This window comes from Psittacula echo (genome assembly GCF_963264785.1).
Source record: "Psittacula echo genome assembly, chromosome: 5".
Classification (NCBI taxonomy): Eukaryota; Metazoa; Chordata; class Aves; order Psittaciformes; family Psittacidae; genus Psittacula; species Psittacula echo.
The window spans coordinates 41687242-41759003 of NC_137739.1; positions in this window are offsets into that span (position 1 = coordinate 41687242).

Consider the following 71762-nt stretch of genomic DNA (forward strand, 5'->3'; position numbering starts at 1 on the left):
CGGTCAGATCTGTCGTTATCTCAACCCTTCGTGCCCCACGTTGGGCGCCAAAATAGAACTGTCGTGGTTTAAGCCCAGGCCGTAAATCAGAACCACGCAGTCCACTTCCCCCCCCACCTTTCTTCCCTCCGCTTCTGGAGCGACGGGGAGGAGAATCAAAAGAATGCAACTCCCACGGGTTGAGATAAGAACAGTTTAATAACTAAGGTATAACACAAATCACTGCTGCTACCACTAATAGTAATAATGATAAAGGAAATAACAAGATAGAGAATACAACCGCTCACCAACCGGTACCTCACCCCCACCCTGCCATGATCCAGCCCTTCCGGGAACTCTCAGTTCTACATCCTCGGCATGACGTGCTGTGGACGTCAACTGTCACACAACTGTCACACAACTGTCGTAGTTTTCTTTCCTAGCCTCCCGTGTAAGTCGTTTAAAACTGAATAGGTAGCCCCTGTATCTACCAGAAATTTCACTTCTTTTCCTCCCAATTGTATTTTCACAAGGGGTTCCTCATTTTCATTACACGAGCTACTTTATCAGGGTTTTCTCTATACGTTCACTGCTGATAGTTTCCAGATAACTAAATCCCCAGGCGAGAAGGGTACTTTAACGTATACCGGTCCTTCTGTTCCGACTCCCTGTCTTAAAGGCGCAAGCACTGCACCAGGCGTCTGAGCCTGCACTTTTCTCCCTCGTCCTTCCCTTTGACGAGTTCGATGTGAGACCGGAGTAACGGGGAGATCTACCTTCTGATCCCCCTTGCATTCATTCTCACTCTCACTCTCAAGATCACTTTCACTATCATCCTCCTCCCCCCTTTCCTCTATTACCGGCGGGGCTGATGGGGCCACAACCAAATCAAGATTTTCATCATCCTTCTGGTGCTGCAAACTGTCTTCTAAAGCAAGACACCCAATACACTTTTTCTCAGCAACACATACCTGACATTGTTCATTTGCATTTGTTTTAACAACCATAATTCCACAGGATTTTTGCCATTCCTTATTATCTCTTAAAGTACAGAAAAGATCTACATACGGCACTTCATCCCATTTTCCTTCCCTTTTACAAAACAACATCAATTGCAATATAGTATTATACTGTAAAGTTCCATTTTCAGGCCGTTTTTCCTTACCTTCCAATTCATAATGTGTCCACCAAACGTTACAATAATCAATCAGCTTATTTTTCCGCATATTTTTCTTTTCTTTCTTTTTCTTTTTTTTTTTTTCTTTTTTTTGCCCAAAAGCCCTCTGCCCAAACCCCCCTTCCTTCCAGTGGCTTAGAAGACAGCCCAGCGGGGATGATTTGGGAATCGACGGCATTTCGTGAGTACAAAGAAAGTCCTTAAGAAAACAAGTTTCCTTTACACCACTAAATTACAACCATTACCAAACCAAATTTGCCGAGCCTGCAGGGCTTTCGCCACTGTCTGACGGACGGTGCCTAGGCTTTTACCCCGGAGAGCTCCCTAGCCCAACCAAGCGCAGCTTTCGCCGCGTCTAACAGGCAGGCTTTACCATACCATACCACAATCGGTACCGTAACCAAATTAGAAAAGCACCTTTCTTACCGTATCAGAGGTCCGACGTGAGCAGCGGAGGTCGGGCGCGGTCGATGGCTCCCCGAGAATCTCTCGGTGCCGGCTGGAGCAGGATCGAGACGCGATCCGTCTCAGCAATGCCCGCGAGGTCCCATCTGGGTCGCCAAAATGTTAGCGTCAGGACAAACACATAACCATCGGAATGGTTATATGAGGTGCTGTATTAAGGCGCCGAGAAACAGGGGTACGCACCCAAATCTGGTTCTAACCCCGCCAGATCGCGTTCGCAATTTATACGTTAGAAGTTTCGCAATAGGTAGCAGTGATTGCTTCATCAGTCCTTGGCGACATCAGCGTCTTCTGCGCTTGCGCAGCCCCCTCTGGTGGTCGTCTGGTGGTCGTCCTGATGAAGTAAGGAGTCTTCCTCGCTCTGTCCTTTTTTCACCTTTCTGTTCTTTGGACAAATCCCAACCATTATGTGGACACAGCATTCTCTTCTCTTCACTTAGTTGCCCTTGGTATGTGGTTCTGGCTTACTTAAATTTGGTTCTGCTAAGTTGGAGTTTCACAGTACATTCTTTTCTACATTCCCTTTACTATACAAGGGTATATTTGTTTCTATTCCTAAAGTCACCATTGTAGCGTTTAGTTATGAAGTAGCTAAGATACAAACCAACACAATTGCAGCATTCAGTGTATGAAGCTTCTCTATTGATTTATGATTTCTGTTATAAATTGAGACCACAATGGATCGTAATTCCAATTACAATTTTATTAATTGTAGCAAGTAGAATATGAGCAAAGACAGCGCTGGACGGCAGGGGAGTCTGCGCTCCGCCAACTACCGTACCTAGTAAATCAGACTGTCCCTTTTTATACATCCTGACTTCCGCGTTCATATAGTGGTAGAGATACTCTGCTCCTGTTCCAGCAGTTGCTAGGGATTCAGAAATCTTCCTCCTTGGTCCTATGGTTAACCCCGTCAGTTTTACTTGCTTAAGAGATAAGTGGAGCCAGCTGTGCTCGCTTAGGGAGATAAGCAGTGTCGGTTTTGTTTGCTTAAGAGATAAGCAGGCGTCGGTTTTGCTGGCTCAAGTGATTTCACATTCATTGTTATCTGTCCTTTACATTGACTTATAAGTCTTAATAGACAATATCCTATTCTATAGTTTCCCACATAAGTCTTAATAAACAATATCCTATTCTATAGTTCTCACAATCCCCCCTTTTTCTTTTTATTCTATTATTGTTTATTAAAGGCTACTTTCATTCTTGGTACTGTAAGCAATCCTTCTTCCACACTCCCAACATTTATCATAACATTCACAGGGTAATATCTCACAATTACAATCATAGTTCTTCCGCGGCATAACGCATTCACAACAATCTTTTTCATCTTCATCTTCATTAATAGATACACTTTTATATTTTACCTCAGACTTCAGAATAAGTAATTTAGCTATGTCAAGCCGTTCTCTAATAAAGTTTAAAATATAGCGTATTATACAAGGTCCAAATGTAAGTCCCAGAATCTACAGAATAAGCGGTCCTGCTAAAGCAGATAATAAAGTGGTTAGCCAAGGTGAGACATTAAACCAGTTTTCATACCATGATCTGCCTACCTCACGATCTTTTTACGTTGATCTAACCTTTTTCGGAGTTCAGACATGTTGTCCTGGACTATTCCCGTATGGTCAGCAAAAGAACAACATTCTTCATTGAGAGCTACACATAATCCTCCTTCCTTTAAGAACAATAGATCTAATCCTCTTCTATTTTGCAGCACTACTTTTGATAAAGACTTTACTGAATTGGCTAAATTTAGGATAGATTGTTCTATTCTTGCTAAATCCTCATCTACAGCCATCTGTAAACTTTGTAATTCCTGACCTTTTACTAGGGAGGCTATGCCTGTACCTGCTCCAACTCCGCCCGTTATCAACAGTGTAGCTAGGGTTACCACTGTAATTGGCTCTCGTTTTTGTCTATTCAGGTCTCCTTCAAAGTGGCGTAACACCTCCTCAGAGGTGTGATAGATCAGGCGAGGAACAATAATCACCTGTATGCAAAACTGAGATTGATTAAATACGTTTAAGGATAGGCAAGGCGTTATTCCGATGTCTGAACAAACCCATTTAGCTCCTGGTGTTGGGATAGCCCATTTGTCATTTTGATTCTTGTGTCTTTTTATATTGGTTAATGATTTCAATTCTGTTACAAGACACGCTGCCACAAGGTCTTGTAGGGTGTCCATCAAAATCATGTTTTGGGGGAGTGCAGCCCGGTGGTCCCCAAGTTACATCTATATATTTATCTCCCACGTTTTCTAATCTGAAGCAATAGTTTCACAACCCCAATAGCCACAGTAAAAATGACCTGGATAATTACAATAACTTCTGCCAGGGTTACTTGATGGACATATATAAAATGCCTTGCATTGGGCCTGAAGCTTTGCTAGATCTGGAGTAAAAACAGGGGAGTCTTGTTCTATAGGTATCAGGGAATATAGATTCACAGAGAAATTCCACTTCCCTGGACCGATCTGAGTTTGAATTAATTTTGACTCTGGTAAATGATATAATTTCCAGGCCATAGGTTCATGAGGGTTTCCATTTGCTTGGGTTATTATCAATAACAAAACTAACGGTATACCAGGAAAAAGGGTTTCTGTCAATTTTGCCAATTTAAGTATATTTTTACCAGTCCTGGGGAAGTTCGGCCATTGCTGCTTTTGTGTCCCATTGTTCTGGTTCTTTTCTCCACAGTTTGTTCCTCCTCTGCCTCGCCCGTCGACTCGGTTGCTTCGAGCCACGGGGTGTACCATCTTCTCGGCAGCAAGGGAATTCTTCAGGAGAACAGCTGCTTCGGGCTTTCTGCCTGTTTATATAGGCTTCCCACTTTGCAGCTTTAACTAATGGGGCAAAGCAAGACACAGTTAGTACTTCCCTTCTGCACTTTATAGCCAAAATTTCAGCTATAAAGGGGACTGGTTCGTTGGGGTGGTAACAATAATATTGAGGATTTATTCCTTTAGCAGAAATTTCCCACCACTTATAGGATTCCCGAATAATTTCTTGTCTAGACTCTAATTGTTTTTAATTTCCACTCAGTGAGAGTTCTTTGGATTTTCCAACACTGTGTGCAAATTCCTATTGGAGGATATCCACATTCACAGTGTGTCCACCATTTATCCTGACATACCTTACACCTGAAACAAGCAAATGGATAACAGTTGCAGTTTGAATTATTACATCTAATTCGTATGTCTAAAATACATATATATTATTTATATCAGCATATCTTCTATATTCAATATTGTGTGGTTGCATAGGTTTAACAATTTCCTTTAGCACATTTTGTACACTTCCACATATAATATACAGAGAGAGAGATAATTATTGCAACTATAAACAACAATACACACTTTATACCAAAGGGTAATGTGGCAAAATAATCAAATAAAGTTTCTATCATTGCATTATCTTTTCAGGGTTACTGCTTATCGTTTTAACACAAGCTTGGTGTCTCCAGATGAGCTGACAATCTTCCACTGTGGAGGATTTACTGGTCCCTTAACGCGACTGGCATGTATCCATCCACGCTCAGCAGTCCGGACAGCTGTTTCATCTTGTTCCTTAGCTCCCATTTGTTTTCCTTTTTCTGCAGACTCAAAACTCAAATTTTTATTAACAGGTACTTGTTGCATAGTCAAAATCATACTATAATTGCCTGCCACTTGTTTTGCTTCTGTATCAGCTGCGTTATTTCCCCTAACTTGATAACTTGTACCTCGTTGGTGTCCCTTTATATGTACAACTGCTATTTTATTCGGCATTTTCAATGCCCCCAGAACTCGCCGAATTAATTCCGGGTGTATCAGTTCTTTTCCCTGTGAGTTAACAAATCCTCTTTCCTCCCATATTTTCATATAGTTCCATCCTTTCCCTTCAGTGATACTAATGCTTTCCACAATGCATACAGTTCACAGGCTTGAGCCGACCAGCTAGCACTCAGGGGGCCTGATTCTATTGTCTTAAATTCTCCTTTTTTCCAACTTAACTACGGCATATCCAGACAATCGTCTACCTTCTACTATTCGTGATGATCCGTCTATAAATAATATTTCCCCACATTGTAGTTGTTCTTCTTCTAGATCTGGCCTAATGCGTGTCTGCTGTTCAATTGTTTGGAAACAATTGTGCAATAGTTCATCACCTTCTCCTGGGTACAAAAATTCAGCGGGATTAACTGCTCCAATAGTTTTTAAAGTTAATTTAGGGGATTCTATAAGTATTCCTTCATATTTCAATAATCGACTATCTGTAAGCCATTTTTCTGCTTTTTGTTGTAACACTCCTCTTATGTTATGAGGCGCATATAGGACAATTTCCCCATTAAAGGTAATACGGTTTGTTTCTTCAAGTAATAAGGCAGCGGCAACAATGATCTGTAAACAACTCGGCCAACCCCTGCTCACAGGGTCCAACAGCTTTGATAGGTATGCCACCGGTTTCTTTTGTCCGGCCCATTCCTGAGTTAATACTCCAAATGCCGTTCCTTCATGTATGTTAACAAATAAATGGAATGGCCGCTTTAAATCTGGCAAACTTAGAACCGGTGCTTGACTTAGCTCCCTTTTGAGACTGGCAAACTGCTCTTGATCCTGAGGGGTCCACTTGGGTATTTTGTCTTTAGACAGTTGTTCATATAGGAATTTAACCTTAAAGCTGTAGTTCTCTATCCATTGTCTACAATAGCCAAATAGCCCTAATGCCTGCCTAATTTGCCTCTTAGTGACAGGCATAGGTAATTCCAGAATTCCTTTAATGCGCTCTGGATCCAATATCTTTTTGCCGTTAAACAAATAATACCCCAAATATTTCACTTTTTCCTCCACAAATTGTAACTTTTCTTGTGATACCCGTAGTCCCTTTTGTGCAAGGAAGTTTAGGAGTCGAATGCTTTCTTTTCTTACATCCTCCTGATTATTCCCTGCTATGAGCAGATCATCTACATATTGTAAAAGCACGTTTCCCGTTTGTACCTGGTATTCCTTCAAGAGCTTTTCCAGGGCCTGGCCAAACAAATTAAGGGACTCAGTGAACCCTTGGGGGAGCACGGTCCATCTCAATTGTTGTTTACGGCCTGTCTCTATATCTTCCCATTCAAAGGCAAAATAATCACGGCATTCTTCTGCCAGTGGACAGGCCCAAAAGGCATCCTTTAAATCAATCACACTATACCAGGAATTATGGGGTCCTAGCTTGCTTAGCAGTGTGTATGGATTTGCCACTACAGGGAACTGGGTGATAGTTCTTTTGTTTATTTCCCTTAAGTCATGCACGAGCTGATATTTCCCATTTGGTTTCGTTACAGGCAAAATGGGGGTGTTAAAGGGTGACATACAAGGCTCTAAGATTCCTTGTGCTAATAATCGATCAATTTCTGGTTTTAATCCTCTCTGTCCTTCTAGGGATATGGTATATTGCTTTACCCTCACTGGTATGTGGGGTTCAGAAATTTGGATTTTAATCGGTGGGATTTCCAGTCTACTAATTGTGTCCGGAGAATACCAGACATCGGGGTTAATTTGGTTTTGATCATCCACGGTCAAAGGATAAGCAGACACTGTTAGCTCTTGATTTTTTACTTTAATTTCTAATTGCAATTCAACAATTAAATCTCGCCCCAGCAGATTAAATTCTGCTTCAGGGACGAGCAAGAGTTCACCCATTCCAAATTTATTTTCAGTTTCAAATATTACATTTTTTATTTTGCTTACTTTAAAGGGTTCTCCTTTTGCCCCAATTACTTGTACTTTTTCAGGGGAAATTTTATATCCCTCGGGTATTTTTCTAATAGTCGATTTTTCAGCCCCAGTGTCTACTAAAAAGGTGAACTCTTGTTTATGGGGACCTATTTTTAATTTTATCAAGGGCTCATGATGACTCCGGTCCCCTAAGATATAAAGCCCCTGACTTTCCTATTCCGTTTTTGATATTTCCTCATCCCTGATCCTTTCTCTGCAATTCTTCTTTATATGTCCCTTCTTTCCACAATAAAAACAAAATCTCTGTTCCTTCCTTACTACTATGTTCCCCTGTTTCGTTTCAGCAGATCTGTGTTTATTTGTCTGCCCTTTACGATCCTCTCTGACCGCTGCTACCATCATTTTTATCTGTCGCTTGCTGCTCTCTTCCTCTCTCCTTACATATACTTTCTGAGCTTCCCTCAATAATTCATCTAACCCTCTATTCTGCCAGTCTTCTAACTTTTCAATCTTCTTTCTGATATCCTCCCACGATTTTGCCACAAACTGAGTTTTGAGGAGCGCTTGCCCTAAAGGGTCGTCTGGATTTACCCCGGAGTACAGCTGAAGGGCTTTCCTCAGTCGTTCCAGCCACTCAGTAGGGCTTTCATCTTTCTTCTGCATTTCATTAAATGCTTTATTGATATTCTGGCCACGGGGTACTGCTTCTCTAATCCCCTGAATTACTATAGTTCTTAGGTCCTGCATATGAGTTCTATGCACCGGATCCTGATTATCCCAATTAGGTCTTTGGAGTGGCCATTTAATATCTGCTTGAGGTCCCTGAGCATGTTGAGCATCCCACAATCTCATTCCTGCTCCTCTAATCATGCCTCTTTCCTCGGTAGTAAATAATTGACCAAGGATAGATTGCATTTCATCCCAAGTATAAAGGTTTGGTCCTAAAAATTGATCTAATCTTTCTGCCACTCCGAGTGGGTCCTCAATTAGGTTTCCCATCTCGGTTCTTTTAAAATCTCGTAGGTCTGCCGAGCTTAGGGGTACAGAAATATATCCAATCACAGGTTGAGGTCCCCCCATGGGCATTTCCCTTAAAGGATACACCTGAGCTGCCCCTTTTTGACTTCTAGTCACACGTCTAGGGGGAGGGGGAGACCCTTGTTCTGATTCTGGTGGGGAAGTGGGCGCTCTGGGGACCTCTAGAGGGGCTGTGGGAGCAGGAGGAGGAATATAAGGAGGGGGGGGTTAGAAGGATTTCATCTAACTCTTCCTTCTTTTTCTTTTGTTTAGTTTTTACTTCATTCAGTGGATAAAGTCTAGCTCCTGGTCTTTTTAGCCACACTTCTGCATACTGACTTTCCTCCGGGTTAAGGGGTTTTTTATTATTAACCCAGAGGTTTAATTGTTGTCTTACCCAATCCTCTTCTGACCCATAGGGCGCGTGAGCAGGAGGCAGGCTGCCGGCTGCCCGCTGTCTCTCCTACCGCCAGCAGGTCAGACTCGGGTTGTCGGCCGTAGCGGCAGCCATGGCTCTGCTCAGCTTGACCCAGCTGCTGGACGCCGCCATCGGGACGCCCGAGGCCGAGGCCGTGAACTTCCGAGCGCTGCGCGACCTGCTGCAGGCCATGCTGGGGCACCTGGGCCTGCAGGACCGCTCCAGCCGGGGCTTGGAGCAGCCTGCCGAGCCGGACAGGGCAAGGACCCCGGCCGCGGGGCAGCAGGCGCAGCAGCCGGGTGAGCAGCTGCCTGCGAAGGACCCGCTGCAGGACACCGCCAGCGGCTGCGAAGCTGATGCGGCTGCCGACGTGCGGCAGCCGGTGGAGAGCGTGGGAACCGACGAGAGCAGCGGCTCTGAGGTAGAGGCTCTCCCCAGTGCCCTGCGTGCTCCCCCGTTGAGGCGCCTCCTCCTCCAGGGGTGGCTCTTTGCCCTTGGCATCAGCTTCAGGGCTCCTGCGCAGAGCTCAGCACGGGCAGGCAGGGCTGGATGCAGCCTTGCTGGCATGGGTTTGTGTGCTGGCTTCCATTGGGGCAGGGTGGGTGGGGACCAAGTTCCTGGTCTGCAGGGACCCTGCCGTGGGGCTCATGCCTGCCCCCCGCCTCTCCTAGGAGCCGTCTGCCTACCAGGATCTCCTTGAGGAGATTAGCCAGCTGAAGGAGGCGCAGTCCCGCATGCAAGGAGAAATCCGCATGATGCAGGAGGCGCTTGGCTTGGTGAGCTGCTGCTGGTGTCCCCAGGAGGGAGCTGGCCTCTTGCTCCCCTCCCTGCATCACCCCGCATCTCCCTGCGGACCCTGTCCTCCGGGCTTGGATGTCACCCAGTGTGAAGGGCGCTGGGAGGGAAGAGTGGGAAGGGTGCCCCAAGAGGGAAGCGTGGGAGCTCAGCCCACCCTACCTGGAGCCGCGGGGAGGGCAGAAATGGGCAGCGCTGCCTGCCGCTCAAGCTGCTGGCAGAGGTAACTGTGTGTGTCCACGCAAGTGGCGCTAAGGCACTTCTTAACTAAACACCCATCAAAGTACCATGGGTGCTGGGAAGGAGGGTCAAGATCTACTGGTACAATCCAGCAGCAGCCCCCCGGCCCAAGGCTGCTCGGCGTCCATCTGTCTAGTGCCCAAGCTAATTTGCAGATGCTTCCGTTCTGCTCCTGTGTCCTGACTGCCGTCCCTCTCCTCGCCCCACTCTAGGGGAACCTCCGGGACGCTGCCGGCCGGCTGCCGGACCTCTGCAACCCAAGGACTCTGGCCAGTGATGTGGTATGGTTACGAGCACGCCGGATCCTGCTAGAGGACAGGAGATGGCTGCATCCCTGGGGGCCCAGCGCAGGCGGTCCCTCTGCACTAGGGCATGGTCCCCAGCGGTGCTGGGTGTGTGTGGGAGTGCTCCTGTGGGCCCCACCGTGCCCCTGGCTACATGGCTTTGGTAAGCCCTTGATCCCTTGCTTCCCCAGCAAATGCTGAAGGAAAGGCTGGGCCTGTACCCGCACCCGGAGGAGGTCAGCAACATGGTGCACTGGGATGTGCTGGAGGATTGTCTGGTGGGCAGCAAAGGAGAACGAGGTAGAGACGGAGGAAGACCCAGAGGAGGACAAGAAGGAGAGCAGTCTGCCACCACCAAGCCTGCCACTTCGGATGTGGACACCCCAGATGGGGCAAGCTCGCTGCTGGGATCTCGAGACAGCTCGGTGGCGCCGAAGGATCCAGGGACGGCTGTAACGGCCCCTAAGCAGCAGGCAGGCGTTCCCTCAGATCAGAGGAGGGATGCTAGCAGCAGGGCGGTGACGCAGACAGTGTCTAAGGACGTGCAGACCACCAGCCTGGGGACACAGCCAACAGAGCCAGAGTCCACGGGCACCCAGACCACCACCCTGGGGACACAGCCGGAGCCCACCGTCGCTCAGACCACCATCTCAGGGGAGCGGCTCGGCACACAGCTTCACCAGGCTGGCCCCCTGGCAGCAGGGACTCTCCTGCCGACAGCCCAGGGATTCGAGATCCCACTCGACACTGATGCCAGGGCCGCGTCCCACGTGCAAGAGCTGGCCTTGGCCTCGGGCTCCACCAGCAGTGCCTACCAGAATGCCTACAAGTACTACGTGGAGACGGTGGAGGCTGTCAAGCAGATTGGGCAGCTGAGACACCTCTGTGCTGCCCTGAAGGAGCAGGTGGCCCAGCTCGAAGGCACCAGGCTGGAGCGGACTGAACTGGAGAAGCTGCGCCTGCTCCTCCAGGAGGGAGGTGGGAGCTCTGGGAGGCTTGTGGGGGGTGTTTGAAATGCTGGGTCTGGAGCTCGCTGTGCTCCGAGCCTGGCCCGTAGGGTGAGACCCCTTCACTGACAGTGTGTCCCCTTGTACCATGTTCTTCTAGGCCAGGAGAGCGTTGCCAAGATGCTGGGTGACCTCCAGGCCCAGATGTCATCCCTGCAGGGCCTGGCCAGTGACCTGCAGGGTGTGGCCAGGGACCTGCACGGAGAGAAGGAGAAGGTAAGGAGTCCCCAAGGGAGATGCAGGGATGCTGGGAGAGTTGGGCACGGAGGAGGCAGCTGAAGAGCCCCTGTGCTGGATGACACAGGGGCCATGCCCTGACTCTGCCCGCACTGCCGTTCCCAGATCAGGAAGCTGGAGAGTGCCCTTGGCAAACTGGAGGCGGCCAGAGCCAGCTGGCAAATGGACCTCAGCAACCAACTCAGCCGGCCATTGGGGTAAAAGGACAGGAGAGGGTTTTGTTCCCTGTGGGGCTGCAGGGGAGCCCAGGAGGGCTGGGAGCATCCCATGCTGGGGGTTGAGGGATGCCCCCCGAGCAACTAAGCTTGTGAAGACTAAGCCTGCCTGTGCCCCTGTCTCGCTGGCCAGGTCCACACCGCAGGAGGTAAAGCGGGACACGAAGGATCTGGCAGAGCAGCAGCAAATAAGCAAGGCTGCACTGGATCAGTTGGTGACCCAGACGGCCGAGGAGGAGCAGGAGCAGGTGAGGTGTGGGGGGAGCTCCCACCACCCGCTGGCTCTTTGAGGTGGTCCTGGTGGGGTTGCCAGCCACATCCCGTGGCTGGCTGGGGCCGTGGAGCCTCCGTGGCACCTGGGATTGTTGGCTGCATCTGTCCCGTCTCAGAGGTGATTCCTCTTCCCCTTCTGCAGCTGGAAGAGGTGAGAGTGATGGAGAGCACGGGGCCGGAGGAGGCAGTATGCCCCACGTGCAGCAGCGACACCAGCACGCGTCTGGGGAAGCTTCTGCGGCGCTATGAGAAGCTGCAGGGGCTGGTGGACTCCCTCATGTCGAGGAAGAAGAGGGGCACGGTGGTGAGGCAGCTGCCAGGGAAGAGCCAGGTAGGGAGATGGCAGCATGGGGGACTTGGGAGGGGGCCGCCCGAGCCATGCCCGGCTGTTTGTGCTTTGGTGTTATGTGGGGGAGTTCCTTGCTGCCCCCCGTATTGTCTTGTAAAGTCTGCAGCATAGAGGGAGATTCAAGCCATGCTGCAGGTGTGCTGCTGGCCCTGAGAGCCTATGGCCACTGGCCCAGTAAGCCAGGTCTCTGTCCCCGTGGGGCAGCCTCCCCACCTTGCGTGGCACTAGCTTGTTATTTTCCTCCCTGGAGCAGGACCAGGAGGTGCTGAAGCGCGTGCAGGATGCCATCCTGCAGGTGCAAGGGGAGCATGAAAAGCTCAGCTCTGTCACGGGGAGCCTCCTGGATGACAGTCGCCAGCAGCAGAAAGATATCGAGGTAGGTGGCTGAAAGCCCCGTGGGCTTAGAGCACCCTCCAGGCAGAGCCCAGGCTGGGGACCATAAGCGATTTGCCCTGTGGAGATCCAAAGTACCTTTCCCAGAGGATTCTGTGTGGGGGGAGAAGCAGGGGTGCTCCTGCCGCAATGTCATAGGATGCTTTCTGTGTTGGAAGGGTCTGTTCCGGTGGATGGAGAGGCTGGAGAAGGAGAAGGCAGACAAGGAGGACGTGGAGCTGGGAATGGATGAGGTACAACCTCAAGGGGCCTAAGCACCAGCCAAGGGGGTCCTGGGCAGGGTGACAAATGGCCCTTGTCCCGTGGGAGCTTGGTGGCAGAGCTGGCCTGGGGGAGGGAGGATTTGTAGCCCAGCTGCAGGTCCCTCTGTCTGCCCCCACGTCCCTTGGGCTGGTGGGACCGACGCCATGGGGGTGATGGGGCGAGTGGGACCACACGGCCGTGGGAGGGGCACAGGGGTCCTGCAGGAGTGCTTTTGCCTCTGCCCCTGCGCTGAGCTGACCCTGGCTGTTGCACCCCCATCCTTTCCCCACCGTCCTCCTGCCTTTCCCTGTTGCTAGAAAGCAGACAAAGGCGCCTTGGAAAGCAAAGTCAGTCGCACCCAATTTGAGGCGAGCCTGGAGCTGCTAAACGAGAGAAACCAGGAGGTGCTGAGGCGGGTGAGAGGCCAGGAGCAGGGGCTGCACGAGGTCCAGCGGCAGCTGCGGGAGGAGATGGCCTCCAAGGTGAGGGGCGGCTCATCACCGCTGCGCAAAAATGGCACCTTCGGGGCTTGGTGTCCCGAGGCAGCATCCTCCGGAGGATGCCTGCGCCTGGCTTTTCCCTGGGGATGCAGTGTCCCATCCCGGAGCCGCTGGCTGAGGGAGTGTGTCTGTCTGCAGCTGGATCGCCTGGAGCTGGGGCCATTCCAGCAGCAGCTGGATGAACACTGGAAGAGCAGCCTCGAGCAGCTCAAGGAAATGGCACCACCAGTGGAAGCTGACGATGCAGCTGGGATTAGGAAGTGAGTGCAATAGGGACAGCACTCACCTTGTTCCCGCTTTGTCCTTGCCTGCATCCCCTGTTCCCACGGTGCTCTGGATGCCTGTGGCAGTGGTTCCCACGGCATTGGAGGATTCTGGGCGCTCCTCTCTGTGGATTCTCCTGTGCCTAAGATGAGGTGGAGCTTTTTCCCAGGGGGGAGCCCACAACCAACCACTCTCCCTCATCCTGTCCCCTTTCTTCTGTAACCAGCCAGCAGGCTGGGACATTGTTGGTGTTGGGGGGGATAAACCGGGCTCAAGAGCAGGTTCCCCAACTCACCCAGCCCTTTCTCCCCTCCCCAGGCAGCTGCTGGTGGATTTGCAGTGCCTGTCTTGTGACAGGCAACTCAGCATGCGGGTGCCTGGCTCGTGAGTACCACCCGGCACAGGCGCATCAGGAGTCTGCGTGGGTGGGATGGGGGGAGATGGGTGCTGGTGGTGCTCCAGAGCAGGCATGGGGTTCGGGGTGTCTGCCTGCGAGGGTCCGATCCTGCCCAGCACCCTCCACAGGCCTGCCCGTCAGCGGGAGGATTAGGACCCCTCCCTGAGGGCAGCGGGCAGGGGATGCCGTGAGGTACAAGCCTGTGGGGTTTGGGGTGCTGCCACGAGCCAGGGTGGGTCATTTGTCCCCTGTCACCCACTGATGGCTCTTGCCTTCCCCAGGCCCATCCCGCCCATCCCGCCCCTTCCACCGCTGGTCCCTCACGTCACTGGACAGTCCCACCCTGTTCTGAAGACGGAGCAGACCCACAGGTAGGGGACACGGGACCCATCCCCATCCCTGGGGTGCATGATGGCTCTGCCCCAGCAAGGGAGAGTCCTTCCCTGAGTCAGGGTAAAGGGCTCTGCTCCCTGGGCAGGGCAGGGGAGCAGAGATGTGCCACAGGGGCTCAGCTGTGCTTGGCTGCCCCAGGCCTGGGGGGTTTTACAGCCTCCCCCCTGTGCTGCCCCGTCTCTCTCTCAGTGGCGCTGAAGCCACGTGTGCTGAGTTGTGTGCTGGGTGCTGACTGTTCCCATACCCTATCCTGCAGGGAGCGGATGGCTGCATACAGGTACCCCACCGTGCCACGGCAGTGTGGGGGCCAGCGTACCCTCACACCCCCGCTGCAGCGCAGCCTGCGCCTCCAGCTTGTCCAGCACAGCACCCCGCAGGCCCTCCAGCCATCCACCCTGCTCCCCAGCAAGGTAGGGATGAAGAAAGAAGGGATCTGGTGGGGGTGACTGAGGTTGGGAGGGTGATGCTGAGCATCTTGGGGGGGATCCATGCCTCAGTTTCCCCAGGAGTGATGGGTATAGAGGGTTGCTTGGGGATGCTGAATTCAGCCCCATGCTTTAGCCAACCGGTTCTCTCTCCTCCCCAGCACGACAAGATAGAGCTGTTGGGGCAGGGCAGCCGCAGGGCTGGCCCCTGCCCCTCAGCCCCAGGCACCACTGGCCCCCTGGAACTCAGGTCAGCCTCATCCCAGAGCCACCTTCTGCAGGTACACCTGCCTCACCCGCCCCTCCAGGCCCGCAGGACGGATGCAGCAACGCGGCAGCCGGGCAGGACCGGGGCTCGCCGGCTGAATCCCTATGCCCCGGCACCCCAACTGGCGAGGAAGTAGCTCCCAGCAGCAGCAATAAAGGGTGATGCTCAGCAAAGCACCTGTGTGGCCTGAGTGGGGGGACCCTGGCTTGGCATCTGCCCTTGGCCTGTGGCCACGTGTCGCTGAAGGAGCTGAAAACAGCCGCTGGCCACCCCCCTGCTCCTCATCCCCAGGGTCTGAGCAGCCTGAGCTGCTGCGCTCCGCCTGGCACCTCCATGAGCCCTGTGTGGCCCCGATGGCCCCTGCTAGGGGAGCCTGTGGGCCCCAAAGTGGGGCTGGGGGAGCTGGGCCGTGCAGCAGGAGGAGGAGGATGCTCCGTTGCTGCTGAAGGTGGCAGCAAATTGGCACCCGGGTGGGAAGGGTGGTGGCAGCAGCAGAGGGTGAGCGAGGGACAGCTCTCAGCTCCCTGCTCAAAGCAGGGAACTTGCCCGTATTGTTGCCCTTGTTTTCCGATTGTGAGTATTGCAGCGGTATTGGTAAAGAGCGCAGCGCAGGAAGGGGCTTCGGGGCTTCATGCTAGACTTGGCTTCCTTGGTGTTTCTGTCAAGGAAGACAACGTGTGTGGCTGTACCGCTTCTGGCGTCCAACTTAGATCGTACCTAGCCCCTTAACTCTTCAATAAGCCATGACATCAGCTAGCTGCGGCCAGCCAAGACTGTGGAGATTTGGTGCCTCAAACTGCACAGGAGAGCTAACTCCCACCAGAAACAGGGTGTGTGGACTTCTGAGGCTAGGGTTCAACTCCCCTGGCTTCAGAAGTCTACAGAATAAAAGCTTAACACTGTGTCCCATTGAAGCCAAAGGACTGTAGTCATCCGACCGTATGTGGCTGTTAAGAGACTGTGCTGTTGAGTGCACTGTCTGTGCGGACCGTGCAACCAACAGTCTTCGGTCCATGACTGTGGACCCTCGAACTGTCCTGGAAGCCCTGGTATCAAGCTTAGATGTAGAAACATACACAGCAGTTACCTCTAGTTAGGTGAGAGGAATGCCAGTACAGGTGTCTATGGGACTGTAAGATGCCTGCGATGAAGTGAGCTACTGCAGAGGATCAAGAGATGAGACAGGGGTTTGTGCGCAATGCACCAGGCTGTATTAACCAAATGCCAGAGCCAGAGACATGCATAAGGAGCAGCACTGGGTCCGGAAAGCAGTTTTTCTTGAGGCTGTTATGAAGGCTCTGTGTCTCTTGCTTGCTGAATACACTCCGTGAGAGAAGAGTCTTCCCAAATGCGGGTAAAGGAAAAGTGACAGCCACTTCATGAAGGAAATGACAAGAATTCCCTTCATGAAGGAAATTCGAGAACTCACAAGAACTGCCTTTGGAGCAGATGTCCCAGTGGCAGCCGCTCCTGAAACATGGGGTTGTCTGTGGTGCTTGCTGATGGAAGGGATCAAGACTTGGAAATTGCATAGCACGCAGAGAGCTGACATGAGTAGACTCCAGTGTGCTTTGCTTGCACACGCCAGCTACGTGGAACCAGGCTGGCTTGTAGCTGCGTAACTACACAGAGACCTGCCAGCCAACCTCTGCGCAGCCAAAGCTGAGCCTGTCCTCCCTCACCTCTTCCCTGCCTTCCTGCTGCTCTCTGCGAGCATTCTCAACCTTTGAATAGAGCTGATCCTACAGTTCTCTGAGCATGCCCTTTCTCTGTGAAATCCAAATGTCTCATCCTCTGAAAATAACCTCTCCCCTGTTGCTCATTATCTTTAGCCAGCTGGAGATGCCCTCGGGGCTGGCAGCTGGGTCTGACTGCCTCCGGGTGAGTGTGTCTTGGAAACATGGACAGATGACAGAAGAACAGGGAAAAGCAGTTGCAATGTGCTACCGCTCCCTCGGGGGCTGCGGACAAGAGTAAGATTAAAAAGACAATACCAGACCCTTCTCATGACATTTCATAGCCCAGAAGCATTGTGGTGGGGGAAGAGCAGTCCCTGGTGCAAGTGCCCCAGTGGGCTGTAGTTCGGGAAAGATGCCTGTCTGGGGGCTTTTCCCCATCTGCTCTGCAGCCCTTCACTGCTTGTCATGACTTGAGTCCCCTAACGAGGCTGAGTTGGCCATGGGATGTCAGAGCTGCAAGGCTGGACCAGGCCACCAACTGAGCAATGTCCCGGAGCCCAAAGTCATTGTCTACCATAAGGAGGTTGGTGGTGTGATATTTCTGGACCCTTGTGCTTCCTACTGAGTCTACAAAGACCCAAAGGTGAGATGCTGGGGGGGGGGGGAGTACGTTTGTGTGGCTAACAAAAGGGAATAACTGCTTCAGTTTTCTGAGAGGGATATGGGCAGTGTAAGTTAATATTCAGGGATCTTTCTACAGTGTCTGGAAAGAGAAATGCACGTTGGAGGGGAGATTCCTCCCCCATCTCTGGTGCCAAGTGCTGAAGACATGTACGCCTCTCCCTTGCTGCACAGGAACCCTGAAGGATGGGTTCAGTCCAGTTTCTCCATTTCCTTGCGTGTGCACAGGCACACAGTGCCATCCAGGCACCTGGGGGCCCCTAGACATCTGCATGGCCCGGCAGATCCAACGCAGGACCTGGGATAAATCTGTCCCCTTCCAGAGAGGCCAACTGAGGCGAGGCAGGATGCCCTGGTCTTCTCAGAGAGCACCGCTTGCTTAGGTTTAGACAACTGAATCTAGCCACAGAAGTTTCGCTTTTGCATCCTTAAAACTGGGTCAGCAGGTCTCTTCTGGACCTTGACAATTTGAATAACAAATTCCGTGACTGGAATTGTTCTGAGCTGCGTATTTCTTTTTCTGCATTGGTTCTTACCTCTTTTGTTTGATTTCCCTTGCTGTTCAACTTTTCCAAACGCTGAAGCACCTGAAGAGACAGTTCCTCAAGGCAGCTTGTGTTTCTGTTCTCTCTGAGTGTGCTTACTGGGTAGCAACAGTCACTGGGCTTCTTGTTAGAAACTTCCTTCTCTGGATGTGTGATCTAGTTCGTTGCATGGTGTCGTGGTTTAAGCCCAGGCTGTAAATCAGAACCACGCAGTCCACTTCCCCCCCCACCTTTCTTCCCTCCGCTTCTGGAGGGACGGGGAGGAGAATCAAAAGAATGCAACTCCCACGGGTTGAGATAAGAACAGTTTAATAACTAAGGTATAACACAAATCACTACTGCTATCAGCAATAAGAATAATGATAAAGGAAATAACAAGGGAAGAGAATACAACTACTCACCAACCGGTACCTCACCCCCACCCTGCCATGATCCAGCCCTTCCGGGAACTCTCAGTTCTACATCCTCGGCATGACGTGCTGTGGTATGGAATACCTCTTTGGTTAGTTTTGGGTCAGGTGTCCTGTCCCTGCTTCCTCCCGGCTTCTCCTCCTCCCTGGCAGAGCATCAGACTCACAAAGTCCTTGGTCAGGGTAAACATTCTGACCAGTAACTGAAAACATCGGCTTTATCAATATTTTTCCCAGGCCGAAAGTCAAAACCACAGCGCTGCACCAGCTACTTAAGAAGAAGAAAAACTGACTGCTGCTGCTGAACCCAGGACACATGGGTAAGGCTCTCCTAGTAAGATTCATGGCTCTGGCTCAGTACACCACATTCCCTCTGCGTTGCTGGAGGAGGGCAGCCTGTGCAGGAGCACAATGGCAGGGCACAGGCCAGCTGCCGGCTGGTGGTGGCTGTGGCACACCTGATCTCCTCACCCAGCCGGTCCATTTGCACACTAACACCGTAGTCTTGCCAAAAATACAAATCCTGCCGGAGAGTAGGGGCTAAAAATCTATTTCCTGGAGGTATCCTGAGCAGTTTCTCAAGTGCTGGCTGGGTCAGCCCTCATCACGTCTCCACACACAAGTGCATTCAGATGACTTTGCCATCGGTCAGCAGCGGCACGCACGGGAGGAAAAGTTCCGGCTGTCCTCTTGCTTTGCAGCTTTCACACCACTGACAGGTTCATGGGGGCAAGTGCCTTCCTGATCTTCAAATACATGGGCAAAACGTGGGGTACACAGCTAGTGCCATTGAAACTTGGAGCTGGAGGAAGGCCGATCAGCCACCGGCATCTGTTCTCAGCGAGGCCGGATGTGTGAGATTTGCAGTGTGTTCTCTAGCCCTAGAGCTGCTCTGTAACATTGGTGACATTGGTGAAGCGGGAGGAGCTCCTTCATTTCCATGGGCCCCTATGTCACGGTCACTCTCCCTTTTAACTTCCCAGGTTGCACAGCTATCTCCCAGTCTCGATGCCTACGCTTGTCTCTGCAGCACGAAGGCACTCTAGGAGCCAAATTAATATCCTTGCTCTTGGATCCTTGCTCTTCTCTCTTCCTTCTCATTTTCTTTGCTCTCAAAGAAGGGATCCCTCTCTTCTTTACTACTGATTCTCAGGTGCTGATCACTGGCCAGATGGTGCTGCCACTGCGTGGGCCAGTATGAAAAATGGCTGGCAGGAGATTTCTTCCACTGAGCTCTGTTCGGGCCTGCAGGGAGATGCATTGTCCTGGGCAACATGTTCACGCTGTCGTGCCCAACAGAAGGTCCAGCTGGTCCCTGCCCAGCCTCCACCTGCCCCTTCAAGGGCCTCCTGAAGGGAGCCCATTCTTACTCGCTAGATGTCTTCTGCTTAGAGTTATGCTCTGGCCACTTCACCTATTTGAGACCCTGCAAGATCCTGCAGCTTCCCCTGAATTACCTCGTGTCTTCTTAGATGTATCTGCCCCTGTGCTTCTTTTATAGGATGTCTTACTGAACTTTCTAGATGATCAGGTGTTTTAGTCTGCATGCCATGTCTTAAGCAGAACTGCAGGAACAGAAAAGAGAACTTAAAAGCAAGCTCAGAAGTTGCCTGAAACTGTTCCTACAGGCAAGCAAAGTAATTAATCGTTAATGGAAAAAATAGATACAAAACATTCAGATATTTTGCCTGAAATAAAAGAAGGCCTCAAGCTTCCCCTTCCTGCCCCATCCCCGCTTCTTAAATATGTCCGTGATTTGCTCTGCTGCTGGAGATGTGCCCCTGTAGTATCCAACATGTGCGACTGCATGGCTTCTGCTGCAGCCCCTCTGATGCAGAAGGAGCCCAGCTGCACTGGTCTTTAGCCTGCACCGTCCAGAGGCACGAAAAACAACGGACCTTTCCTAAGAAAATGCGGAGCAGCTTACAGTTTACGCTGCTGTTTTCCCTCTAGCCTGAGATCTTTCCTAGCCCTTGCTTGGGGCCACACCACCTTGCTGGACTGAGAGAAGACTCCAGAAGCTGGGCCCTGATTGTCAAGAATCTTGTGATTCGGTTGGGTTTGGGGTTTTTTCTGTGTATGTATTTGGTGCAGGCAGGCCTGTACGAGCACCTCTGTGGGATGAGGGAGGAGGAAAATACGCAGTGTCCAGGTAATATGTAGTCCACATGAGAGGCTGGAGGGTCACATTTCCATGTCCTGACTCAGCTATTCCTTAGGCCAGGCTCCACTGACCAGCTCTTCAAGGCCATTTAGATACTGGACTTCCCAGTATGGTTAAGCATCTGACTCAAGCTGACAGACTCCTGGGCAACTGCATACTCTGAGGTTAGGAGTCCAGTTATGAGGCTAGTTGATTTTTTCGTCTCAGCCTCATGAATCCCAGAAAATCAATTGCAGAAATTACTTCTTTTTCAGAAGGACATAGTTTTTACTGTTATTTTCCTCGGGCTGTGAAGAGGGACTGTGAGACTGGGAAAATGCCCATTGGTTATCTAAAACCTGATAGTTTTCTGTGGCTCTATTCCCCAATTTCCTCTTCCCAGCTGAAGAGACAATACCAGTGCAGAAACAGCTCTTCTTCCACAGGGGAAGAAACAGCAAAAAGGTAACGAGCTGTTAGCTACCTGGGCAACAGGCAGACAGGTATAGAGGTAGGACTGTGAAAGGATTCAGGTGTTGCAGGGCTGAGTATTTCAGGGCTTTACCTCATACATTTCTCTGTCCAGCCCTGATTTGAGTTCTGTACGGATCCTGGGAGAGCTGGACATGTACGAGTGGGATTCACCAAAGCATAACTTAGAGAACCAACAATCTGCAAAGAGGTGGTTCTGTGGATAGAGGGCTATCAAATTCTTCTGTGGCTTCAGGGAAGATGTATAGCATGTTGTCTTCAGAGTGATTCTGGAGCCTCTGCAGAGTCTGGCTGTCAGATATGGGTACTCAGATAACATGAGGAATTTCATGAAAATAGTGTATCAGCGGGCTGGTTGGGGGTTTTAATCATCTTATACATTCCATTATACCCTCTGGTGGTGCGGAGAATGTCTCAGTTTCTATAAAAATCTACATTTACCATGTACGAAACCATCATTTTCATCTATTCAAACTGCCTTCTGAGAACAATCATGTTTAAAGAGCGCGGGAGGTTCAAACGCACTGACCTATTTAAAAAAATGTAATGATACCAAAGTCAAGATTAGTAGACAAATAATGGAAGATTTGATGACTTGAAGTAGAAAAAGCAACAGTCATAACTGCTATTGGAGCTTTCAGTCCCAATGGCGTTCCACATAAATGGATTTACTGTCACAATCAGGAGGAAAAGTCTCATTTCTATGACTGGGTGGTTTTACCCAGTATCTTCAGCAAAGGCGTTTGCCTGGAATAACTGCCACTGGTCTGGTTTGATACTCAGCATCCTGTACTGCTGTGGGCCATTACCAGCACAAGAATAATTTGTATACTGGAGAGGAAGATCCTTTGGTCTTTTCCAATCTAACAGAGAACCAAATGGTAGAGCAGACAGACTGACAGACACTTTGTATGTTTAGCATTAGTGATTATCCTAGCAGCTGGGTTGTGGCTTAGCACAGGACTCTTGTGTATACCAAGAAAGGCAGCCTTAGACACCAGGACCTTTCATGACTTTGATTCAGTCACAGTCTTAACTAATCAAGTTTATAAACCCCTTCATAAAGGGGAAAGGAACAAGGCATTTCTGCTTTAGGATAAAGCGCACAACCTGAATCTGTCAAATATAGACTGAACACTTGTACAAAAGTAATTCTTTTCTTCCACCTTGGAATATTGTATCTCTCTCTTTCTTCGTAAAGCCCTCTTTGCCTGTATCCACTTGCTGTCTTTTGTTAGATGATTAAGTTCTTGGTGGGGAATTATTCTGGATCTACATGACTCCTAGGCACCTAAGATGCTGGTCTGTCAGGAACTGCTGGGTGCTATGGAGATACAAATAACAAAATAGACTATCTAAGAGCAAAACAACAGTCACAGACAATGAGAGCAGGAAACTCGGTCACAGATGTGACTCGTCATTTGGCAGGGAGTCCACCTTAGTCATGTCAGTGGTTTGATTGCCTCAATCCACTGTGCTCGCTCTGCCTTGGAGCTGGCCTGGATATAAGAATGAATGTCATTTTTTGTGATGATTTTGAAGAGATTGCCTTGCACATTGCCCTTCACTCCTGCAGAGAAAAAAATACGGCAGATCAGGAAGCTGCAGGGAGAAATGCTTTGTGGTGAATATGAAGCTTCATAAGGATGACTTTTAATTTAGTGAATTAGAATATCAGACCTTTCCATTTCATTAGAGATAGCTCTTGTGTCTTTGATTTCCCTTCTGCAAAATGAAGATACAGTACAGACACCCCTCACATAGACTGTAGGAACTACTGTTCACCATGCATCAGATATAAAATAGCCACTGTTTAAATGGAGAATCTTACTTGAGTTGTACAATGGAGGGATGAACTCCTGACCAGTTTGTGCAGTAGATTAGATTTGCTTATGCCCAACCTAGGGTTCCTCTTAGCAATGGGCTCTATTTTTCTTGCCCCCTTCCCCCCTGCACCTCATGTTTTTCAGACCCTGTCTTTTGTCTTTAGAAAGACGTTTCCTAATTAAGATCCACACCTTGTGCTTACTGCCATAACATAAATTGCTTTAACAGCAGAAACTCTTATCTGTGAGGGTGAAGTTCTGGACAAATGCCCCAGCTAAGCATATTTCCTAGCAGAATTGGGTTTTGTGTTGCTGTCTTCAGGTTTCTCTTACATTTGGGTTCTAGCAGATGGAAAAGGAAAAGGTAAGAGCATAAGCAGAGAGAACACACAGAAAAGGGATGGCATCAGGGGACGGCTCAAGACTGAGTTTAACAACATCCAAAAAAGAAACTGTTTCCTCTTTGTCTGTTAATTCTGGAATATTAATGAGTGGTTTAGACTGTCTCAAAGGTCATCTGACTGAGAAAAGCCCTTAAGAAGGGGAACACCCAAGAGAAGTGGAAATAACCCTAGAAAAGTCCCTCCTGGTGTGGACAACCCGGCAGTACGGGGATTTTTTTCTGATGTGCCTCTTCCCCTGCTTGCAAAGGGGAAGGGGAGGCCGGCCCACTTGTGCATACAGAGACAGCCACACACACAAACCCACACCTAAACACTGCATTGCTATGGCATCAGTATGTACGTATGAACGCTTAGAGGCTCGTGCTTACCTGCTGGGACTCCGTTATCCTCCAGAGCTGAGACAAGACAGCCACGCAGAGAAAATCCACCTACTGGCCTGTGTTCTTCCTGCAAAGAAAAAGGAAATGAGGCTTATTGGGAAAATAGCATCATTCGAATAATTTCCAAGAGCACATCAATTAATTTGATGAAGGTGGAGATGTAATACCAGTCTTTCCAGGTACAAAACACCCATGTTATACGAGAAGTCAATTAGGACACGTAATTAAATGCACTACTATGTTGTTTCAGTCTGAGATGTTTGACGGATGTGTCTGGGAGTGGTGGAGATCAATTAAACACACGGGTAGGACAACAATCACATTCCAAACTTACGTATCGTCTTATCAATAACAATTCATATTAAAATATATATTTCTGCTGCTTTTCAGTGAGAACACAGCGGAAAACAGATGGGAAAAATTTGACTGTTTTCACTAGGAGGCTGTTGCCCTTGTCTGGTCTTCAGATTCTGCAGCTTGAGTTTAGGACATTACGAGGGTGAGTTGCAGCGCAAAAAAAAAAAAAAAGCCCACAAAGAAACAGGCAACAGAAAATGAACCAGCTCCATAAGCTCTCTTCACTGTTCTGGTGTTTGTATTTTCTTTAAAAAGTCGCATAAAGCATTTCTATACATGTTCTTTTAGCAACATGTTAGCCTTTGGCATACCCTACACACCTGGGGTGGATGGATCCATATGCCCTTCTGGGTTGCTCACATTGATTATTATATCCATTCAGATAAATTCTACTATTCCCTGAGCAAGTTTAAAACTGAGTAGCTGTAATGCCTGCAGATACTTTGGCATCAAGAAGACCCTCCCCAGTGTTGGAATAAAAGAATGAAAAATCCCAGTAGCAGTATGACCCTCAAGTGGTGGGATGTCAGCCCAGAAAGATCACAGCCCAGGAAGAATCCCTGCAGGAGCATGGTCCCAGGCTGTGTGGGTACAGCAGAAGACAAATCCCAAGAAGACTCGGCTGAGGAAAAGGAATCTCACTGGGAAAAGACAGGAGGGAAGATACAGGGATAGAAAACCCTACAAGGACAATCTCCAGGGTAAGGCGAGAGAGGTCTTAATCCCCAGGAAATGGATAGAGGAAGCCAGAAGGAGATTTGAGTAAGAGAAACATCTACAGCATAATTGTATTTTCATTATGACGTGCAGGTGTGTAAGAGGATTTCTGGGGGTAGCAAATCCCCACTCACCTACCTTAGTGGGGTCATAGTAGTGCAGAAAAGCAGGATCAGCTCTCAAAACAAATCTCCTCACCTTCCAGTTTTTCCTCTTGTGCCCCTGCAAAACACAAGAATTAAAGTTACCAACAGTAAATATCCCCTGAAATGACCATTTCCCTGCAGGCTGTAGGGGACACCTAAATAGGTACTGAAAAGAAGAGGTTTCGGAGCCAACAGAGAAAAATCTTTTCTGACATCTTGGTAACTCCCAGGATTTTCTGCTTAACATCCTTCTTCATACATTGATAATTCCTTCCTCTCTCCCTTCCTTGTGCTAAGAACCAAGAAAACAGAGTGACAGGACCAGGCGATTATATTCCTGATTCCTTCTCTTCATTTGAGGTTAAATCCATCTGATAATCCACTTTTCACAACACTAAAATCACAGCTCACGGTACAAAGCTCCAGAGTAGAAAGGTGGTCACGTAGGGTTCTCTCTGCAGGTGGCTGCGTTATGCTTTGAAACAGCGTGACTGATCCCCGTCTTGCTCGTAGCAAGGGCTGAAAATCAAGTCTTGCAGCCTAGAGGTGGGATCCTGTAAAGAGGACTTTCTTGTGGCCAAAGAAAACAGGTCTCACTCCTACCAGAGCATCCACGTGTACATGAGTGACTCTCCAGAGGTAAATGTCCACTTCATGTAAAAGTCAGTCTACTCAGCTTTGAAATTCGTCTGGAGCCAGCAGAATTCCATAGCTGCTCACATGAACTGGATGGGGAGGTTCTCCTCAGGCTTCGCTTCACACCTTACTAGAAGCTGGAAGCAGTTGGCTAACGTGAAGCCAGGAGATGAGTCAAAATCCCTACCTGCTTTAGGAAAACTGGCACCCTGCATTCACCGGGTCCCAAAGGTTGGGGGGAGACGGTGGGTTGGGCCTTGCTGGACGCAAGGACACAGCATCTGCCTGGCCTGACACAGCGTGGGCCTTGGTTGCCACCCTGTCAGCACTGAACCTCAGCGCTTTCCCAGCACATATTGCCTCTATGCGATTTATCCCCAGCTTCCGCTGCCCTTGCGAAATTTCACATCCTAAATACAACACAGTTGTGCATGCAATTTGTGCCTCTTCCTTTGAGACCTTGTAGCCATTCAGGCCTAGCTGGTTCAAGATTTCAGTAGTTACTTTTATGCACAATGACTCTTGTTCTGTTGCGATAAAGATGTCACCTACATATTGCAATAAGAGGTATTGTGATCTCGGTACCTGTACCTTTCCTTGGGTAGTCCATATTTCCAGTTCCTTGGCTATCTGGTTCCCAAAGAGAGTTGGGCTGTTCTTAAATCCTTGTGGAAGTCTGGTCCATGTTAGCTCTGTCTTTCGTCCATTCTGTGGGTTTTCCCATTCAAATGCAAACAGTTTCCTGCTACTTTTATCAAGAGGAATGCAGAAGAAGGCATCTTTTAAATCAATCACTGTAAACCATTTATACTTTTCCTTCACAGATGTTAACAATGTATAAGGGTTTGCTACCACCGGGTGGATATCTTTTGTTATTTTATTTATGGCCCTCAAATCCTGTACTAACCTATACTCACCGTTTGGTTTCTTCACAGGGAAAATTGGTGTGTTATATTCTGATTCACATTCTTCCAAGATCTGATATTTTAAAAATTTCTCAATTGTTTTTATAATCCCCTATCTCGCTTCTAATTTCAGGGGATATTGTTTAACTCTTACTGGCCTAGCTCCATCTTTTAGTTCCACTATCAGTGGCTGAGCCGTTTTTGATTTTCCTGGAATTTCTGTTTCACAGTATCACAGTATGTTAGAGATTGGAAGGGACCTCAAAAGATCATCTAGTCCAATCCCCCTGCCAGAGCAGGAACACCTAGATAAGGTTACACAGGAATGTGTCCAGGCGGGTTTTGAATGTCTCCAGAGAAGGAGACTCCACAACCCCCCTGGGCAGCCTGTTCCAGTGTTCTGTCACCCTCACTGAGAGGAAGTTTCTTCTCAAGTTTAAGTGGAACCTCTTGTGTTCCAGTTTGTACCCATTACCCCTTGTCCTATCACTGTTTGCCACTGAGAAGAGCCTGGCTCCATCCTCATGACACTCCCCCTTTATATATTTATATACACTAATAAGGTCCCCCCGCAGTCTCCTCTTCTCCAAACTATAGAGACCCAGCTCCCTCAGCCTTTCCTCATAAGGGAGATGCTCCACTCCCTTAATCATCTTTGTCGCCCTGCACTGGACTCTCTCCAGCAGGTCCCTGTCCTTCTTGAACTGAGGGGCCCAGAACTGGACACAATATTCCAGATGCGGTCTCACCAGGGCAGAGTAGAGGGGAAGGAGGACCTCTCTTGACCTACTGACCACCCCCCTTCTAATACACCCCAGGATGCCATTGGCCTTCTTGGCCACAAGGGCACAGTGTTGGCTCATGGTCATCCTGCCATCCACTAGGACCCCCAGGTCCCTCTCCCCTACACTGCTCTCTAACAGGTCATTCCCCAACCTATACTGGAACCTGGGGTTGTTCCTGCCCAGATGCAGGACTCTACACTTTCCCTTGTTATATTTCATCAAGTTTCTCCCTGCCCAACTCTCCAGCCTGTCCAGGTCTCGCTGGATGGCAGCACAGCCTTCTGGCGTGTCAGCCACTCCTCCCAGCTTAGTGTCATCAGCAAACTTGCTGACAGTACACTCAATTCCCTCATCTAAATCATTGATGAATATATTAAATAATACTGGTCCCAATACTGACCCTTGAGGCACTCCACTAGATACAGGCCTCCAACTGGACTCCGCCCCATAGACTACAACTCTCTGGCTTCTGTCCTTCAGCCAGTTTGCAGTCCACCTCACTACCTGATCATCCAGGCCACACTTCCTCAATTTAGCTATGAGGATGCTGTGGGAGACTGTGTCAAATGCTTTGCTGAAGTCAAGGTAGACCACGTCCACCGCTCTGCCATCATCCATCCACCGTGTTATTTCCTCATAAAAGGCTATGAGGTTGGTCAAGCATGACTTCCCCTTGGTAAAGCCATGTTGACTGCCCCTCATAACCCTCTTATCCTTGACATGCCTTAAGATGGCATCAAGGATAAGGTGTTCCATCACTTTCCCAGGGATGGAGGTGAGGCTGACCGGTCTATAGTTACCCGGATCCTCCTTCTTGCCCTTTTTGAAGACTGGAGTGACATTTGCTTTCCTCCAGTCCTCAGGCACCTCTCCCGTTTCCCAAGAGTTGGTAAAGATGATGGAGAGTGGTCTAGCAATGACTTCTGCCAGTTCCCTCAGCACCCGCAGGTGCATCCCATCTGGACCCATGGATTTATGGATGTCCAGATTGCTCAACTGGTCCCTAACCCATTCCTCGTCGACTAAGGCAAACTGCTCCAGTGACCTGACTTCATCTGAGGTCTCAGGAGTACAGGGCTCTTCAGGACTGCCTCCTGCAGAGTAGACTGAGACAAAGAAGGCATTCAATAACTCTGCCATCTCTGTATCTTCTGTCACCAGGGCACCCATCCCATTCACCAGTGGGCCAACCTTGCCTCTGGTGTTAGTTTTATCAGCTATGTATTTGAAAAAGCTCTTTCTGCTGTCCTTGACCCCTCTGGCCAGATTTAATTCTAAGGAGGCCTTAGCCATCCTAGCTGCCTTCCTACATCCTCTAGCAGCAGCCTTATATTCCTCCCGAGTGGCCAGCCCCTCCTTCCATGACCTATAAACTCTCCTCTTCCACTTGAGCATACCCAGCAGTTCCTTATTTAGCCACACAGGTCTTCTGGTCCTCTTCCTTGACTTCCTACGTGTCGGGATGCTCAGCTCTTGAGCTTGGAATAAGCAATTCTTGAATGTCAACCAACTATCTTGGGCCCCTTTACCTTCAAGCAGCCTTGCCCATGGGATTTCCCCTAGCAATTGCTTGAAAAGGCCAAAGTTTGCCCTGCTAAAGTCCAGGGTTGCAATTCTACTTGCTATTGTACTGGTCCTATCACACAAGATCCTGAATTCCACCATCTCGTGGTCGCTGCAACCAAGGCAGCCCTCAACCTTTACTGCTTCGACCAGACCCTCCTTGTTAGTGAGGATGAGATCCAGCAGCGCTCCTCTCCTGGTTGGCTGATCCACCATTTGGATGAGGAAGTTATCATCCATACACTGGAGGAACCTCCTGGACTGTGGCTGGGTTGCTGAGTAGTCCTTCCAGCAAACATCAGGGAAGTTAAAATCCCCCACAACAACCACAGCCTGTGACTGTGAGGCCGCTCTCAGCTGCCTGTAGAAGGCCTCATCAACTTCCTCACCCTGATCTGGTGGCCTGTAACAGACACCCACAACAGTATCACCCCTGCCAGCCTGCCCCTTAATTCTCACCCACAGACTCTCAACTCGCTCGTCCTCTGCCCCTGGACAGAACTCAGTACATTGCAGCTGCTCTCGAACATAAAGAGCAACCCCACCACCCCGCCTGGCTGGCCTGTCTTTCCTGAAAAGGACATAGCCCTCCATGACTATATTCCAGTCATGTGAGCTGTCCCACCACGTCTCTGTAATTGCCACCAGATCATAATCTCCTGACTTAACACAGGTCTCCAACTCCTCCTGCTTATTTCCCATGCTGCACGCATTGGTGTACAGGCATTTCAAGGAGGGAGCTGAGCTCACCAATTTCACCCTAGGATTATAGGAGGCCTCTCAGTCTTCATCAATTCTAGAGTGCTGCCCCACTGGGGCAAGCCCAGTTACAACCCCATCCCCCTTCGAATCTAGTTTAAAGCTCTCCAAATGAGCCCTGTTAATTCATGCCCCAGCATCCTTTTGCCTCTGTGAGTTAAACATTTCCCACGTGCCATCATCCGGACTGGAGCCTTATAAAACCAGCTGTTATCAAAGAACCCAAAGCCCTGCTTTTTTTTTTTTTTTTTTTTTTTTTTTCCCAAACTGTCGGTATCACAGCCTGCTCTACCTCCACTGGGATCCGAGCAATGGGTTTATCTTTGAGAACCAAAATCTGTCCTGCTTTTGATTCGGGAATTTGCATTGTTAATTCACCATTTGCAAAGATAATCACTGCATCCAATTTAGCTAATAAATCTCGTCCTAAAAGGGGAATAGGGCACTCAGGTACATACAGAAATTCGTGTATCAATTCTTTCCCTCTAAATCGCAGGTCTAGGGGCTGCAGGAATGGCCGTGTTTCCTCCTTCCCTGTGGCTCCTACAACTTGTCGTGGTTTAAGCCCAGGCCGTAAATCAGAACCACGCAGTCCACTTCCCCCCCCACCTTTCTTCCCTCCGCTTCTGGAGGGACGGGGAGGAGAATCAAAAGAATGCAACTCCCACGGGTTGAGATAAGAACAGTTTAATAACTAAGGTATAACACAAATCACTGCTGCTACCACTAATAGTAATAATGATAAAGGAAATAACAAGATAGAGAATACAACCGCTCACCAACCGGTACCTCACCCCCACCTGCCATGATCCAGCCCTTCCGGGAACTCTCAGTTCTACATCGCGGGCATGACATGCTGTGGTATGGAATACCTCTTTGGTTAGTTTGGGTCAGGCGTCCTGTCCCTGCTTCCTCCCGGCTTCTCCTCCTCCCTGGCAGAGCATCAGACTCACAAAGTCCTTGGTCAGGGTAAACATTCTGACCAGTAACTGAAAACATCGGCTTTATCAATATTTTTCCCGGGCCGAAAGTCAAAACCACAGCGCTGCACCAGCTACTAAGAAGAAGAAAAACTGACTGCTGCTGCTGAACCCAGGACAGTATCCACCCCTTATTCCATACCATTCACGTCATGCTCAGATCCCACATTATCCATATACCCTCACTCTCATTTCAGTGCACTCTTATCTTAGTGCACGGACCAATCCCTATAAAGCTGCTGAGTCCATTTGGTCCATGATGGTGGGCTCCATCTCTTGTAACAGTCTTTCAGAGCAGGTGAGGCCCATTGCAAAGTCCACCCCTCGATCATGAGTGCATCTCTGTGTTGCATCTCCGCCCTGATGGATGGGCCCATCAGGCTTAAAATAATTCACCCTCCCCTGTAGCAGTCTCTGCAACTTGTTGTCGGGGACTCCACACAGCTGTCTTCCATCTCCGACGCTTCCAAAGCACTGGAGGGGCCCAGTGGATTAGATACTCGCCCATACTGTCCCACGCACCGTAACACACATGACTGTCCAGCCTTGGGGAAAACCTCTCGGTCCCCCTGTATTGTCTAAACCCAGACAAGACCCAAACCTGACTCTGCTTAACTCTCGGGATCAGACAAAATGGTCGTGGGTAGAACACACTCTGTGTGTGTGCCAACATGGTGATCCCCATCACAATCAGCAGGCAGGTCCCAAGGGTACCCAAAGGCCATTCAAAACCTTCAAAACTCTCAAATGCTGCTGCTGTACTTGTCACTGGGCCTGGTGTAGCTGCTGTGCTTGAAGGCCCCCTCACCACCAGCTTCTCTTTTTCCGAGTCCAGATCTTCCTCCTCTGCCTTGCTGGGAAATGCTGCGGGGTCTCCTGCATCCTCCTGCGGCTCAGGCTCACGGGGCTGGCTGGGCTGCTGCTGGGGAATGCTCTCGGCCGCCGCGGGGCTGGGCTCAGCTGTGGGGCTCGGCTCCTCCGCCGCCTCCTCCCGCTGCTCGGCAGCCGCCTCCTTCCCGGCCTCCGGCCCCGCTCCCGCCGCCGCTTGATCGCCGGAGCCGCTTTCCCGGGCCGCTTCGGCCGCCGCCGGCTCCCGGGGCCGCTCCCCCTCAGCTCCCCGCAGCCTCACAAAGACGGACGCGAGGACGAGGGCCAGGACAGTGAAGAGCAGCGGGACGGCCAGGTACAAGTCCACGGCCACGTCCATCCCGCCCTGCTGCCGGAGCCCCCCCCCGTATTACAAGCCATTACCATAAAATACAATGAAACAAGAACCTTAGCCCAAGGCCCACACTTGATAAACACTAACACAGCAAATACCGGCTCTAAGTAAGCTACAGCATACTGAAACTGTGATATCGAAAAGAACAACTTTGAGAGCCAATAAATCAGCATTGTGCCTCGGTCAGATCTGTCGTTATCTCAACCCTTCGTGCCCCACGTTGGGCGCCAAAATAGAACTGTCGTGGTTTAAGCCCAGGCCGTAAATCAGAACCACGCAGTCCACTTCCCCCCCCACCTTTCTTCCCTCCGCTTCTGGAGCGACGGGGAGGAGAATCAAAAGAATGCAACTCCCACGGGTTGAGATAAGAACAGTTTAATAACTAAGGTATAACACAAATCACTGCTGCTACCACTAATAGTAATAATGATAAAGGAAATAACAAGATAGAGAATACAACCGCTCACCAACCGGTACCTCACCCCCACCCTGCCATGATCCAGCCCTTCCGGGAACTCTCAGTTCTACATCCTCGGCATGACGTGCTGTGGTATGGAATACCTCTTTGGTTAGTTTTGGGTCAGGTGTCCTGTCCCTGCTTCCTCCCGGCTTCTCCTCCTCCCTGGCAGAGCATGAGACTCACAAAGTCCTTGGTCAGGGTAAACATTCTGACCAGTAACTGAAAACATCGGCTTTATCAATATTTTTCCCAGGCAGAAAGTCAAAACCACAGCGCTGCACCAGCTACTAAGAAGAAGAAAAACTGACTGCTGCTGCTGAACACAGGACACAACTGTCGTAGTTTTCTTTCCTAGCCTCCCGTGTAAGTCGTTTAAAACTGAATAGGTAGCCCCTGTATCTACCAGAAATTTCACTTCTTTTCCTCCCAATTGTATTTTCACAAGGGGTTCCTCATTTTCATTACACGAGCTACTTTATCAGGGTTTTCTCTATACGTTCCTGCTGATAGTTTCCAGATAACTAAATCCCCAGGCGAGAAGGGTACTTTAACGTATACCGGTCCTTCTGTTCCGACTCCCTGTCTTAAAGGCGCAAGCACTGCACCAGGCGTCTGAGCCTGCACTTTTCTCCCTCGTCCTTCCCTTTGACGAGTTCGATGTGAGACCGGAGTAACGGGGAGATCTACCTTCTGATCCCCCTTGCATTCATTCTCACTCTCACTCTCAAGATCACTTTCACTATCATCCTCCTCCCCCCTTTCCTCTATTACCGGCGGGGCTGATGGGGCCACAACCAAATCAAGATTTTCATCATCCTTCTGGTGCTGCAAACTGTCTTCTAAAGCAAGACACCCAATACACTTTTTCTCAGCAACACATACCTGACATTGTTCATTTGCATTTGTTTTAACAACCATAATTCCACAGGATTTTTGCCATTCCTTATTATCTCTTAAAGTACAGAAAAGATCTACATACGGCACTTCATCCCATTTTCCTTCCCTTTTACAAAACAACATCAATTGCAATATAGTATTATACTGTAAAGTTCCATTTTCAGGCCGTTTTTCCTTACCTTCCAATTCATATTGTGTCCACCAAACGTTACAATAATCAATCAGCTTATTTTTCCGCATATTTTTCTTTTATTTCTTTTTCTTTTTTTTTTTTTCTTTTTTTTGCCCAAAAGCCCTCTGCCCAAACCCCCCTTCCTTCCAGTGGCTTAGAAGACAGCCCAGCGGGGATGATTTGGGAATCGACGGCATTTCGTGAGTACAAAGAAAGTCCTTAAGAAAACAAGTTTCCTTTACACCACTAAATTACAACCATTACCAAACCAAATTTGCCGAGCCTGCAGGGCTTTCGCCACTGTCTGACGGACGGCGCCTAGGCTTTTACCCCGGAGAGCTCCCTAGCCCAACCAAGCGCAGCTTTCGCCGCGTCTAACAGGCAGGCTTTACCATACCATACCACAATCGGTACCGTAACCAAATTAGAAAAGCACCTTTCTTACCGTATCAGAGGTCCGACGTGAGCAGCGGAGGTCGGTCGCGGTCGATGGCTCCCCGAGAATCTCTCGGTGCCGGCTGGAGCAGGATCGAGACGCGATCCGTCTCAGCAATGCCCGCGAGGTCCCATCTGGGTCGCCAAAATGTTAGCGTCAGGACAAACACATAACCATCGGAATGGTTATACGAGGTGCTGTATTAAGGCGCCGAGAAACAGGGGTACGCACCCAAATCTGGTTCTAACCCCGCCAGATCGCGTTCGCAATTTATACGTTAGAAGTTTCGCAATAGGTAGCAGTGATTGCTTCATCAGTCCTTGGCGACATCAGCGTCTTCTGCGCTTGCGCAGCCCCCTCTGGTGGTCGTCTGGTGGTCGTCCTGATGAAGTAAGGAGTCTTCCTCGCTCTGTCCTTTTTTCACCTTTCTGTTCTTTGGACAAATCCCAACCATTATGTGGACACAGCATTCTCTTCTCTTCACTTAGTTGCCCTTGGTATGTGGTTCTGGCTTACTTAAATTTGGTTCTGCTAAGTTGGAGTTTCACAGTACATTCTTTTCTACATTCCCTTTACTATACAAGGGTATATTTGTTTCTATTCCTAAAGTCACCATTGTAGCGTTTAGTTATGAAGTAGCTAAGATACAAACCAACACAATTGCAGCATTCAGTGTATGAAGCTTCTCTATTGATTTATGATTTCTGTTATAAATTGAGACCACAATGGATCGTAATTCCAATTACAATTTTATTAATTGTAGCAAGTAGAATATGAGCAAAGACAGCGCTGGACGGCAGGGGAGTCTGCGCTCCGCCAACTACCGTACCTAGTAAATCAGACTGTCCCTTTTTATACATCCTGACTTCCGCGTTCATATAGTGGTAGAGATACTCTGCTCCTGTTCCAGCAGTTGCTAGGGATTCAGAAATCTTCCTCCTTGGTCCTATGGTTAACCCCGTCAGTTTTACTTGCTTAAGAGATAAGTGGAGCCAGCTGTGCTCGCTTAGGGAGATAAGCAGTGTCGGTTTTGTTTGCTTAAGAGATAAGCAGGCGTCGGTTTTGCTGGCTCAAGTGATTTCACATTCATTGTTATCTGTCCTTTACATTGACTTATAAGTCTTAATAGACAATATCCTATTCTATAGTTTCCCACATAAGTCTTAATAAACAATATCCTATTCTATAGTTCTCACAATCCCCCCTTTTTCTTTTTATTCTATTATTGTTTATTAAAGGCTACTTTCATTCTTGGTACTGTAAGCAATCCTTCTTCCACACTCCCAACATTTATCATAACATTCACAGGGTAATATCTCACAATTACAATCATAGTTCTTCCGCGGCATAACGCATTCACAACAATCTTTTTCATCTTCATCTTCATTAATAGATACACTTTTATATTTTACCTCAGACTTCAGAATAAGTAATTTAGCTATGTCAAGCCGTTCTCTAATAAAGTTTAAAATATAGCGTATTATACAAGGTCCAAATGTAAGTCCCAGAATCTACAGAATAAGCGGTCCTGCTAAAGCAGATAATAAAGTGGTTAGCCAAGGTGAGACATTAAACCAGTTTTCATACCATGATCTGCCTACCTCACGATCTTTTTACGTTGATCTAACCTTTTTCGGAGTTCAGACATGTTGTCCTGGACTATTCCCGTATGGTCAGCAAAAGAACAACATTCTTCATTGAGAGCTACACATAATCCTCCTTCCTTTAAGAACAATAGATCTAATCCTCTTCTATTTTGCAGCACTACTTTTGATAAAGACTTTACTGAATTGGCTAAATTTAGGATAGATTGTTCTATTCTTGCTAAATCCTCATCTACAGCCATCTGTAAACTTTGTAATTCCTGACCTTTTACTAGGGAGGCTATGCCTGTACCTGCTCCAACTCCGCCCGTTATCAACAGTGTAGCTAGGGTTACCACTGTAATTGGCTCTCGTTTTTGTCTATTCAGGTCTCCTTCAAAGTGGCGTAACACCTCCTCAGAGGTGTGATAGATCAGGCGAGGAACAATAATCACCTGTATGCAAAACTGAGATTGATTAAATACGTTTAAGGATAGGCAAGGCGTTATTCCGATGTCTGAACAAACCCATTTAGCTCCTGGTGTTGGGATAGCCCATTTGTCATTTTGATTCTTGTGTCTTTTTATATTGGTTAATGATTTCAATTCTGTTACAAGACACGCTGCCACAAGGTCTTGTAGGGTGTCCATCAAAATCATGTTTTGGGGGAGTGCAGCCCGGTGGTCCCCAAGTTACATCTATATATTTATCTCCCACGTTTTCTAATCTGAAGCAATAGTTTCACAACCCCAATAGCCACAGTAAAAATGACCTGGATAATTACAATAACTTCTGCCAGGGTTACTTGATGGACATATATAAAATGCCTTGCATTGGGCCTGAAGCTTTGCTAGATCTGGAGTAAAAACAGGGGAGTCTTGTTCTATAGGTATCAGGGAATATAGATTCACAGAGAAATTCCACTTCCCTGGACCGATCTGAGTTTGAATTAATTTTGACTCTGGTAAATGATATAATTTCCAGGCCATAGGTTCATGAGGGTTTCCATTTGCTTGGGTTATTATCAATAACAAAACTAACGGTATACCAGGAAAAAGGGTTTCTGTCAATTTTGCCAATTTAAGTATATTTTTACCAGTCCTGGGGAAGTTCGGCCATTGCTGCTTTTGTGTCCCATTGTTCTGGTTCTTTTCTCCACAGTTTGTTCCTCCTCTGCCTCGCCCGTCGACTCGGTTGCTTCGAGCCACGGGGTGTACCATCTTCTCGGCAGCAAGGGAATTCTTCAGGAGAACAGCTGCTTCGGGCTTTCTGCCTGTTTATATAGGCTTCCCACTTTGCAGCTTTAACTAATGGGGCAAAGCAAGACACAGTTAGTACTTCCCTTCTGCACTTTATAGCCAAAATTTCAGCTATAAAGGGGACTGGTTCGTTGGGGTGGTAACAATAATATTGAGGATTTATTCCTTTAGCAGAAATTTCCCACCACTTATAGGATTCCCGAATAATTTCTTGTCTAGACTCTAATTGTTTTTAATTTCCACTCAGTGAGAGTTCTTTGGATTTTCCAACACTGTGTGCAAATTCCTATTGGAGGATATCCACATTCACAGTGTGTCCACCATTTATCCTGACATACCTTACACCTGAAACAAGCAAATGGATAACAGTTGCAGTTTGAATTATTACATCTAATTCGTATGTCTAAAATACATATATATTATTTATATCAGCATATCTTCTATATTCAATATTGTGTGGTTGCATAGGTTTAACAATTTCCTTTAGCACATTTTGTACACTTCCACATATAATATACAGAGAGAGAGATAATTATTGCAACTATAAACAACAATACACACTTTATACCAAAGGGTAATGTGGCAAAATAATCAAATAAAGTTTCTATCATTGCATTATCTTTTCAGGGTTACTGCTTATCGTTTTAACACAAGCTTGGTGTCTCCAGATGAGCTGACAATCTTCCACTGTGGAGGATTTACTGGTCCCTTAACGCGACTGGCATGTATCCATCCACGCTCAGCAGTCCGGACAGCTGTTTCATCTTGTTCCTTAGCTCCCATTTGTTTTCCTTTTTCTGCAGACTCAAAACTCAAATTTTTATTAACAGGTACTTGTTGCATAGTCAAAATCATACTATAATTGCCTGCCACTTGTTTTGCTTCTGTATCAGCTGCGTTATTTCCCCTAACTTGATAACTTGTACCTCGTTGGTGTCCCTTTATATGTACAACTGCTATTTTATTCGGCATTTTCAATGCCCCCAGAACTCGCCGAATTAATTCCGGGTGTATCAGTTCTTTTCCCTGTGAGTTAACAAATCCTCTTTCCTCCCATATTTTCATATAGTTCCATCCTTTCCCTTCAGTGATACTAATGCTTTCCACAATGCATACAGTTCACAGGCTTGAGCCGACCAGCTAGCACTCAGGGGGCCTGATTCTATTGTCTTAAATTCTCCTTTTTTCCAACTTAACTACGGCATATCCAGACAATCGTCTACCTTCTACTATTCGTGATGATCCGTCTATAAATAATATTTCCCCACATTGTAGTTGTTCTTCTTCTAGATCTGGCCTAATGCGTGTCTGCTGTTCAATTGTTTGGAAACAATTGTGCAATAGTTCATCACCTTCTCCTGGGTACAAAAATTCAGCGGGATTAACTGCTCCAATAGTTTTTAAAGTTAATTTAGGGGATTCTATAAGTATTCCTTCATATTTCAATAATCGACTATCTGTAAGCCATTTTTCTGCTTTTTGTTGTAACACTCCTCTTATGTTATGAGGCGCATATAGGACAATTTCCCCATTAAAGGTAATACGGTTTGTTTCTTCAAGTAATAAGGCAGCGGCAACAATGATCTGTAAACAACTCGGCCAACCCCTGCTCACAGGGTCCAACAGCTTTGATAGGTATGCCACCGGTTTCTTTTGTCCGGCCCATTCCTGAGTTAATACTCCAAATGCCGTTCCTTCATGTATGTTAACAAATAAATGGAATGGCCGCTTTAAATCTGGCAAACTTAGAACCGGTGCTTGACTTAGCTCCCTTTTGAGACTGGCAAACTGCTCTTGATCCTGAGGGGTCCACTTGGGTATTTTGTCTTTAGACAGTTGTTCATATAGGAATTTAACCTTAAAGCTGTAGTTCTCTATCCATTGTCTACAATAGCCAAATAGCCCTAATGCCTGCCTAATTTGCCTCTTAGTGACAGGCATAGGTAATTCCAGAATTCCTTTAATGCGCTCTGGATCCAATATCTTTTTGCCGTTAAACAAATAATACCCCAAATATTTCACTTTTTCCTCCACAAATTGTAACTTTTCTTGTGATACCCGTAGTCCCTTTTGTGCAAGGAAGTTTAGGAGTCGAATGCTTTCTTTTCTTACATCCTCCTGATTATTCCCTGCTATGAGCAGATCATCTACATATTGTAAAAGCACGTTTCCCGTTTGTACCTGGTATTCCTTCAAGAGCTTTTCCAGGGCCTGGCCAAACAAATTAAGGGACTCAGTGAACCCTTGGGGGAGCACGGTCCATCTCAATTGTTGTTTACGGCCTGTCTCTATATCTTCCCATTCAAAGGCAAAATAATCACGGCATTCTTCTGCCAGTGGACAGGCCCAAAAGGCATCCTTTAAATCAATCACACTATACCAGGAATTATGGGGTCCTAGCTTGCTTAGCAGTGTGTATGGATTTGCCACTACAGGGAACCGGGTGATAGTTCTTTTGTTTATTTCCCTTAAGTCATGCACGAGCTGATATTTCCCATTTGGTTTCGTTACAGGCAAAATGGGGGTGTTAAAGGGTGACATACAAGGCTCTAAGATTCCTTGTGCTAATAATCGATCAATTTCTGGTTTTAATCCTCTCTGTCCTTCTAGGGATATGGTATATTGCTTTACCCTCACTGGTATGTGGGGTTCAGAAATTTGGATTTTAATCGGTGGGATTTCCAGTCTACTAATTGTGTCCGGAGAATACCAGACATCGGGGTTAATTTGGTTTTGATCATCCACGGTCAAAGGATAAGCAGACACTGTTAGCTCTTGATTTTTTACTTTAATTTCTAATTGCAATTCAACAATTAAATCTCGCCCCAGCAGATTAAATTCTGCTTCAGGGACGAGCAAGAGTTCACCCATTCCAAATTTATTTTCAGTTTCAAATATTACATTTTTTATTTTGCTTACTTTAAAGGGTTCTCCTTTTGCCCCAATTACTTGTACTTTTTCAGGGGAAATTTTATATCCCTCGGGTATTTTTCTAATAGTCGATTTTTCAGCCCCAGTGTCTACTAAAAAGGTGAACTCTTGTTTATGGGGACCTATTTTTAATTTTATCAAGGGCTCATGATGACTCCGGTCCCCTAAGATATAAAGCCCCTGACTTTCCTATTCCGTTTTTGATATTTCCTCATCCCTGATCCTTTCTCTGCAATTCTTCTTTATATGTCCCTTCTTTCCACAATAAAAACAAAATCTCTGTTCCTTCCTTACTACTATGTTCCCCTGTTTCGTTTCAGCAGATCTGTGTTTATTTGTCTGCCCTTTACGATCCTCTCTGACCGCTGCTACCATCATTTTTATCTGTCGCTTGCTGCTCTCTTCCTCTCTCCTTACATATACTTTCTGAGCTTCCCTCAATAATTCATCTAACCCTCTATTCTGCCAGTCTTCTAACTTTTCAATCTTCTTTCTGATATCCTCCCACGATTTTGCCACAAACTGAGTTTTGAGGAGCGCTTGCCCTAAAGGGTCGTCTGGATTTACCCCGGAGTACAGCTGAAGGGCTTTCCTCAGTCGTTCCAGCCACTCAGTAGGGCTTTCATCTTTCTTCTGCATTTCATTAAATGCTTTATTGATATTCTGGCCACGGGGTACTGCTTCTCTAATCCCCTGAATTACTATAGTTCTTAGGTCCTGCATATGAGTTCTATGCACCGGATCCTGATTATCCCAATTAGGTCTTTGGAGTGGCCATTTAATATCTGCTTGAGGTCCCTGAGCATGTTGAGCATCCCACAATCTCATTCCTGCTCCTCTAATCATGCCTCTTTCCTCGGTAGTAAATAATTGACCAAGGATAGATTGCATTTCATCCCAAGTATAAAGGTTTGGTCCTAAAAATTGATCTAATCTTTCTGCCACTCCGAGTGGGTCCTCAATTAGGTTTCCCATCTCGGTTCTTTTAAAATCTCGTAGGTCTGCCGAGCTTAGGGGTACAGAAATATATCCAATCACAGGTTGAGGTCCCCCCATGGGCATTTCCCTTAAAGGATACATCTGAGCTGCCCCTTTTTGACTTCTAGTCACACGTCTAGGGGGAGGGGGAGACCCTTGTTCTGATTCTGGTGGGGAAGTGGGCGCTCTGGGGACCTCTAGAGGGGCTGTGGGAGCAGGAGGAGGAATATAAGGAGGGGGGGGTTAGAAGGATTTCATCTAACTCTTCCTTCTTTTTCTTTTGTTTAGTTTTTACTTCATTCAGTGGATAAAGTCTAGCTCCTGGTCTTTTTAGCCACACTTCTGCATACTGACTTTCCTCCGGGTTAAGGGGTTTTTTATTATTAACCCAGAGGTTTAATTGTTGTCTTACCCAATCCTCTTCTGACCCATAGGGCGCGTGAGCAGGAGGCAGGCTGCCGGCTGCCCGCTGTCTCTCCTACCGCCAGCAGGTCAGACTCGGGTTGTCGGCCGTAGCGGCAGCCATGGCTCTGCTCAGCTTGACCCAGCTGCTGGACGCCGCCATCGGGACGCCCGAGGCCGAGGCCGTGAACTTCCGAGCGCTGCGCGACCTGCTGCAGGCCATGCTGGGGCACCTGGGCCTGCAGGACCGCTCCAGCCGAGGCTTGGAGCAGCCTGCCGAGCCGGACAGGGCAAGGACCCCGGCCGCGGGGCAGCAGGCGCAGCAGCCGGGTGAGCAGCTGCCTGCGAAGGACCCGCTGCAGGACACCGCCAGCGGCTGCGAAGCTGATGCGGCTGCCGACGTGCGGCAGCCGGTGGAGAGCGTGGGAACCGACGAGAGCAGCGGCTCTGAGATAGAGGCTCTCCCCAGTGCCCTGCGTGCTCCCCCGTTGAAGCGCCTCCTCCTCCAGGGGTGGCTCTTTGCCCTTGGCATCAGCTTCAGGGCTCCTGCGCAGAGCTCAGCACGGGCAGGCAGGGCTGGATGCAGCCCTGCTGGCATGGGTTTGTGTGCTGGCTTCCATTGGGGCAGGGTGGGTGGGGACCAAGTTCCTGGTCTGCAGGGACCCTGCCGTGGGGCTCATGCCTGCCCCCCGCCTCTCCTAGGAGCCGTCTGCCTACCAGGATCTCCTTGAGGAGATTAGCCAGCTGAAGGAGGCGCAGTCCCGCATGCAAGGAGAAATCCGCATGATGCAGGAGGCGCTTGGCTTGGTGAGCTGCTGCTGGTGTCCCCAGGAGGGAGCTGGCCTCTTGCTCCCCTCCCTGCATCACCCCGCATCTCCCTGCGGACCCTGTCCTCCGGGCTTGGATGTCACCCAGTGTGAAGGGCGCTGGGAGGGAAGCGTGGGAGCTCAGCCCACCCTACCTGGAGCCGCGGGGAGGGCAGAAATGGGCAGCGCTGCCTGCCGCTCAAGCTGCTGGCAGAGGTAACTGTGTGTGTCCACGCAAGTGGCACTAAGGCACTTCCTAACTAAACACCCATCAAAGTACCATGGGTGCTGGGAAGGAGGGTCAAGATCTACTGGTACAATCCAGCAGCAGCCCCCCGGCCCAAGGCTGCTCGGCGTCCATCTGTCTAGTGCCCAAGCTAATTTGCAGATGCTTCCGTTCTGCTCCTGTGTCCTGACTGCCGTCCCTCTCCTCGCCCCACTCTAGGGGAACCTCCGGGACGCTGCCGGCCGGCTGCCGGACCTCTGCAACCCAAGGACTCTGGCCAGTGATGTGGTATGGTTACGAGCACGCCGGATCCTGCTAGAGGACAGGAGATGGCTGCATCCCTGGGGGCCCAGCGCAGGCGGTCCCTCTGCACTAGGGCATGGTCCCCAGCGGTGCTGGGTGTGTGTGGGAGTGCTCCTGTGGGCCCCACCGTGCCCCTGGCTACATGGCTTTGGTAAGCCCTTGATCCCTTGCTTCCCCAGCAAATGCTGAAGGAAAGGCTGGGCCTGTACCCGCACCCGGAGGAGGTCAGCAACATGGTGCACTGGGATGTGCTGGAGGATTGTCTGGTGGGCAGCAAAGGAGAACGAGGTAGAGACGGAGGAAGACCCAGAGGAGGACAAGAAGGAGAGCAGTCTGCCACCACCAAGCCTGCCACTTCGGATGTGGACACCCCAGATGGGGCAAGCTCGCTGCTGGGATCTCGAGACAGCTCGGTGGCGCCGAAGGATCCAGGGACGGCTGTAACGGCCCCTAAGCAGCAGGCAGGCGTTCCCTCAGATCAGAGGAGGGATGCTAGCAGCAGGGCGGTGACGCAGACAGTGTCTAAGGACGTGCAGACCACCAGCCTGGGGACACAGCCAACAGAGCCAGAGTCCACGGGCACCCAGACCACCACCCTGGGGACACAGCCGGAGCCCACCGTCGCTCAGACCACCATCTCAGGGGAGCGGCTCGGCACACAGCTTCACCAGGCTGGCCCCCTGGCAGCAGGGACTCTCCTGCCGACAGCCCAGGGATTCGAGATCCCACTCGACACTGATGCCAGGGCCGCGTCCCACGTGCAAGAGCTGGCCTTGGCCTCGGGCTCCACCAGCAGTGCCTACCAGAATGCCTACAAGTACTACGTGGAGACGGTGGAGGCTGTCAAGCAGATTGGGCAGCTGAGACACCTCTGTGCTGCCCTGAAGGAGCAGGTGGCCCAGCTCGAAGGCACCAGGCTGGAGCGGACTGAACTGGAGAAGCTGCGCCTGCTCCTCCAGGAGGGAGGTGGGAGCTCTGGGAGGCTTGTGGGGGGTGTTTGAAATGCTGGGTCTGGAGCTCGCTGTGCTCCGAGCCTGGCCCGTAGGGTGAGACCCCTTCACTGACAGTGTGTCCCCTTGTACCATGTTCTTCTAGGCCAGGAGAGCGTTGCCAAGATGCTGGGTGACCTCCAGGCCCAGATGTCATCCCTGCAGGGCCTGGCCAGTGACCTGCAGGGTGTGGCCAGGGACCTGCACGGAGAGAAGGAGAAGGTAAGGAGTCCCCAAGGGAGATGCAGGGATGCTGGGAGAGTTGGGCACGGAGGAGGCAGCTGAAGAGCCCCTGTGCTGGATGACACAGGGGCCATGCCCTGACTCTGCCCGCACTGCCGTTCCCAGATCAGGAAGCTGGAGAGTGCCCTTGGCAAACTGGAGGCGGCCAGAGCCAGCTGGCAAATGGACCTCAGCAACCAACTCAGCCGGCCATTGGGGTAAAAGGACAGGAGAGGGTTTTGTTCCCTGTGGGGCTGCAGGGGAGCCCAGGAGGGCTGGGAGCATCCCATGCTGGGGGTTGAGGGATGCCCCCCGAGCAACTAAGCTTGTGAAGACTAAGCCTGCCTGTGCCCCTGTCTCGCTGGCCAGGTCCACACCGCAGGAGGTAAAGCGGGACACGAAGGATCTGGCAGAGCAGCAGCAAATAAGCAAGGCTGCACTGGATCAGTTGGTGACCCAGACGGCCGAGGAGGAGCAGGAGCAGGTGAGGTGTGGGGGGAGCTCCCACCACCCGCTGGCTCTTTGAGGTGGTCCTGGTGGGGTTGCCAGCCACATCCCGTGGCTGGCTGGGGCCGTGGAGCCTCCGTGGCACCTGGGATTGTTGGCTGCATCTGTCCCGTCTCAGAGGTGATTCCTCTTCCCCTTCTGCAGCTGGAAGAGGTGAGAGTGATGGAGAGCACGGGGCCGGAGGAGGCAGTATGCCCCACGTGCAGCAGCGACACCAGCACGCGTCTGGGGAAGCTTCTGCGGCGCTATGAGAAGCTGCAGGGGCTGGTGGACTCCCTCATGTCGAGGAAGAAGAGGGGCACGGTGGTGAGGCAGCTGCCAGGGAAGAGCCAGGTAGGGAGATGGCAGCATGGGGGACTTGGGAGGGGGCCGCCCGAGCCATGCCCGGCTGTTTGTGCTTTGGTGTTATGTGGGGGAGTTCCTTGCTGCCCCCCGTATTGTCTTGTAAAGTCTGCAGCATAGAGGGAGATTCAAGCCATGCTGCAGGTGTGCTGCTGGCCCTGAGAGCCTATGGCCACTGGCCCAGTAAGCCAGGTCTCTGTCCCCGTGGGGCAGCCTCCCCACCTTGCGTGGCACTAGCTTGTTATTTTCCTCCCTGGAGCAGGACCAGGAGGTGCTGAAGCGCGTGCAGGATGCCATCCTGCAGGTGCAAGGGGAGCATGAAAAGCTCAGCTCTGTCACGGGGAGCCTCCTGGATGACAGTCGCCAGCAGCAGAAAGATATCGAGGTAGGTGGCTGAAAGCCCCGTGGGCTTAGAGCACCCTCCAGGCAGAGCCCAGGCTGGGGACCATAAGCGATTTGCCCTGTGGAGATCCAAAGTACCTTTCCCAGAGGATTCTGTGTGGGGGGAGAAGCAGGGGTGCTCCTGCCGCAATGTCATAGGATGCTTTCTGTGTTGGAAGGGTCTGTTCCGGTGGATGGAGAGGCTGGAGAAGGAGAAGGCAGACAAGGAGGACGTGGAGCTGGGAATGGATGAGGTACAACCTCAAGGGGCCTAAGCACCAGCCAAGGGGGTCCTGGGCAGGGTGACAAATGGCCCTTGTCCCCTGGGAGCTTGGTGGCAGAGCTGGCCTGGGGGAGGGAGGATTTGTAGCCCAGCTGCAGGTCCCTCTGTCTGCCCCCACGTCCCTTGGGCTGGTGGGACCGACGCCATGGGGGTGATGGGGCGAGTGGGACCACACGGCCGTGGGAGGGACACAGGGGTCCTGCAGGAGTGCTTTTGCCTCTGCCCCTGCGCTGAGCTGACCCTGGCTGTTGCACCCCCATCCTTTCCCCACCGTCCTCCTGCCTCTCCCTGTTGCTAGAAAGCAGACAAAGGCGCCTTGGAAAGCAAAGTCAGTCGCACCCAATTTGAGGCGAGCCTGGAGCTGCTAAACGAGAGAAACCAGGAGGTGCTGAGGCGGGTGAGAGGCCAGGAGCAGGGGCTGCACGAGGTCCAGCGGCAGCTGCGGGAGGAGATGGCCTCCAAGGTGAGGGGCGGCTCATCACCGCTGCGCAAAAATGGCACCTTCGGGGCTTGGTGTCCCGAGGCAGCATCCTCCGGAGGATGCCTGCGCCTGGCTTTTCCCTGGGGATGCAGTGTCCCATCCCGGAGCCGCTGGCTGAGGGAGTGTGTCTGTCTGCAGCTGGATCGCCTGGAGCTGGGGCCATTCCAGCAGCAGCTGGATGAACACTGGAAGAGCAGCCTCGAGCAGCTCAAGGAAATGGCACCACCAGTGGAAGCTGACGATGCAGCTGGGATTAGGAAGTGAGTGCAATAGGGACAGCACTCACCTTGTTCCCGCTTTGTCCTTGCCTGCATCCCCTGTTCCCACGGTGCTCTGGATGCCTGTGGCAGTGGTTCCCACGGCATTGGAGGATTCTGGGCGCTCCTCTCTGTGGATTCTCCTGTGCCTAAGATGAGGTGGAGCTTTTTCCCAGGGGGGAGCCCACAACCAACCACTCTCCCTCATCCTGTCCCCTTTCTTCTGTAACCAGCCAGCAGGCTGGGACATTGTTGGTGTTGGGGGGGATAAACCGGGCTCAAGAGCAGGTTCCCCAACTCACCCAGCCCTTTCTCCCCTCCCCAGGCAGCTGCTGGTGGATTTGCAGTGCCTGTCTTGTGACAGGCAACTCAGCATGCGGGTGCCTGGCTCGTGAGTACCACCCGGCACAGGCGCATCAGGAGTCTGCGTGGGTGGGATGGGGGGAGATGGGTGCTGGTGGTGCTCCAGAGCAGGCATGGGGTTCAGGGTGTCTGCCTGCGAGGGTCCGATCCTGCCCAGCACCCTCCACAGGCCTGCCCGTCAGCGGGAGGATTAGGACCCCTCCCTGAGGGCAGCGGGCAGGGGATGCCGTGAGGTACAAGCCTGTGGGGTTTGGGGTGCTGCCACGAGCCAGGGTGGGTCATTTGTCCCCTGTCACCCACTGATGGCTCTTGCCTTCCCCAGGCCCATCCCGCCCATCCCGCCCCTTCCACCGCTGGTCCCTCACGTCACTGGACAGTCCCACCCTGTTCTGAAGACGGAGCAGACCCACAGGTAGGGGACACGGGACCCATCCCCATCCCTGGGGTGCATGATGGCTCTGCCCCAGCAAGGGAGAGTCCTTCCCTGAGTCAGGGTAAAGGGCTCTGCTCCCTGGGCAGGGCAGGGGAGCAGAGATGTGCCACAGGGGCTCAGCTGTGCTTGGCTGCCCCAGGCCTGGGGGGTTTTACAGCCTCCCCCCTGTGCTGCCCCGTCTCTCTCTCAGTGGCGCTGAAGCCACGTGTGCTGAGTTGTGTGCTGGGTGCTGACTGTTCCCATACCCTATCCTGCAGGGAGCGGATGGCTGCATACAGGTACCCCACCGTGCCACGGCAGTGTGGGGGCCAGCGTACCCTCACACCCCCGCTGCAGCGCAGCCTGCGCCTCCAGCTTGTCCAGCACAGCACCCCGCAGGCCCTCCAGCCATCCACCCTGCTCCCCAGCAAGGTAGGGATGAAGAAAGAAGGGATCTGGTGGGGGTGACTGAGGTTGGGAGGGTGATGCTGAGCATCTTGGGGGGGATCCATGCCTCAGTTTCCCCAGGAGTGATGGGTATAGAGGGTTGCTTGGGGATGCTGAATTCAGCCCCATGCTTTAGCCAACCGGTTCTCTCTCCTCCCCAGCACGACAAGATAGAGCTGTTGGGGCAGGGCAGCCGCAGGGCTGGCCCCTGCCCCTCAGCCCCAGGCACCACTGGCCCCCTGGAACTCAGGTCAGCCTCATCCCAGAGCCACCTTCTGCAGGTACACCTGCCTCACCCGCCCCTCCAGGCCCGCAGGACGGATGCAGCAACGCGGCAGCCGGGCAGGACCGGGGCTCACCGGATAAATCCCTATGCCCCGGCACCCCAACTGGCGAGGAAGTAGCTCCCAGCAGCAGCAATAAAGGGTGATGCTCAGCAAAGCACCTGTGTGGCCTGAGTGGGGGGACCCTGGCTTGGCATCTGCCCTTGGCCTGTGGCCACGTGTCGCTGAAGGAGCTGAAAACAGCCGCTGGCCACCCCCCTGCTCCTCATCCCCAGGGTCTGAGCAGCCTGAGCTGCTGCGCTCCGCCTGGCACCTCCATGAGCCCTGTGTGGCCCCGATGGCCCCTGCTAGGGGAGCCTGTGGGCCCCAAAGTGGGGCTGGGGGAGCTGGGCCGTGCAGCAGGAGGAGGAGGATGCTCCGTTGCTGCTGAAGGTGGCAGCAAATTGGCACCCGGGTGGGAAGGGTGGTGGCAGCAGCAGAGGGTGAGCGAGGGACAGCTCTCAGCTCCCTGCTCAAAGCAGGGAACTTGCCCGTATTGTTGCCCTTGTTTTCCGATTGTGAGTATTGCAGCGGTATTGGTAAAGAGCGCAGCGCAGGAAGGGGCTTCGGGGCTTCATGCTAGACTTGGCTTCCTTGGTGTTTCTGTCAAGGAAGACAACGTGTGTGGCTGTACCGCTTCTGGCGTCCAACTTAGATCGTACCTAGCCCCTTAACTCTTCAATAAGCCATGACATCAGCTAGCTGCGGCCAGCCAAGACTGTGGAGGTTTGGTGCCTCAAACTGCACAGGAGAGCTAACTCCCACCAGAAACAGGGTGTGTGGACTTCTGAGGCTAGGGTTCAACTCCCCTGGCTTCAGAAGTCTACAGAATAAAAGCTTAACACTGTGTCCCATTGAAGCCAAAGGACTGTAGTCATCCGACCGTATGTGGCTGTTAAGAGACTGTGCTGTTGAGTGCACTGTCTGTGCGGACCGTGCAACCAACAGTCTTCGATCCATGACTGTGGACCCTCGAACTGTCCTGGAAGCCCTGGTATCAAGCTTAGATGTAGAAACATACACAGCAGTTACCTCTAGTTAGGTGAGAGGAATGCCAGTACAGGTGTCTATGGGACTGTAAGATGCCTGCGATGAAGTGAGCTACTGCAGAGGATCAAGAGATGAGACAGGGGTTTGTGCGCAATGCACCAGGCTGTATTAACCAAATGCCAGAGCCAGAGACATGCATAAGGAGCAGCACTGGGTCCGGAAAGCAGTTTTTCTTGAGGCTGTTATGAAGGCTCTGTGTCTCTTGCTTGCTGAATACACTCTGTGAGAGAAGAGTCTTCCCAAATGCGGGTAAAGGAAAAGTGACAGCCACTTCATGAAGGAAATGACAAGAATTCCCTTCATGAAGGAAATTCGAGAACTCACAAGAACTGCCTTTGGAGCAGATGTCCCAGTGGCAGCCGCTCCTGAAACATGGGGTTGTCTGTGGTGCTTGCTGATGGAAGGGATCAAGACTTGGAAATTGCATAGCACGCAGAGAGTTGACATGAGTAGACTTCAGTGTGCTTTGCTTGCACACGCCAGCTACGTGGAACCAGGCTGGCTTGTAGCTGCGTAACTACACAGAGACCTGCCAGCCAACCTCTGCGCAGCCAAAGCTGAGCCTGTCCTCCCTCACCTCTTCCCTGCCTTCCTGCTGCTCTCTGCGAGCATTCTCAACCTTTGAATAGAGCTGATCCTACAGTTCTCTGAGCATGCCCTTTCTCTGTAAAATCCAAATGTCTCATCCTCTGAAAATAACCTCTCCCCTGTTGCTCATTATCTTTAGCCAGCTGGAGATGCCCTCGGGGCTGGCAGCTGGGTCTGACTGCCTCCGGGTGAGTGTGTCTTGGAAACATGGACAGATGACAGAAGAACAGGGAAAAGCAGTTGCAATGTGCTACCGCTCCCTCGGGGGCTGCGGACAAGAGTAAGATTAAAAAGACAATACCAGACCCTTCTCATGACGTTTCATAGCCCAGAAGCATTGTGGTGGGGGAAGAGCAGTCCCTGGTGCAAGTGCCCCAGTGGGCTGTAGTTCGGGAAAGATGCCTGTCTGGGGGCTTTTCCCCATCTGCTCTGCAGCCCTTCACTGCTTGTCATGACTTGAGTCCCCTAACGAGGCTGAGTTGGCCATGGGATGTCAGAGCTGCAAGGCTGGACCAGGCCACCAACTGAGCAATGTCCCGGAGCCCAAAGTCATTGTCTACCATAAGGAGGTTGGTGGTGTGATATTTCTGGACCCTTGTGCTTCCTACTGAGTCTACAAAGACCCAAAGGTGAGATGCTGGGGGGGGGAGTACGTTTGTGTGGCTAACAAAAGGGAATAACTGCTTCAGTTTTCTGAGAGGGATATGGGCAGTGTAAGTTAATATTCAGGGATCTTTCTACAGTGTCTGGAAAGAGAAATGCACGTTGGAGGGGAGATTCCTCCCCCATCTCTGGTGCCAAGTGCTGAAGACATGTACGCCTCTCCCTTGCTGCACAGGAACCCTGAAGGATGGGTTCAGTCCAGTTTCTCCATTTCCTTGCGTGTGCACAGGCACACAGTGCCATCCAGGCACCTGGGGGCCCCTAGACATCTGCATGGCCCGGCAGATCCAACGCAGGTCCTGGGATAAATCTGTCCCCTTCCAGAGAGGCCAACTGAGGCGAGGCAGGATGCCCTGGTCTTCTCAGAGAGCACCGCTTGCTTAGGTTTAGACAACTGAATCTAGCCAAAGAAGTTTCGCTTTTGCATCCTTAAAACTGGGTCAGCAGGTCTCTTCTGGACCTTGACAATTTGAATAACAAATTCCGTGACTGGAATTGTTCTGAGCTGCGTATTTCTTTTTCTGCATTCGTTCTTACCTCTTTTGTTTGATTTCCCTTGCTGTTCAACTTTTCCAAACGCTGAAGCACCTGAAGAGACAGTTCCTCAAGGCAGCTTGTGTTTCTGTTCTCTCTGAGTGTGCTTACTGGGTAGCAACAGTCACTGGGCTTCTTGTTAGAAACTTCCTTCTCTGGATGTGTGATCTAGTTCGTTGCATGGTGTCGTGGTTTAAGCCCAGGCCGTAAATCAGAACCACGCAGTCCACTTCCCCCCCCACCTTTCTTCCCTCCGCTTCTGGAGGGACGGGGAGGAGAATCAAAAGAATGCAACTCCCACGGGTTGAGATAAGAACAGTTTAATAACTAAGGTATAACACAAATCACTGCTGCTACCACTAATAGTAATAATGATAAAGGAAATAACAAGGAAGAGAATACAACTATTCACCAACCGGTACCTCACCCCCACCCTGCCATGATCCAGCCCTTCCGGGAACTCTCAGTTCTACATCCTTGGCATGACGTGCTGTGGTATGGAATACCTCTTTGGTTAGTTTTGGGTCAGGTGTCCTGTCCCTGCTTCCTCCCGGCCTCTCCTCCTCCCTGGCAGAGCATGAGACTCACAAAGTCCTTGGTCAGGGTAAACATTCTGACCAGCAACTGAAAACATCAGCTTTATCAATATTTTTCCCAGGCCGAAAGTCAAAACCACAGCGCTGCACCAGCTACTTAAGAAGAAGAAAAACTGACTGCTGCTGCTGAACCCAGGACACATGGGTAAGGCTCTCCTAGTAAGATTCATGGCTCTGGCTCAGTACACCACATTCCCTCTGCGTTGCTGGAGGAGGGCAGCCTGTGCAGGAGCACAATGGCAGGGCACAGGCCAGCTGCCGGCTGGTGGTGGCTGTGGCACACCTGATCTCCTCACCCAACCGGTCCATTTGCACACTAACACCGTAGTCTTGCCAAAAATACAAATCCTGCCGGAGAGTAGGGGCTAAAAATCTATTTCCTGGAGGTATCCTGAGCAGTTTCTCAAGTGCTGGCTGGGTCAGCCCTCATCACTTCTCCACACACAAGTGCATTCAGATGACTTTGCCATCGGTCAGCAGCGGCACGCACGGGAGGAAAAATTCCGGCTGTCCTCTTGCTTTGCAGCTTTCACACCACTGACAGGTTCATGGGGGCAAGTGCCTTCCTGATCTTCAAATACATGGGCAAAACGTGGGGTACACAGCTAGTGCCATTGAAACTTGGAGCTGGAGGAAGGCCGATCAGCCACCGGCATCTGTTCTCAGCGAGGCCGGATGTGTGAGATTTGCAGTGTGTTCTCTAGCCCTAGAGCTGCTCTGTAACATTGGTGACATTGGTGAAGTGGGAGGAGCTCCTTCATTTCCATGGGCCCCTATGTCACGGTCACTCTCCCTTTTAACTTCCCAGGTTGCACAGCTGTCTCCCAGTCTTGATGCCTACGCTTGTCTCTGCAGCACGAAGGCACTCTAGGAGCCAAATTAATATCCTTGCTCTTGGATCCTTGCTCTTCTCTCTTCCTTCTCATTTTCTTTGCTCTCAAAGAAGGGATCCCTCTCTTCTTTACTACTGATTCTCAGGTGCTGATCACTGGCCAGATGGTGCTGCCACTGCGTGGGCCAATATGAAAAATGGCTGGCAGGAGATTTCTTCCACTGAGCTCTGTTCGGGCCTGCAGGGAGATGCATTGTCCTGGGCAACATGTTCACGCTGTCGTGCCCAACAGAAGGTCCAGCTGGTCCCTGCCCAGCCTCCACCTGCCCCTTCAAGGGCCTCCTGAAGGGAGCCCATTCTTACTCGCTAGATGTCTTCTGCTTAGAGTTATGCTCTGGCCACTTCACCTATTTGAGACCCTGCAAGATCCTGCAGCTTCTCCTGAATTACCTCGTGTCTTCTTAGATGTATCTGCCCCTGTGCTTCTTTTATAGGATGTCTTACTGAACTTTCTAGATGATCAGGTGTTTTAGTCTGCATGCCATGTCTTAAGCAGAACTGCAGGAACAGAAAAGAGAACTTAAAAGCAAGCTCAGAAGTTGCCTGAAACTGTTCCTACAGGCAAGCAAAGTAATTAATCGTTAATGGAAAAAATAGATACAAAACATTCAGATATTTTGCCTGAAATAAAAGAAGGCCTCAAGCTTCCCCTTCCTGCCCCATCCCCGCTTCTTAAATATGTCCGTGATTTGCTCTGCTGCTGGAGATGTGCCCCTGTAGTATCCAACATGTGCGACTGCATGGCTTCTGCTGCAGCCCCTCTGATGCAGAAGGAGCCCAGCTGCACTGGTCTTTAGCCTGCACCGTCCAGAGGCACGAAAAACAACGGACCTTTCCTAAGAAAATGCGGAGCAGCTTACAGTTTACGCTGCTGTTTTCCCTCTAGCCTGAGATCTTTCCTAGCCCTTGCTTGGGGCCACACCACCTTGCTGGACTGAGAGAAGACTCCAGAAGCTGGGCCCTGATTGTCAAGAATCTTGTGATTCGGTTGGGTTTGGGGTTTTTTCTGTGTATGTATTTGGTGCAGGCAGGCCTGTACGAGCACCTCTGTGGGACGAGGGAGGAGGAAAATACGCAGTGTCCAGGTAATATGTAGTCCACATGAGAGGCTGGAGGGTCACATTTCCATGTCCTGACTCAGCTATTCCTTAGGCCAGGCTCCACTGACCAGCTCTTCAAGGCCATTTAGATACTGGACTTCCCAGTATGGTTAAGCATCTGACTCAAGCTGACAGACTCCTGGGCAACTGCATACTCTGAGGTTAGGAGTCCAGTTATGAGGCTAGTTGATTTTTTCGTCTCAGCCTCATGAATCCCAGAAAATCAATTGCAGAAATTACTTCTTTTTCAGAAGGACATAGTTTTTACTGTTATTTTCCTCGGGCTGTGAAGAGGGACTGTGAGACTGGGAAAATGCCCATTGGTTATCTAAAACCTGATAGTTTTCTGTGGCTCTATTCCCCAATTTCCTCTTCCCAGCTGAAGAGACAATACCAGTGCAGAAACAGCTCTTCTTCCACAGGGGAAGAAACAGCAAAAAGGTAACGAGCTGTTAGCTACCTGGGCAACAGGCAGACAGGTATAGAGGTAGGACTGTGAAAGGATTCAGGTGTTGCAGGGCTGAGTATTTCAGGGCTTTACCTCATACATTTCTCTGTCCAGCCCTGATTTGAGTTCTGTACGGATCCTGGGAGAGCTGGACATGTACGAGTGGGATTTGTTGCCTTCGCATAGGCTTAGCGACCTGGTTCAGGAACATCACGGCGACCAGCCCTGGGCCGCTCGGGCCATAAGCTCACTGACACCAATGTGGTGGACGGCAAATGGCGTTTATTGCTTAATGGCAATATATGGTTATATAGCTTTGGTTTACAACGTCACATCCGTCTGCTTACATCATAAATTAAGTGCTATTGGCTACTAGGAGAGGGGCCCTATCTTTCCGTACAGCGCGATATCTTCCGACTGTCAGACCCTGGCTACCCACATTTCCCCCCTCCCTATGCATAATTATATAACCTAAACAATAAGTTTAAAGAACACTAAGAACACTATACCCAAAAGGGATCTTATTTAGATTGCACACCTTAAAATAAGTCTACGCTATAAAGCACACTCCTGAGTAAAGACAGAAGGCACATTAGGTAGTAGATAATGAAGAGGTATACTGAAAGAACGAGGTAGAGTTAAAGGTAACTAAAAAGACAAGATCTCTGTGAGGTGATAAAGTTGAACTTGAACCTATATGCTCTGGGAAGACCGTCAGTAAAGTAGCTCTGAAAGGCATCAGTGCTGTGTGAGGTGACAGACTCAACCCTAGCGGGCGTCCCCGCGCAGGTAACGTTGACCTGACTGTGATGAGCTTATGTTCCCTTCACTCAGCGCGAGGTTCGGGCGTTTCAATTGTTTTAAAAAGTGCACACCTGTTACCACGTAGGGGGCCAGTCTACGCGGTAAGAGGAAATGACAGTGACTAAAAAGGTCTCCCAGAGGTTCGGATTTGTCCGAACAGCTAAAGTGAAACATAATAACTTGAGGTATCATTAACTAAAGATAGTACTAAAGTAATTGTCGACGTTCTACGAGCATATTATTAACCGTTTCTAACCGGCTCTTAATAAACGATACAAGCTTATTCAATATACAGGGTCCGAAGATCAGAGCTAGGAGAATTATTATGATTGGTCCCATCAGGGTAGATATTAAGGAAGTCAACCATGGCGATTGGGTAAACCAGGATGTATACCAACTTTGGAGTGCTTCTCGTTCCTGTCTTCGTTTTTCCAAACCCTCTCGTAACTTTGCCATGGTGTCTCTTACCACTCCAGTATGGTCCGCATATACGCAACATTCTTCTTTCAATGCAGCACACACTCCTCCTTGTTGAAGAAACATCAGATCCAGACCTCTACGGTTCTGTAGCACTACTTCAGATAATGATCTAACTGATTGCTCTAATGCAGTTACTGATTGTTCGATTCTGGCTAGATCCTCATCGACGGCCATTCTCAAAGCGTGAAATTCTGAACTCTGTTGCACTAAAGATGTTACGCCTGTACCTAATCCTGCACCTCCCACTAATAGTAGGGTGGCTATTGTTATAGCTGTAAGGGGTTCTCGTTTTAACAAATGGTGCTCCGGGGTAAGATGCGAGCGATAAACAAATTCTTCAGGATGGTAAATTATCTTGGGAATTATAGACACTTGGACACAGTATTCCGCCAATTTGTTAAAGTTGTCCAAGGATAAACAGGGTGTGACCCCAATAATAGAACAGATCCATTTAGCATTGGTGACTGGTATTAACCATTTTGCTGAGATATTATCCTGTATCTTACTGACACACAACTGTTGTTTGTTGTCTGGGACAGCACCCAGACATACACCGCTTCCTACCACATGTGCTAGTGTTATGCTTTGTTTTTCCATGTCCCATGTACATTGGGGCGGATTTGTACCATTTGCCAGAATAGGTATGTCACTAACTCCTACGGCCTCATAAAAGGGTGGTTTTATTCCATAGCATAGCCAGCAATGCTCTGTAAAGTTCGGATGGGTCTTGTTCAATACTCGATAGCTGGCCTGCATCATTCCCCAGAGAGGATCTTCATAAGGAATTGTACTGGTGTGTGGTCTCACTGTGTTACATATTACTGTGGATGCGGTGCTAAATTTTGCTATAGGTACATCAGGTTCAGTTAGTTTTCTGACTATATGATTTTGGCCGGGGGTTGGTAGGAGTGTTTTACCAGCAAATGTTAGTTTAGGGTGTACTGGGAATGGATCAGCCGGAATCAATGTTTTTTGGATACGAATGCGGGCACCTCTATCTTTTCCTGCTTGATAATATCGAACTCCCCACATCTTTCCCAAGAGCCAACTGGGATGTTGAGGATTACTTACATTCAAATAGAGGTGCTTACAATATTCTGTACCATAAAATGTTGGTATGGCGTAAGGAGAGCGAAATTCTTCACCTCTATTTATAGGTGGGGGTCTACACCCATAAGGAGCCCAGGATACCCGCAGAAAGGGGTCTTTCCCTGGCTCTGGAATCCAGGCATTTGCAATCGTCTCACAGCCCCAGTAAGCGCAATAATAGTGTCTGGGGTAGTTGCAGTAACTCTTTCCTGGATTGGAACTGGGGCAGAAATAGTATGCCCCTCGTTCGAAGCAGAACTTTGTAGGTATCAATTGGCAAAGAGTGGCCATAAAACTAGGAGCCCCTGACGTTGTTATGGTTTGTATAACTGTACCAGAATCAAATTGATATAGTGTCCAATTGAAAGGTTGATGAGGATAATGAGAATTCGATTCTGCCCTCCCTACAGTGAGAAGCCCCAAAACCATGATCGCACAAAGATACCGTAGGCCCTTTTGGCGAGGGGCCTTTTGACGATGCTGTTGCTCTGGCGACGTGGGGTGTCCAGTTGTTGGAGGGCTCTTTGGGGCAGGTAAGGAATTGGCTGGTTCATCGTCCCCTTGTGGTAGTGGGAAGTACCGGTCACGAGGGTGTCCAATGAATCGGTCCTGTAAACAAAAACTCACAATTTTCATCAGTTTTGTCCTTCAAATCTGGTTTGATTGATTTAATCGGGCACCATTTAATTCTGTTATCTTTTTTGACTGCAGCGTACCCCCGTCCTGTTAGGACTAATCTCCACCCGTGTTCCCATTCTCCCAATTCATTTCTGACTATGACCAATGGGCCATCATCTAATGCTCGAGTGGACCAATGTTTTTGGGCAGGCCTATTTGCTTCCTCTCCCCTGGGAAACTGATTCAATGCTAAGAGAGTGGTTGCTAGTAGGCGGGCTTGGTCTCCTGTGGGGATGGTATTGTTAAACCCTTCTGTCTTTGCTAATACCTCTAATTTGGATTTCAAGGTTTGGTTTGCTCGCTCGACTATGGCCTGCCCTGTGCTGTTATATGGAATGCCGTGTGTTAGAGTGATGCCCCATTTTAAAGCAAATGCTTGAACTGATTTAGAGATAAAATTTGGGCCATTGTCTGTTTTGATTTGTTTTGGAATGCCAAGCCATGCCATGACCGTCAACCAATGTTGAATAGTTGCTTTAGAGCTCGTTTTAAGATGTTGGGTGGCGGCAATTACTCCGCTGTATGTGTCCACGGTCACTGCTAGCCACGCTCGAGGCTTCAGTAATTGGCAAAGTGTAAAATCTGTCTGCCATATCTCGGAGGCTTTAAGGCCTCTGGGATTGACTCCGCAGGGCCACAGTGGTGCTTTCTGACAATGAGGGCACGTTGCCACTATGTGTTTTGCGTCGGTAACTGAAAGTCCGCATTTCTTTGCTAACGCTTTGGCTCCGATATGGAGGGATTCATGTAACTGACGGGCTTCTCTTAGTGTCCACAGGCCTTTCGCGGCAGCATCTGCTTTGTCATTGCCGATTTGAAAAAATCCCTTAACTGGGTCATGACTATTGATGTGAATAACTGATATGGTACCTTCTCGGGTGGAAAGCGCTTCTTCCAGCATAAGAGTTATTGAAGATGTGGACACACCAGGCCCCGACATGGCTAGGCAGAGTTTGGCTACAAACATTGAATCAGTGACTATGTTAAGATGCTCCGTTGGGAACAGTCCACACGCTAGCACTACGGCTGCTGCTTCTAACTGTTGAACCGAAAGTGTGTGGTCGGTCATTTTTATGCAGTGCCATTCTTCCTTTGATTGCCATACCGCCGCTGCGGTTGAAGTCGCTGAGGACGCGTCTGTAAAAACTGTAGGTCCCTGTTGAGGCCGATCCAGGATTTTCTGTGGAAGGTCGATGTCGATGACCGCCAGCATTTGAGTCCAGGGGGGCTTTGCAGCATATCGGACTTCGCCGCCGAATCCGACGAGGGCTATAGCTAGATGCTCTGACATTGCCACCGATTGCGTCGGGAGCTGTTTACGAAAGGGTAGGAATATCTTGGCAGGTTCGATGCCTAGGTGTCTTAAAGTGAGTTTTCTACCTTTCATGATAAGGTTACCAAGGCACTCGACTCTGGGGGAAAATGCACGTGACGGTTTTCCGAGAACTACCCACTGTATTGGGTGTGCCTTGTCAGGGGGTCCCTGAGCCAGTGCTCCCACTCCCCCTCCTTTGGTGAAATGTACATACAGGTCAAGCGACATATCTGGGTTCCATCTGGCGAGTGTGCTTGACGACGCCTGTTTTTCAATGAAGTCAAGACTGCCCATTGCTTCTGGTGTTAACACCTTTTGTTCCCATGGGTGTTTTCTTTTCAAAAGGTCATACAGCGGGGCCATGATATTTGGAGGGATCAGGACAATGTTGCGGAGCCATTGTAGGGACCCCACTAGCTGTTGCATATCGTGGAGTGTTTTGACACGTCGGTGAATCTTTACTTGGGGTGGAGTTATATAGGAACTCGTGATTTCTACTCCCAAGAAGCTCACGCATGGTCCCCTTTTAATTTTCGCACTCGCGATTTCGAACCCATTTGTTGTTAAAGTTTCAGAAACCAGTGATATTAACTGGTCCACCTGCTTTCCTGATGGTGCGGCGATTAAAATATCGTCCATATATTGAATGATGGTCGCAGTTGGGTCGTTATGTCGGATCGGTGCCAAGGCTCGATCCACTGTAATCTGACAGATGGTGGGTGAATTGACTATTCCTTGAGGCAGTACTTTCCACTGGAAACGTAAATTAGGACGTTGGCTATTTGGGAATACGACAGAAAAAGCAAACCGTTCTTTGTCCTCTTCATGTAAGGGTATGGAGAAAAAACAGTCCTTAATATCAAGAACGGCACAAGGTTGTCCTTTTGGTATCATAGAGTTCATGGGTAACAGCGTTTGAACGGGACCCATAGGCTGGATAGTCTTATTTACCTCACGTAGGTCATGAAGAAGGCGAAATCCTTTTTTGTTTTATTGTGGACCATGGCGATGGCTTAGCAACAACTCTAGAAGCCGTGCGAATGGCTTCTCTGGCTGCACGAGTGGTTGTCATTACCTCGTGAGCCCGCAGGCCCTGGGCCTGCGCTTGGGGGGTAATCATTGTTGGGTCTGTGCCCATCAGCCGCTGCAAACTGGAGCCGTGCAGCGGATGATCGGCCCCGACTGCTTGGGCTAACTGTCTCGCACAATTTTCTTCCCATTCCTGTTTAAAAACAATCATCCCCGCTCCATCAAAAATCAGTCTACAAGTTTGTTTTATATCGAATGGGAGCATATCGTCTGCCCCAAAGATACCATCTGTAAGGGCAGAGACCATGGCAGAATTAAGACCTTTATCTGCAATTGCTTTAACAATCGTTTGCATATCCTTAGGATTTATTGGTGAGTGGACCCTCTGTCCCGCGTCCGTCACTCGGACTGGAAATGCCAATGGGAACGATGGGGTCGAGTCGGCACAATCAATCATTATTTTCCTCCAGTCCGTGAGAGGGACCTCCTCCCCCTGCGAGTCCTTTTTAATTTGGGCAGGGATAACTGAACCCTTAGTTCTGTTTATTTCTGTTTGTGGCCACTCTAAATTTGAACCTGTCGAGAGCTGCTACTCCCGACTATTGTCTGATCCCCAGCTAGTGTCTGATTCAGAATCAGAACTCGATTGACTGGTTGTATCTGGTGTCCGGTATCCTTCTGTCGGACCCCGGCCGCGTCCGCTTCCCTTGCGGGGGGGGGGTAGTCCTTCCCCTTGTGGGCGGGCCGCTCCTTCCCCTTAAGGGCGGCCCGGTCCTTCCCCTTGCGCCTGCCCCTCCTCCCCATTGGTTCGTCCCGCCCACCAATCGAGGGGGAACTGGCCCTACGGCGGCCGCTCTGATTGGCTGTCCGCTTTTCTCTCGCGTCCCACCCCCCGCCTTTGTGCTCATTCGCTTTCTCCTCCCCCTCCCGTTCCTGCTTGCTTGTTGAAGCTGGCTTTTCCTCCCCGTTCCCGCCAAGGGTGTCCTCGCCCCGCCCCCCGCCTTTGAGCTCGGCGCCATCTTGGGGTGCGTAGGGTGGAGGCCCGGCCCAGCCTGCTGTGGCCTCAGCATTCCTTGCAGCGTTTCTTGCTTCCTCGGCCAGACCACCCCAAAAAGATTCTGCATTTGTCCGTTGGTTAGAAGACGTGTCGGGGTTCGAGAGTTGGGGGGGGGTGTCGCCCTCCCGAGATACAGCAGGCTCAGGAGAGCCGGGAATGTCAGGGAGGGGAATGTCAGGGGGGTGTGGAGTCTGCGTGGCTGCTCCGATTCCCAGTTTTGGGGTGTCTCGGAGGCAGGATTTTGCAGCCTGCCAGGTTTCCTGCTCATGTATGGCTTTCCGCAGGGCCTGCATAACTTTCCCCCATGATTTAAGGCTCTTGCCAGAGCCCGAGGATATAGTCACCTCAGCTAAGGCTTTGGTGCATTTATCCCACACCTCCGGGTGGAGAATATCCACCGGCTGCTCGACGACCCCGAGCTGTAAAAGCCTCGCTACAGCGAGAGTAAAATCTTTGGGCTTACAACTAATACCCCATTGTTTATGTGTGAACTATAGGATATTGTTTATTAAGACTTATGTGGGAAACTATAGAATAGGATATTGTTTATTAAGACTTATAACTCAATGTAAAGGACAGATAACAATGAATGTGAAATCGCTTGAGCCAGCATAACCGACGCCTGCTTATCTCTTAAGCAAACACAACTGACACTGCTTATCTCTCTAAGCGAGCACAACTGGCGCCGCTTATCTCTTAAGCAAGTAAAACTGACGGGGTTAACCATAGGACCAAGGAGGAAGATTTCTGAATCCCTAGCAACTGCTGGAACAGGAGCAGAGTATCTCTACCACTATATGAATGCGGAAGTCAGGATGTATAAAAAGGGACAGTCTGATTTACTAGGTACGGTAGTTGGCGGAGCGCAGACTCCCCTGCCGTCCAGCGCTGTCTTTGCTCATATTCTACTTGCTACAATTAATAAAATTGTAATTGGAATTACGATCCATTGTGGTCTCAATTTATAACAGTTTATGTATTTCGGATACGACCTTCACAATGGACTCCATCCTCCTCGTGGGTCCGGGAGTGTCCTCCCCACCGGGCTACTCTCGCTGCTCCGGCCAACGTTCACCCGTCCAGGCGATGTCCCGGGTTTCGGCACCACTTGTTGCCTTCGCGTAGGCTTAGCGACCTGGTTCAGGAACGTCACGGCGACCAGCCCTGGGCCGCTCGGGCCATAAGCTCACTAGCACCAATGTGGAGGACGGCAAATGGCGCTTATTGCTTAATGGCATGGTGTTATATAGCTTTGGTTTACAACGTCACATCCGTCTGCTTACATCATAAATTAAGTGCTATTGGCTACTAGGAGAGGGGCCCTATCTTTCCGTACAGCGCGATATCTTCCGACCGTCAGACCCTGGCTACCCACAGGGATTCACCAAAGCATAACTTAGAGAACCAACAATCTGCAAAGAGGTGGTTCTGTGGATAGAGGGCTATCAAATTCTTCTGTGGCTTCAGGGAAGATGTATAGCATGTTGTCTTCAGAGTGATTCTGGAGCCTCTGCAGAGTCTGGCTGTCAGATATGGGTACTCAGATAACATGAGGAATTTCATGAAAATAGTGTATCAGCAGGCTGGTTGGGGGTTTTAATCATCTTATACATTCCATTATACCCTCTGGTGGTGTGGAGAATGTCTCAGTTTCTATAAAAATCTACATTTACCATGTACGAAACCATCATTTTCATCTATTCAAACTGCCTTCTGAGAACAATCATGTTTAAAGAGCGCGGGAGGTTCAAACGCACTGACCTATTTAAAAAAATGTAATGATACCAAAGTCAAGATTAGTAGACAAATAATGGAAGATTTGATGACTTGAAGTAGAAAAAGCAACAGTCATAACTGCTATTGGAGCTTCCAGTCCCAATGGCGTTCCACATAAATGGATTTACTGTCACAATCAGGAGGAAAAGTCTCATTTCTATGACTGGGTGGTTTTACCCAGTATCTTCAGCAAAGGCGTTTGCCTGGAATAACTGCCACTGGTCTGGTTTGATACTCAGCATCCTGTACTGCTGTGGGCCATTACCAGCACAAGAATAATTTGTATACTGGAGAGGAAGATCCTTTGGTCTTTTCCAATCTAACAGAGAACCAAATGGTAGAGCAGACAGACTGACAGACACTTTGTATGTTTAGCATTAGTGATTATCCTAGCAGCTGGGTTGTGGCTTAGCACAGGACTCTTGTGTATACCAAGAAAGGCAGCCTTAGACACCAGGACCTTTCATGACTTTGATTCAGTCAGTCTTAACTAATCAAGTTTATAAACCCCTTCATAAAGGGGAAAGGAACAAGGCATTTCTGCTTTAGGATAAAGCGCACAACCTGAATCTGTCAAATATAGACTGAACACTTGTACAAAAGTAATTCTTTTCTTCCACCTTGGAATATTGTATCTCTCTCTTTCTTCGTAAAGCCCTCTTTGCCTGTATCCACTTGCTGTCTTTTGTTAGATGATTAAGTTCTTGGTGGGGAATTATTCTGGATCTACATGACTCCTAGGCACCTAAGATGCTGGTCTGTCAGGAACTGCTGGGTGCTATGGAGATACAAATAACAAAATAGACTATCTAAGAGCAAAACAACAGTCACAGACAATGAGAGCAGGAAACTCGGTCACAGATGTGACTCGTCATTTGGCAGGGAGTCCACCTTAGTCATGTCAGTGGTTTGATTGCCTCAATCCACTGTGCTCGCTCTGCCTTGGAGCTGGCCTGGATATAAGAATGAATGTCATTTTTTGTGATGATTTTGAAGAGATTGCCTTGCACATTGCCCTTCACTCCTGCAGAGAAAAAAATACGGCAGATCAGGAAGCTGCAGGGAGAAATGCTTTGTGGTGAATGTGAAGCTTCATAAGGATGACTTTTAATTTAGTGAATTAGAATATCAGACCTTTCCATTTTTTCTTGCCCCCTTCCCCCCTGCACCTCATGTTTTTCAGACCCTGTCTTTTGTCTTTAGAAAGACGTTTCCTAATTAAGATCCACATCTTGTGCTTACTGCCATAACATAAATTGCTTTAACAGCAGAAACTCTTATCTGTGAGGGTGAAGTTCTGGACAAATGCCCCAGCTAAGCATATTTCCTAGCAGAACTGGGTTTTGTGTTGCTGTCTTCAGGTTTCTCTTACATTTGGGTTCTAGCAGATGGAAAAGGAAAAGGTAAGAGCATGAGTAGAGAGAACACACAGAAAAGGGATGGCATCAGGGGACGGCTCAAGACTGAGTTTAACAACATCCAAAAAAGAAACTGTTTCCTCTTTGTCTGTTAATTCTGGAATATTAATGAGTGGTTTAGACTGTCTCAAAGGTCATCTGACTGAGAAAAGCCCTTAAGAAGGGGAACACCCAAGAGAAGTGGAAATAACCCTAGAAAAGTCCCTCAAAATTTTAGTTATGAAGTAGCTAAGATACAAACCAACACAATTGCAGCATTCAGTGTATGAAGCTTCTCTATTGATTTATGATTTCTAAACACAATCACCTACTGGAACAGTATCTAAAATACAGAACAGCAAAGTTACAAAATTTTAACATATGTACAAAGGCTTTCTATTGATTTGCAAACTTTTCAAATATAATCACTGCTAGAATGGTTACCGAAAATTTCACTGTCCTCTAACAGTGGTGCCGTCAGCAGCAGCCTTCCCCCCACTAGTGCCACGTCTAAGGGAGAGAGTAAAACCTGTGCTGCTTTTGCCACATAGCTCTGCCCTCCTCGGCAGCACAGCTCGCCTTGCCGGGGCGCTGAGGTTCCCTGGGCAGGGGCTGGCGGAAGCGGGGCCGGTCCCGGAACCGCCACCCGTGCGCTGGAACTGCGGGACAGGAGAGGGTCGCGGGGCGTCGCCTGGCAACGGGTGTTTTCGTCAGCGCCGCCCTTTGTGCGTTCGACAACGGGCTCGGCCAATGGGTGTCGAGGAGCGGGCGGTGGTGGTCGGTAAAGAGGGCAGGGCGTGGGGCAGGGTCAGCTGCTGCAGGTACGGGGCCGCGGGGCGCGGGGAACGGGGGCCAGGGGGGCCGGCGGCAGGGCTGGAGGGGGCAGAGGCGGCGGGGAAGGGGCCGCCACATGCCTGAGGGCGCGTGAGCAGGAGGCAGGCTGCCGGCTGCCCGCTGTCTCTCCTACCGCCAGCAGGTCAGACTCGGGTTGTCGGCCGTAGCGGCAGCCATGGCTCTGCTCAGCTTGACCCAGCTGCTGGACGCCGCCATCGGGACGCCCGAGGCCGAGGCCGTGAACTTCCGAGCGCTGCGCGACCTGCTGCAGGCCATGCTGGGGCACCTGGGCCTGCAGGACCGCTCCAGCCGGGGCTTGGAGCAGCCTGCCGAGCCGGACAGGGCAAGGACCCCGGCCGCGGGGCAGCAGGCGCAGCAGCCGGGTGAGCAGCTGCCTGCGAAGGACCCGCTGCAGGACACCGCCAGCGGCTGCGAAGCTGATGCGGCTGCCGACGTGCGGCAGCCGGTGGAGAGCGTGGGAACCGACGAGAGCAGCGGCTCTGAGGTAGAGGCTCTCCCCAGTGCCCTGCGTGCTCCCCCGTTGAGGCGCCTCCTCCTCCAGGGGTGGCTCTTTGCCCTTGGCATCAGCTTCAGGGCTCCTGCGCAGAGCTCAGCACGGGCAGGCAGGGCTGGATGCAGCCTTGCTGGCATGGGTTTGTGTGCTGGCTTCCATTGGGGCAGGGTGGGTGGGGACCAAGTTCCTGGTCTGCAGGGACCCTGCCGTGGGGCTCATGCCTGCCCCCCGCCTCTCCTAGGAGCCGTCTGCCTACCAGGATCTCCTTGAGGAGATTAGCCAGCTGAAGGAGGCGCAGTCCCGCATGCAAGGAGAAATCCGCATGATGCAGGAGGCGCTTGGCTTGGTGAGCTGCTGCTGGTGTCCCCAGGAGGGAGCTGGCCTCTTGCTCCCCTCCCTGCATCACCCCGCATCTCCCTGCGGACCCTGTCCTCCGGGCTTGGATGTCACCCAGTGTGAAGGGCGCTGGGAGGGAAGAGTGGGAAGGGTGCCCCAAGAGGGAAGCGTGGGAGCTCAGCCCACCCTACCTGGAGCCGCGGGGAGGGCAGAAATGGGCAGCGCTGCCTGCCGCTCAAGCTGCTGGCAGAGGTAACTGTGTGTGTCCACGCAAGTGGCGCTAAGGCACTTCTTAACTAAACACCCATCGAAGTACCATGGGTGCTGGGAAGGAGGGTCAAGATCTACTGGTACAATCCAGCAGCAGCCCCCCGGCCCAAGGCTGCTCGGCGTCCATCTGTCTAGTGCCCAAGCTAATTTGCAGATGCTTCCGTTCTGCTCCTGTGTCCTGACTGCCGTCCCTCTCCTCGCCCCACTCTAGGGGAACCTCCGGGACGCTGCCGGCCGGCTGCCGGACCTCTGCAACCCAAGGACTCTGGCCAGTGATGTGGTATGGTTACGAGCACGCCGGATCCTGCTAGAGGACAGGAGATGGCTGCATCCCTGGGGGCCCAGCGCAGGCGGTCCCTCTGCACTAGGGCATGGTCCCCAGCGGTGCTGGGTGTGTGTGGGAGTGCTCCTGTGGGCCCCACCGTGCCCCTGGCTACATGGCTTTGGTAAGCCCTTGATCCCTTGCTTCCCCAGCAAATGCTGAAGGAAAGGCTGGGCCTGTACCCGCACCCGGAGGAGGTCAGCAACATGGTGCACTGGGATGTGCTGGAGGATTGTCTGGTGGGCAGCAAAGGAGAACGAGGTAGAGACGGAGGAAGACCCAGAGGAGGACAAGAAGGAGAGCAGTCTGCCACCACCAAGCCTGCCACTTCGGATGTGGACACCCCAGATGGGGCAAGCTCGCTGCTGGGATCTCGAGACAGCTCGGTGGCGCCGAAGGATCCAGGGACGGCTGTAACGGCCCCTAAGCAGCAGGCAGGCGTTCCCTCAGATCAGAGGAGGGATGCTAGCAGCAGGGCGGTGACGCAGACAGTGTCTAAGGACGTGCAGACCACCAGCCTGGGGACACAGCCAACAGAGCCAGAGTCCACGGGCACCCAGACCACCACCCTGGGGACACAGCCGGAGCCCACCGTCGCTCAGACCACCATCTCAGGGGAGCGGCTCGGCACACAGCTTCACCAGGCTGGCCCCCTGGCAGCAGGGACTCTCCTGCCGACAGCCCAGGGATTCGAGATCCCACTCGACACTGATGCCAGGGCCGCGTCCCACGTGCAAGAGCTGGCCTTGGCCTCGGGCTCCACCAGCAGTGCCTACCAGAATGCCTACAAGTACTACGTGGAGACGGTGGAGGCTGTCAAGCAGATTGGGCAGCTGAGACACCTCTGTGCTGCCCTGAAGGAGCAGGTGGCCCAGCTCGAAGGCACCAGGCTGGAGCGGACTGAACTGGAGAAGCTGCGCCTGCTCCTCCAGGAGGGAGGTGGGAGCTCTGGGAGGCTTGTGGGGGGTGTTTGAAATGCTGGGTCTGGAGCTCGCTGTGCTCCGAGCCTGGCCCGTAGGGTGAGACCCCTTCACTGACAGTGTGTCCCCTTGTACCATGTTCTTCTAGGCCAGGAGAGCGTTGCCAAGATGCTGGGTGACCTCCAGGCCCAGATGTCATCCCTGCAGGGCCTGGCCAGTGACCTGCAGGGTGTGGCCAGGGACCTGCACGGAGAGAAGGAGAAGGTAAGGAGTCCCCAAGGGAGATGCAGGGATGCTGGGAGAGTTGGGCACGGAGGAGGCAGCTGAAGAGCCCCTGTGCTGGATGACACAGGGGCCATGCCCTGACTCTGCCCGCACTGCCGTTCCCAGATCAGGAAGCTGGAGAGTGCCCTTGGCAAACTGGAGGCGGCCAGAGCCAGCTGGCAAATGGACCTCAGCAACCAACTCAGCCGGCCATTGGGGTAAAAGGACAGGAGAGGGTTTTGTTCCCTGTGGGGCTGCAGGGGAGCCCAGGAGGGCTGGGAGCATCCCATGCTGGGGGTTGAGGGATGCCCCCCGAGCAACTAAGCTTGTGAAGACTAAGCCTGCCTGTGCCCCTGTCTCGCTGGCCAGGTCCACACCGCAGGAGGTAAAGCGGGACACGAAGGATCTGGCAGAGCAGCAGCAAATAAGCAAGGCTGCACTGGATCAGTTGGTGACCCAGACGGCCGAGGAGGAGCAGGAGCAGGTGAGGTGTGGGGGGAGCTCCCACCACCCGCTGGCTCTTTGAGGTGGTCCTGGTGGGGTTGCCAGCCACATCCCGTGGCTGGCTGGGGCCGTGGAGCCTCCGTGGCACCTGGGATTGTTGGCTGCATCTGTCCCGTCTCAGAGGTGATTCCTCTTCCCCTTCTGCAGCTGGAAGAGGTGAGAGTGATGGAGAGCACGGGGCCGGAGGAGGCAGTATGCCCCACGTGCAGCAGCGACACCAGCACGCGTCTGGGGAAGCTTCTGCGGCGCTATGAGAAGCTGCAGGGGCTGGTGGACTCCCTCATGTCGAGGAAGAAGAGGGGCACGGTGGTGAGGCAGCTGCCAGGGAAGAGCCAGGTAGGGAGATGGCAGCATGGGGGACTTGGGAGGGGGCCGCCCGAGCCATGCCCGGCTGTTTGTGCTTTGGTGTTATGTGGGGGAGTTCCTTGCTGCCCCCCGTATTGTCTTGTAAAGTCTGCAGCATAGAGGGAGATTCAAGCCATGCTGCAGGTGTGCTGCTGGCCCTGAGAGCCTATGGCCACTGGCCCAGTAAGCCAGGTCTCTGTCCCCGTGGGGCAGCCTCCCCACCTTGCGTGGCACTAGCTTGTTATTTTCCTCCCTGGAGCAGGACCAGGAGGTGCTGAAGCGCGTGCAGGATGCCATCCTGCAGGTGCAAGGGGAGCATGAAAAGCTCAGCTCTGTCACGGGGAGCCTCCTGGATGACAGTCGCCAGCAGCAGAAAGATATCAAGGTAGGTGGCTGAAAGCCCCGTGGGCTTAGAGCACCCTCCAGGCAGAGCCCAGGCTGGGGACCATAAGCGATTTGCCCTGTGGAGATCCAAAGTACCTTTCCCAGAGGATTCTGTGTGGGGGGAGAAGCAGGGGTGCTCCTGCCGCAATGTCATAGGATGCTTTCTGTGTTGGAAGGGTCTGTTCCGGTGGATGGAGAGGCTGGAGAAGGAGAAGGCAGACAAGGAGGACGTGGAGCTGGGAATGGATGAGGTACAACCTCAAGGGGCCTAAGCACCAGCCAAGGGGGTCCTGGGCAGGGTGACAAATGGCCCTTGTCCCCTGGGAGCTTGGTGGCAGAGCTGGCCTGGGGGAGGGAGGATTTGTAGCCCAGCTGCAGGTCCCTCTGTCTGCCCCCACGTCCCTTGGGCTGGTGGGACCGACGCCATGGGGGTGATGGGGCGAGTGGGACCACACGGCCGTGGGAGGGGCACAGGGGTCCTGCAGGAGTGCTTTTGCCTCTGCCCCTGCGCTGAGCTGACCCTGGCTGTTGCACCCCCATCCTTTCCCCACCGTCCTCCTGCCTTTCCCTGTTGCTAGAAAGCAGACAAAGGCGCCTTGGAAAGCAAAGTCAGTCGCACCCAATTTGAGGCGAGCCTGGAGCTGCTAAACGAGAGAAACCAGGAGGTGCTGAGGCGGGTGAGAGGCCAGGAGCAGGGGCTGCACGAGGTCCAGCGGCAGCTGCGGGAGGAGATGGCCTCCAAGGTGAGGGGCGGCTCATCACCGCTGCGCAAAAATGGCACCTTCGGGGCTTGGTGTCCCGAGGCAGCATCCTCCGGAGGATGCCTGCGCCTGGCTTTTCCCTGGGGATGCAGTGTCCCATCCCGGAGCCGCTGGCTGAGGGAGTGTGTCTGTCTGCAGCTGGATCGCCTGGAGCTGGGGCCATTCCAGCAGCAGCTGGATGAACACTGGAAGAGCAGCCTCGAGCAGCTCAAGGAAATGGCACCACCAGTGGAAGCTGACGATGCAGCTGGGATTAGGAAGTGAGTGCAATAGGGACAGCACTCACCTTGTTCCCGCTTTGTCCTTGCCTGCATCCCCTGTTCCCACGGTGCTCTGGATGCCTGTGGCAGTGGTTCCCACGGCATTGGAGGATTCTGGGCGCTCCTCTCTGTGGATTCTCCTGTGCCTAAGATGAGGTGGAGCTTTTTCCCAGGGGGGAGCCCACAACCAACCACTCTCCCTCATCCTGTCCCCTTTCTTCTGTAACCAGCCAGCAGGCTGGGACATTGTTGGTGTTGGGGGGGATAAACCGGGCTCAAGAGCAGGTTCCCCAACTCACCCAGCCCTTTCTCCCCTCCCCAGGCAGCTGCTGGTGGATTTGCAGTGCCTGTCTTGTGACAGGCAACTCAGCATGCGGGTGCCTGGCTCGTGAGTACCACCCGGCACAGGCGCATCAGGAGTCTGCGTGGGTGGGATGGGGGGAGATGGGTGCTGGTGGTGCTCCAGAGCAGGCATGGGGTTCGGGGTGTCTGCCTGCGAGGGTCCGATCCTGCCCAGCACCCTCCACAGGCCTGCCCGTCAGCGGGAGGATTAGGACCCCTCCCTGAGGGCAGCGGGCAGGGGATGCCGTGAGGTACAAGCCTGTGGGGTTTGGGGTGCTGCCACGAGCCAGGGTGGGTCATTTGTCCCCTGTCACCCACTGATGGCTCTTGCCTTCCCCAGGCCCATCCCGCCCATCCCGCCCCTTCCACCGCTGGTCCCTCACGTCACTGGACAGTCCCACCCTGTTCTGAAGACGGAGCAGACCCACAGGTAGGGGACACGGGACCCATCCCCATCCCTGGGGTGCATGATGGCTCTGCCCCAGCAAGGGAGAGTCCTTCCCTGAGTCAGGGTAAAGGGCTCTGCTCCCTGGGCAGGGCAGGGGAGCAGAGATGTGCCACAGGGGCTCAGCTGTGCTTGGCTGCCCCAGGCCTGGGGGGTTTTACAGCCTCCCCCCTGTGCTGCCCCGTCTCTCTCTCAGTGGCGCTGAAGCCACGTGTGCTGAGTTGTGTGCTGGGTGCTGACTGTTCCCATACCCTATCCTGCAGGGAGCGGATGGCTGCATACAGGTACCCCACCGTGCCACGGCAGTGTGGGGGCCAGCGTACCCTCACACCCCCGCTGCAGCGCAGCCTGCGCCTCCAGCTTGTCCAGCACAGCACCCCGCAGGCCCTCCAGCCATCCACCCTGCTCCCCAGCAAGGTAGGGATGAAGAAAGAAGGGATCTGGTGGGGGTGACTGAGGTTGGGAGGGTGATGCTGAGCATCTTGGGGGGGATCCATGCCTCAGTTTCCCCAGGAGTGATGGGTATAGAGGGTTGCTTGAATTCAGCCCCATGCTTTAGCCAACCGGTTCTCTCTCCTCCCCAGCACGACAAGATAGAGCTGTTGGGGCAGGGCAGCCGCAGGGCTGGCCCCTGCCCCTCAGCCCCAGGCACCACTGGCCCCCTGGAACTCAGGTCAGCCTCATCCCAGAGCCACCTTCTGCAGGTACACCTGCCTCACCCGCCCCTCCAGGCCCGCAGGACGGATGCAGCAACGCGGCAGCCGGGCAGGACCGGGGCTCACCGGATAAATCCCTATGCCCCGGCACCCCAACTGGCGAGGAAGTAGCTCCCAGCAGCAGCAATAAAGGGTGATGCTCAGCAAAGCACCTGTGTGGCCTGAGTGGGGGGACCCTGGCTTGGCATCTGCCCTTGGCCTGTGGCCACGTGTCGCTGAAGGAGCTGAAAACAGCCGCTGGCCACCCCCCTGCTCCTCATCCCCAGGGTCTGAGCAGCCTGAGCTGCTGCGCTCCGCCTGGCACCTCCATGAGCCCTGTGTGGCCCCGATGGCCCCTGCTAGGGGAGCCTGTGGGCCCCAAAGTGGGGCTGGGGGAGCTGGGCCGTGCAGCAGGAGGAGGAGGATGCTCCGTTGCTGCTGAAGGTGGCAGCAAATTGGCACCCGGGTGGGAAGGGTGGTGGCAGCAGCAGAGGGTGAGCGAGGGACAGCTCTCAGCTCCCTGCTCAAAGCAGGGAACTTGCCCGTATTGTTGCCCTTGTTTTCCGATTGTGAGTATTGCAGCGGTATTGGTAAAGAGCGCAGCGCAGGAAGGGGCTTCGGGGCTTCATGCTAGACTTGGCTTCCTTGGTGTTTCTGTCAAGGAAGACAACGTGTGTGGCTGTACCGCTTCTGGCGTCCAACTTAGATCGTACCTAGCCCCTTAACTCTTCAATAAGCCATGACATCAGCTAGCTGCGGCCAGCCAAGACTGTGGAGATTTGGTGCCTCAAACTGCACAGGAGAGCTAACTCCCACCAGAAACAGGGTGTGTGGACTTCTGAGGCTAGGGTTCAACTCCCCTGGCTTCAGAAGTCTACAGAATAAAAGCTTAACACTGTGTCCCATTGAAGCCAAAGGACTGTAGTCATCCGACCGTACGTGGCTGTTAAGAGACTGTGCTGTTGACTGCACTGTCTGTGCGGACCGTGCAACCAACAGTCTTCGGTCCATGACTGTGGACCCTCGAACTGTCCTGGAAGCCCTGGTATCAAGCTTAGATGTAGAAACATACACAGCAGTTACCTCTAGTTAGGTGAGAGGAATGCCAGTACAGGTGTCTATGGGACTGTAAGATGCCTGCGATGAAGTGAGCTACTGCAGAGGATCAAGAGATGAGACAGGGGTTTGTGCGCAATGCACCAGGCTGTATTAACCAAATGCCAGAGCCAGAGACATGCATAAGGAGCAGCACTGGGTCCGGAAAGCAGTTTTTCTTGAGGCTGTTATGAAGGCTCTGTGTCTCTTGCTTGCTGAATACACTCCGTGAGAGAAGAGTCTTCCCAAATGCGGGTAAAGGAAAAGTGACAGCCACTTCATGAAGGAAATGACAAGAATTCCCTTCATGAAGGAAATTCGAGAACTCACAAGAACTGCCTTTGGAGCAGATGTCCCAGTGGCAGCCGCTCCTGAAACATGGGGTTGTCTGTGGTGCTTGCTGATGGAAGGGATCAAGACTTGGAAATTGCATAGCACGCAGAGAGTTGACATGAGTAGACTCCAGTGTGCTTTGCTTGCACACGCCAGCTACGTGGAACCAGGCTGGCTTGTAGCTGCGTAACTACACAGAGACCTGCCAGCCAACCTCTGCGCAGCCAAAGCTGAGCCTGTCCTCCCTCACCTCTTCCCTGCCTTCCTGCTGCTCTCTGCGAGCATTCTCAACCTTTGAATAGAGCTGATCCTACAGTTCTCTGAGCATGCCCTTTCTCTGTGAAATCCAAATGTCTCATCCTCTGAAAATAACCTCTCCCCTGTTGCTCATTATCTTTAGCCAGCTGGAGATGCCCTCGGGGCTGGCAGCTGGGTCTGACTGCCTCCGGGTGAGTGTGTCTTGGAAACATGGACAGATGACAGAAGAACAGGGAAAAGCAGTTGCAATGTGC